The sequence below is a fragment of the Loxodonta africana genome, chromosome 7, assembly GCF_030014295.1.
Source record: "Loxodonta africana isolate mLoxAfr1 chromosome 7, mLoxAfr1.hap2, whole genome shotgun sequence".
Taxonomy (NCBI): domain Eukaryota; kingdom Metazoa; phylum Chordata; class Mammalia; order Proboscidea; family Elephantidae; genus Loxodonta; species Loxodonta africana.
Genome location: NC_087348.1, coordinates 15,975,692 through 16,047,780, shown reverse-complemented (window position 1 = coordinate 16,047,780; position 72,089 = coordinate 15,975,692). Strand labels below are relative to the sequence as shown.

At 40.3% G+C, this 72,089-nt stretch overlaps 2 protein-coding genes and 1 pseudogene across 2 annotated transcripts; all 3 read left to right on the top strand.

The window, feature by feature from the left end:
- The first annotated feature begins 30,262 nt into the window (after positions 1 to 30,262).
- Positions 30,263 to 31,210, top strand: LOC100663930 (olfactory receptor 5A1). The gene has a single exon (XM_003419381.4). It carries the CDS (start codon positions 30,263 to 30,265, stop codon positions 31,208 to 31,210), a length of 948 nt encoding a protein of 315 aa, XP_003419429.2.
- A 12,348-nt stretch (positions 31,211 to 43,558) lies between these two features.
- Positions 43,559 to 44,563, top strand: LOC100666013 (olfactory receptor 4D9-like). Its single transcript, XM_003419523.3, has one exon. The coding sequence runs from the start codon at positions 43,559 to 43,561 to the stop codon at positions 44,528 to 44,530; it is 972 nt and encodes a 323-aa protein (XP_003419571.2). The 3' UTR covers positions 44,531 to 44,563.
- A 17,041-nt stretch (positions 44,564 to 61,604) lies between these two features.
- On the top strand, positions 61,605 to 63,379 carry LOC135231784 (olfactory receptor 5A1-like; annotated as a pseudogene).
- The last annotated feature ends 8,710 nt before the right edge of the window (positions 63,380 to 72,089 follow it).

The following is a 72,089-nucleotide window of genomic DNA, read 5'->3' as shown; positions in this document are numbered from 1 at the left end:
TGCTGGACTGACACAAGCTGCTACAGAAGTTTCCCTACAGTGGAGACTGATCCCCCAACCAACACAGAGCCACTGGGGCTCTGAAAGAAACAAGGCAGGTTTCTCAGAGGTCCTTTTGGGGAATGCCAACCCATCCTGAAATGGTAGAATGTCTGCCTGCGCTTGCCCTGAATGCCAGCTCAGATATAAGCTGCCCCACAGAGCAGGGAAGGAAACCTCGGGCAAAATTGGAGGGCAACACCCAGTCCTAAAGGAGGCTCACTGCATATGGATTTTCTAACTAAAAACATGATTGGAGATAGGAAGACTCAACATTGTATAAATGTCTATTCTGCCCAAAGTGATCTGTAGATACAGTGCAATCCCAATCCAAATACCAGTGACATTTTTTAATGAGTTGGAGAAACAAATCACTTACTTCACATGGAAGGGAAAGAGGCCTGAGATAAGTAAAGTATTACTAAAAAAGAAAAACAAAGTAGGAGGCCTCACACTACCAGACTTTAGAACATATTGTACTGGCATGGTAGTCAAAACAGCCTGGTACTGGTAAAACAACAGATACATAGACCATTGGAACAGAATTGAGAATCCAGACATAAATCCATCCACATACGAGCAACTGATACTCAACAAAGGCCCAAAGGCTCTTAAATGGGGAAAAGACAGTCTCTTTAACAAATGGTGCTGAAATAACTAGATATCCATCTGCAAAAAAAATGAAACAAGACCCATACCTCACACCATGCACAAAAACCAACTCAAAATGGATCAAAGACCTAAATATAAAACCTAAAATGATAAAGTTCATGGAAGAAAAAATAGGAACAAAGCTAGGAGCCCTAATACATGCCATAAACAATACACAAAACATTACTAGAACTGCAAAAACAGCAAAAGGGAAATTAGGTAACTGGGAGCTCCTAAAAGTCGAACACCTATGCTCATCCAAAGGCTTCACCAAAAGAGTAAAACGGTTACCTACAGATTGGGAAAAAGTTTTTAGTTATGACATCTCTGATCAGAGGCTGATCTCTAAAATCTACATGTTACAGCAAAAACTCAACTACAAAAAGACAAATAACCCAATTAAAAAATGGGCAAAGGGTATGAACAAGCACTTCACTAAAGAAGACATTCAGGCTGCTAACAGATACATGAGGAAATGCTCATGGTCATTAGCCATTAGAGAAATGCAAATCAAAACTACAATGAGACTCCATCTCACTCCAACAAGGCTGGCATTAATCCAAAAAACACAGAATAATAAACGTTGGAGAGGTTGTGGAGAGACTGGAACACATACACTGCTGGTGGGAATGTAAAATGGTACAACCACTTTGGAAATCGATTTGGCAATTCCTTAAAAAGCTGGAAATAGAACTACCATACGATTCTGCAATCCCTCTCCTTGAAATATATCCTAGAGAAGTAAGAGCCTTTACACGAACAGATATATGCACACCGATGTTCATTGCAGCACTGTTTACAATAGCAAAAAGATGGAAGCAACCAAGGCGCCCATGAACAGATGAATGGATAAATAACTTATGGTATATTCACACAGTGGAATACTATACATCGATAAAGAACAACAATGGATCTGTGAAACATTTCATAACATGGAGGAACCCGGAAGACATTATGCTGAGTGAAATTAGTCAGTTGCAGAAGGACAAATATTCTATGAAATCACTATTATAAGAACTCAAGAAATAGTTTAAACACAGAAGAAAATATTCTTTGATGGTTATGAGGGGGGGAGGGAGAGAGGGAGAGGGGAATTCACTAATTAGATAGTAGACAAGAATTTAGGTGAAGGGATGGACAACACACAATACAGGAGAGGTCAGCACAACTGGACTATACCAAAAGCAAAGAAGTTTCCTGAATAAACTGAATGCTTCGAAGGCCAGAGTAGCAGGGACAGGGGTTTGGGGATGATGGTTTCAGGGGACATCTAGGCCAATTGGCATAATAAAAACTATTAAGAAAACATTCTGCATCCCACTTTGAAGAGTGGTGTCTGGGGTCTTAAACGCAAGCAAGCGGCCATCTAAGATGCAACAATTGGTGTCAACCCACCTGGAGCAAGGGAGAATGAAGAACACCAGAGACACAAGGTAAGTATAAGCCCAAGAGTTGGAATGGGCCACATAAATTAAAGACGACATCAGCCTGAGACCAGAAGAACTAGATGGTGCCCAGCTACAACCAATGACTGCCATGACAGGGAGGACAACAGAGAATCTCTGAAGGAGCAGGAGAGCAGCGGGATGCAGACCCCAAATTCTAGTAAAAAGACCAGACTTAATGGTCTGGCTGAGACCAGAGAGACCCCGGAGGTCATTATCCTCAGGCCATCTGTTAGCCCAAGACAGGAACCATCCTCGAAGCCAACTCTTCAGACAGGGATTGGACTGGACTACAAGACAGAAAATGATACTGGTGAGGAGTGGGGTTCTTGGGTAAAGTAGACACATAAGACTATCTCGGCAGTTCCTGTCTGGAGGGGAGATGTGAAGGCTGAGTTGGGCAGAAGCTGGCTGAATGGACACATAAACACAGGGTGGAGAGAAGGAATGTGCTGTCTCATTGGGGGAGAGCAACTAGGAGTATATAGCAATGTGTCTATAAGGTTTTGTATGACAGACTGACTTGATTTATGAACTTTCACTTAAAGCAAAATAAAAATTAAAACAAAACATGATTGCAGAAACAGAAAAAGGAAGGCAGTGATAACCAGAGAGAGGGGACTGCACCCTCCTGGTGAACAGATTGATTAATACGTGGTATCCCCCCTGATTGGTGGTGCCTGCTAGTGGACAGACTGACCACAGCATGTTCTCTGGTGTCTTTGGGAGAAATTGAAAAACGAAATCCCAATTAAACCAGGGACGGAGAAGCAGCTATCACAGGGAGGGAGAGGAATCACTAAGCAAAGGCCGAAAGCTTTGCTTACCTAAGGGTTTCTTACCAAAAGTAGTGCAGGCAAAAACACTAAGTACTGGGGAGAACTGAGAAAGTTAACACCCTTGAAAATGCCAATACCCCAACAAAAAATCACAAGACACACAAAGAACAGAGAAACAATGATCCACGCAAATGAACAAGACAAAGGGAGTGAAAGCACATCTGTTGCTGTTGTTGTTGTTGTTAGGTGCCATCGAGTTGCTTCCAACTCCTAGCAATCCTGTGTACAACGGAATAAAACCTTGCCCTGTCCTGCACCATCCCCACAATCAACACTCTACCTGCCTACCTGTTGTTATGTTTGAGCCCATTGTTGCTGCCACTGTCTCAATGCACCTCATTGAAAGTCCTCCTCTCTTTCACTGACCCTTTACTTTACCAGATAAGATGTGTTTCTCCAGGGACTGGTCCCACCTGATAACATGTCCAAAGTACATGAGACAAAATCTCACTATCCCCTCTTCTAGGGGGCATTCTGGTGGTACTTATTTCAAGACAAATTTGTTCATTCTTCTGGCAGTCCATGGTATATTCAATATTCTTTGCCAACCCCGTAATTCAAATGCATCAATTCTTCTTTGGTCTTCCTTATTCATTTTCCAGCTTTTACATGTATGAAGCTATTGAAAACACGATGGCTTGGGTCAGGTGCACCTTAGTCCGCAAGTGACATCTTTGCTTTAACACTTGAAAGAGGTCTATTCCTGCAGATTTTCCCAGTGCAATACATTGTTTGATTTCTTGACTGCTGCTTCCATTAGCACTGGTTGTGGATCCAACTAAAAAAATGAAATCCTTGACTTGAAATGCACTTGAAAGTGCATCTAGGGATGACCAAATAATAAAAAGGAGAATATAATACTGCAACATTAAACATAATTAAAGAACTAAGTGAAAACATAGAAAAAGAGCTAAAAGAAATAAAAGGAAAACAGTGTAAGAACAAAATGAGGACCTAAAAAAAGAGATATTGCAACTGAAATGGACAATAAGAGAAATGAGAAACACAATAGGACTTACAGATAGATTTACTCAGGCAGAATAAAGAATCATCAAGTTAGAGGATAAGATAGTTAAAATTACAGATGCTGAAGAGCAACAAGAATGGAGGCTCAAGAAGGCTGAGCACAGTTTAATGGAATTAGGGACAACAAGAGACCTAATATACATATCATGTGAATTCTAGGAGATGAGAGAAAGGGACAGAAAGAATATTTGAAGAAATAATGACAGAAAATTTCCCTAATCTAGCAAAGGACTGGAGTCTGCAAATCCAAGAGGATCAAAAAAACCAAAGCAGGACAAACCCAAAGAGATCTATACCAAGACACGTCATGCTTAGGTTCTCAAAAATTAAAGATAAAGAGAGAATCCCGAAAGTATTGAGAGAGAAGTAAACAGTCACATACAAAGGATACCCAATAAGATTAAGTGTTGATTTTTCCTCAGAAACATTGTATAACTATCTTACCCTCTAAATCAAATGGAATGATATAGTTAATGTGCTGGAAGGAAAAAGCTGTCAACCAAGAACACTATGCCCAAAGACTCAGTTCCAACTCATAGTGACCCTATGTACAACAGAATGAAACACTGACCGGCCCTGTGCCATCCTCACAATCATTATGCTTGAGCTTATTGTTGCAGCCACTGTGGCAATCCATCCTATTGAAGGTTTTCCTCTTTTTTGCCGACACTCTGCTTTACCAAGCATGATGTCCTTCGCCAGGAACTGATCCTCCTAGTGAGATGTCCAAAGTATGTGAGACACAGTTGAACCTCTTCCAAGACAAATTTGTTTGTTCTTTTGGCAATCCATGGTATATCCAATACTCTTGCCAACACCACAGTTCAAAGGTGTCAATTCTTCAGTCCTTGTCCAGCTTTCCCATGCATATGAGGTAATTGAAAACACCATGGCTTGTGTCAGGCATGCCTTCGTCCTCAAGGTGACTTCTTTGCTTTTTAACACTTTAAACAGGTCTTTCGCAGCAGATTTGCCCAATGCAATTTGTCTTTTGATTTCTTGACTGCTGCTTCCATGGGTGTTGATTGTGGATCCAAGTAAAATGAAATCCTTGACAACTTCAATCTTTTCTCCATTTCTCATGATGTTGCTTATGGATGCAGCTGCAAGGATTTTGTTTTCTTTATGTTGAGGTGTAATCCATACTGAAGGCTGTGGTCTTTGATCTTCATCAGTAAGCGTTTCAAGTCTTCTTCACTTTCAGAAAGTGAAGTTTGTCATCTGCATAACTCAGGTTGTTAATGAGTCTTCCTCCAAACTTGATGCCCCATTCTTCTTCATGGAGTCCAGCTTCTCCAATTATTTACTCAGCATACAGACTGAATTGGTATGGTGAAAGGATAAAACCTTGACACACACTCTTCCTGATTTTAAACCACTCAGTATACCCTTGTTCTGTTCTAATGACTGCCTCTTGGTCTATGTACAGGCATCTCATGAGCACCATTAAATTTTCCGGAATTACCATTCTTCGCAACGTTATCCATAATTTGTTATGATCCACACTGTCCAATGTCTTTGCACAGTCAATAAAACAAAGGTAAACATTTTTCTGGTATTCTGTGCTTTCAACCAGGATCCAGCCAACATTAGTAATGATATCCATAGTTCCGCATCCTCTTCTGAATCGTGCTTGAATTTCTAGCAGTTCCTTGTACAATGCATTCCTGCAATCATTTTTTAATTACGTTCAGCAAAATTTACCTGTGTGTGATGTTAATGATATTGTTCAATAATTTCCACACTCATTTGTATCACCTTTCTTGGGAATAGGTATAAATATGGGTCTCTTCCGGTCAGTTGGTCAGGTAGCTATCTTCAAAATTTCTTGGCATAGATAAGTGAGCACTTCTAGCACTGCATCCATTTGTTGAAACATCACAACTGGTATTCTGTCAGTTCCTAGAGCCTTGTTTTTCACCAATGCCTTCTGTGCAGCTTGAACCTCTTCCTTCAGTACCATTGTTCTTGATCATATGTTACCTCCTGAAATGGTTGAATGTCGACAAGATCTTTTTGGTATAGTGACTCTGTGCATTCCCTCCATCTTCTTTTGATGCTTCCTGTGTCGTTCAATATTTTCCCCATAGAATCCTTCTGTGTTGTAACTCAAGGCTTGAATTTTTCCTTCAGTTCTTTCAGCTTGAGAAATGCCTAGCCTGTTCTTCCCTTTTGGTTTTCTACCTCCAGGTCTTTGCACATGTCATTATAATACTCTACTTTGTCTTCTCAAGAGGCACTTTGAAATCTTCTGTTCAGCTCTTTTACTTCCTCATTTCTTCCTTTTGCCTTAGCTACTTGATGTTCAAGATCAAGTTTCAGAGCCTCTTCTGACATCCATTTTGGTCTTTTCTTTCTTTCCTGTCCTTTTAATGACCTCTTGCTTTCTTCATGTATGATGTCCTTGACATCATTCCACAACTTCTCTGGTCTTCAGTCATTACTGTTCAACGTGTCAAATATATTCTTCAGATGGTCTCTAAATTCAGGTGGGATGTACTCAAGATCATACTTTGGCTCTTGGGGACTTGTTCTAATTTTCTTCAGTTTCAGCTTGAACTTGCATATGAACAATTGATGCTCTGTTCTGCAGTTGGCCCCTTACCTTGTTCTGACTGATGATATTGAGCTTTTCCATCATCTCTTTCCATGGATGTAGTCGATTTGATCCCTGTGTATTCCATCTGGTGAGGTCCATGTGTATAGTCACCATTTATGTCGTTGAAAAAAGGTATTTGCAATGAATAAGTCATTGGTCTTGCAAAATTCTATCATGCAATCTCTGGCATGGTTTTGATCACCAATGCCAAATTTTCCAACTACTGATCCTTCTTCTTTGTTTCCAACTTTTGCAGTCCAAACACCAGTACTTATCAATGCATCCTGAGTGCATGTTCTATCAACTTCAGGCTGCAGAAGTTGGTAAAAATCTTCAATTTCTTCATCTTTGGCCTTATTGGTTGGTGCATAAATTTGAATAATAGTTGTATTAACTTGTCTTACTTGTAGGCACATGGATATTATCCTATTGCTGACAGTGTTGTACTTCAGGATAGATCTTGAAATGTTCTTTTTGACAATGAATGCAACACTGTTCCTCTTCAATTTGTCATTCCCAGCATAGTAGACCATATGATTGTCTGATTCAGAAAGGCCAATATCAATCCGTTTCAGCTACTAACACCTAGGATATTGATGTTTATACATTCCATTTCATTTTTGACGATTTCCAATTTTCCTAGATTCATACTTCATACGTTCCAGGTTCCAATTATTAATGCTGGTTTGTAGCTGTTACTTTATGTATGTTACCGAAGTTAAGTTTGTAGCAATTTATGCTAGGATGTTATAAATATAAGCTCATAATGTGATATTCATGGTAGCCACTAAAATATATATTAAAAAATACATAAAAGAAAAGGAGGCGTGAACCAAAACGGCTCACTACAATAAACCAGTAAAACACAAAGGCAAGCAGTACAAAGGCAAAGACAAAGAAGGCTTAAGACGCCCAAAAAGAAATAGCAAAATGACAGAAGTCAGTCCATACTTATTAATTATTAAAGTGAATGTAAATAGATTAAATACTCCAATCAAAGGCAGAGAGTGGTAGAATGGATTAAAAAAAAATGATCTATCTATATGCTGTTTACAAGTGACACATCTTAAACCCAAGGACACAAATAGGTTGAAACTGAAAGGATGGAAAAATTTCCCGTGCAAATAATAATCAAAAGAGAGCTGGAGTGTCAATCTTAATATCAGGCAAACTAGACCTTAAGACAAAATCTGTCAGAAGAGATAAAGATGCATATTATATAGTAATCAAAGGGTCAATTAATCAAGAAGATTTAACAATGATAAATATATATGCACCCAACATTGGCACACCTAAATATGTAAAGCAAACACTGATAGAACTGAAGGGAGAAATAGATAATACTACAATAATAGTTGGAGACTTCAATACACCATTGTCAATATCGGACAGAACATCTAGAAAGAAGAACAACAAGGAAACAGAGGACCTGAAGGACACTATAAACCAACTAGACTTAACAAACATATATAGAACACTTCACCCAAAAGCAGCACAATACGTATTCGACTCCAGTGCAATGAATCATTCTCCAGGATAGACCACATTTTAGGTCACAAAGCAAGTCTCAGTAAATTTAAAGAGACTGAAATCATACAAAGTATTTTCTGTGATCACAGTGGAGTGCAGCTCGAAATTAATAACACACACACGAAACCTGGAAAATACACAAACATATGGAAATTAAACAACACACTATTAAACTACCAATGGGTCAAGGAAGAAATCAAAATAGAAATCACAAACGTCTTAGAGACAAATGAAAATGAAAGCACAACATACCAAAACCTATGTGGCGCAGCAACGGCAGTACTCAGAAGGAAATTTATAGCAATAAGTGCCTACATGAAAAAAGAAGAAAGATCTCAAATTAACAGCCTAACTCAACCACTGCAGGAATTAGAACGCGAAGAGCAAACTAAGCCTAAACCTACCAGGAGAAAGGAAATAACAAAGATCAGAGCAGAAATAAATAAAATCAAAACCAGAAAAACAACACAAAAAGAACCAATAAAACCAGAAGTTGGTTCTCTGAAAGGGCAATAAAATTGATAAACCTTTAGCTAGACTGACAAAGAAAAGATGCAACTAACCAAAATAAAAATGAAAGAGAAGACATTACAACTGACCCAACAGAAATAAAGAGAATTATGACAGAATATTATGAACAACTGTATGGCAACAAACTGGATAATCTAGATGAAATGTACTAATTCTCAGAAGAACACAACCTACCCAAACTGATTCAAGAGGAAATAGAAAGTCTCAACAGACCCATAACAAGTGAAGAGATCAAGTCAGTGATCAAAAACCTCTCAACAGCAACAGCAAAATATCCTGAACCCTATGCCTTCAATGGGGACGTCTAGCAAACATTTACAAAAGAATTGCTACCAATACAGTTTAAACTCTTCCAAAAGATAGAGAAGGAAGGAATACTCCCTAATTCATTCTATAAAATAAACATAACCCTGATACCAAAATCAGATAAAGACACCACAAGAAAAGAAAACTACAGGCCAATATCTCTTGTGAATATGGATGCAAAAATCCCCAACAAAATACTAACACACAAATCCAAAAGCATATTAAAAGAGCCATACACCTTGACAAGTGGGATTTATCCCAAGAATGCCAGGATGGTTCAACATTAGAAAATCAATCAACACAACATGCTACATCAATAGCACAAAGGAAAAGCACCACATCTATGGATGCAAAAAGCATTTGATAAAATCCAACACCCTTTCTTGATGAAAACTCTAAAGAGTATTGGAATAGAAGGAAAATTCTTTAATATGATTCAAGGTGTACATGAAAAGCCAACACCACATTATACTTAATGGGGAAAGAGTGAGAGCTTTTCCCTTGAAATTGGGAAAAAGACAAACGTGCCTGCTCTCACCACTTCTATTCAATATGGATTAGAAGTCATAGTCAGAGTAATAAGACAAGAAGAAGAGATAAAAGGTATCCAGATTGGAAAAGAAGTAAAATTACCACTATTTGTGGATGATATGATCCTATATATAGAAAATCCCTATCGGAAGACCCTCAGCAAGAAGAATTGACATAGTGGCTGCAACAATGGGCACAATGATTGTGAGGATGGTGCGGGACAGGCAGTGTTTTGTTCTGTTATACATAGGGTCACTCTGACTCAGAACCAACTCAACCACCCCTAACAACAACAATATAGAAAATCCCACAGAGTCCACAAGAAAACTTCTAGAGCTAATAGAGGAATTTAGCAAAGTTTCAGGATATAAGATCAAGAAAAAAAAAAAATCAGTTAGACTTCTATACACGAGCAGTGATAAACCTAAAAGGGAAATTAGGGAAACAACTCCAGGTACAACAGCATCTAAGAGAATAAAATACTTGGGAATAAATCTGACCAGGAATGTGAAGGACTTATACAACGAAAACTATAAAACACTGCTGAAAGAGATTAAAGAAGATGTTGCATGTTCATGGGTTGGAAGACTTAATATTGTTTTAGATGTCAATACGACCCAGAGTGATCTATCAATTCAACACAGTCCTGATCAAAATTCCGACAACCTTCTTTACAGAAATAGAAAAATAAATCCTCCACATTATATGGAATGGCAAGAGGCCCAGAATACCTAAAACAATGTTGAAAAAGAAGAACAAAGTAGGAGAACTCACACTTCCTGATTTTAAAACATATTATGCAGCTATAGTAATCAAAACAGCCTGATACTCGTATAACAATAGACATACAGACCAATGGAATAGAATTGAGAGTCCAGAAATAAACCCAGACATCTATGGTCAACTGATTTGACAAGCGTGCTAAGTACCTTCAATGCGGAAAGGAGAGTCTGTTCAATAAATGCTGCTGCAGGATGTGGGGAGATTGGAACACTTATCCATTGCTCTTGGGACTGTAAAATGGTATAACCACTATAGACAGCAGTATGACGCTTCCTCAAAAAACTAGAAATAAAGCTACCTAAAAAAAAAAACTTTTTTACTTATGATCCTGCAATCCCGCTCCTAGGAATATAGTCTAGAGATCTAGAAGTGTTGACAGGAACAGATATTTGCACTCCTATGTTTTTTTTATGTTTACTCATAAGACCAAAACAATGGAAACAACAGAAGTGCCCATCAACGGATGAATGGATAGGCAAATTGTGGTACACACATAAAATGGAATATTCTTTAACCACAAAGAATAATGATGGGTCCACAAAACATATCATAATGTGGATAAACCTGGAAGGCATGATGCTAAGTGAAGTATGTCAAACATGTAAGGACAAATATTGTATGATCCCCTTTTATAAGAAGACAGCAACAGATACATGTAGAAAAACCAAAGTTCATTGGTGGTTACCAGGGTGAAGTGGGGGAGGGGGAGCTATGCTTTAGAACAGAGGGACTTGTTCCTTTTGGTGAGGGGAAGAGTAGCATCAAGTGGAAGTAGTAAGCACGGCAAAACAATAGTAAAGTCAAGTGTTTGAGCACAAAGAGGGGTAAAGACACAAAGAGAATGCTGACAGATTGTGATAAACGTATGTCAATGATAATCTCAATGAATTGTGTGGAAGATGTCAAAAAATGCATCAGGTAATGTTTTGGTTACATGGTGCTGCTATAATGGAAATACCACAACTGAATGGCTTGAACAAACAGAAGTTTATTATCTCACAGTCTAGTAGGCTAGAAGTTCAAATTCAGGGTGTCAGCTCCAGGGGGAGGCTTTCTCTGTAGGTTCTGGAGCAAGGTCCTTTGTCATCAATCTTCCCCTGAACTAGGAACTTCTCTGCACAGGAACCCCAGGTCCAAAGGACATGCTGTGCTGCCAGTGCTGTTTTCTTGGTGGTATGAGGTCCCCCATGTCTCTCTGCTCAATTCTCTGTTTTATATCTCAAAAGAGACTGGCTTCAGATACAATCTAATCTTGTAGATTTCATCAACATAACAGCTGCTAATCCATCTCATTAACATCATAGTGATGGGATTTACAACACATAGGAAAATCACATCAGATGACAAAAGGTGGACAATCACACAATACTGGGAATCATGGCATAGCGAAGTTGACAGATATTTTGGGGGGGACACAATTCAATCTATGACAGGGGATATACAATTTTGCAACAACAATAAAACAACCAAAAAATACGTGTATGATTACTTAGCTAGATACGCATGCATATATGTGTACCAAACCCAGTGCTGTCAAGTCGATTCCAACTCATAAAGGCAGTATAGGACAAGGCAGAAAATACCCACAGGATTCCCTACACTGTAACCTTTACGAGAGCACACTGCCATATCTTTCTACCACAGAGCTGCTGGTGCATTCCAACTGCCTACATTTTGGGTAGCAGTTGAACATTTAACCACTGCCCCACCAGATCTCCTTATACATGTCATTGTTGTTTTTTTGTTTTTTTAAGTTGAGGTATAATTCACACTGAAGGCTGTAGTCTTTGGTCTTCATCAGTAAGTACTTCAAGTCCTCTTCGCTTTCAGCAAGCAAGGTTGTGGCATCTGCATATTGAAGGTTGTCAGTGAGGATTCCTCTAATCCTGATGTCACATTCTTCTTCATATAGTTCAGCTTCTCAGAGTATTTGCCCAGCATACAGATTGAAGAAGTATGATTAAAGAATACAACCTTGATGCACTCTTTTCCTTATTTTAACCACACAGTATCGCCTTGCTCTGTTCTAACAACTGCCTCTTGGTCTAGGTACAGGTTTCACATGAGCATAATTAAGTGTTCTGGAATTCCCATTCTTCACAATGTTATCCATAATTTATTATGATCCACACAGTCAAATGCCTTTGCATAGTCAATAAAACACAAGTAAACATCTTTCTGGTATCCTCTGCTTTCAGTCAAGATCCAACTGACATCAAGCAGTAATATCCCTCATTCCACGTTCTCTTCTGAATCTGGCTTGAATTTCTGGAAGTTCTCTGTCAATGTACTGCTGCAACCGTTTTTGAATTACATTCAGCAAAATTTTACTTGTGTGTGATATTAATGATATTGTTCAATAATGTCCACATTTGGTTGGCTCACCTTTCTTTGAAATGGACACATATGTGGATCTCTTCCAGTCAGCTGGCCAGGTAATTGTCTTTCAAATTTCTTGGCATAGATGGATGAGTACCTCCAGTGCTGCATCTATTAGTTGAAAACATCTCAATTGGTATTCCATCAGTTCCTAGAGCTTTGTTTTTCACCAGTGCCTTCATTATAGCTTGTACTTCTTCCCAATAACATCATATGCTACTTCTTGAAATGGTTGAACATTGACCAACTATTTCTGCTATGGTGACTCTGTGAATTCCTTTCACCTTCTTTTAACGCTTCCTGCGTCGTTCAATATTTTGCCCATAGAATCCTTCAAAATTGCAACTTGGGGCTTGAATTTTTTCTTCAGTTCTTTCAGCTTGAGAAATGCTGAGCCTGTTCTTCCTTTTTGGTTTTCTAACTCCAGGTCTTTGCACATGTCATTATAATACTTTATTTACTTTGTCTTCTCAAGCTGCCCTTGGAAATCTTCTGTTCAGCCTTCTTAGTTCATCATTTCTTCTGTTCAATTTAGCTACCCTACATTCAAGGGCAAGTTTCGGTCTCTTCTGACATTGATTATGGCCTTTTCTTTCCTCCCTGTCTTTTTAGTGACCTCTTGGTTTCTCCATATATGATGTTCTTGATGTCATTCCACAACTCGTCTGGTCTTCAATCATTAGTGTTCAACGTGTCAAATCTATTCTTGACATGGTCTCTAAATTCAAGGGCATATACTCAAGGTCATACTTAGGCTCTTGTGGGCTTGTTCTAATTTTCTCCAGTTTCAACTTGAACTTGTATATGAGCAATTAATGGTCTGTTTCACAGCCAGCCGCTGGCCTTGTTCTGACTGATGATATTGAGTTTTCCATTGTCTTTTTCCACAGATACAGTCATTTTGGTTCCTGTGTATTCCATCTGGTGAGGTCCATGTGTACAGTCGCCATTTATGTTGGTGAAAAAGGTATTTGCAATGAAGACGTCACTGGTCTTGCTAAATTCTGTCATGTGATCTCCAGTGTCATTTTCATCACCAAGGCCACATTTTCCAACTACTGATCCTTCTTTGTTTCCAGCTTTTGCTTCCAATCACCAGTAATTACCAATGCATCTTGATTGCATGTTTGACCAGCTTCAGACTGCAGAAGTTAGTAAAAATCTTCAATTCCTTCATCATTAGCCTTAGTGGTTGGTGTGTAAATTTGAGTAATAATCGTATTAACTGGCCTTCCTTGATGGATATTCTCCTATTACTGACAGTGTTGTACTTCAGGGTAGCTCTTGAAATGTTCTTCTTGACCATGAATGCAACACCACCCCTCTTCAATTTGTCATTGCCAGGATAGTTGACCATGTAATAGTCTGATTCAAAATGGCCAATATCAGTCTATTTCAGCTCACTAATGCCTAGGATATGGATGCTTATGCATTCCATTTCATTTCTGACAACTTCCAATTTTCCTAGATTCATGTTTCATACATTCTTCATTCTAATTATTGACGGATGTTTGCAGCTGTTTCTTCTAATTTTGAGACATGCCATATCAGCAAATGAAGGTCCTGAAAGCTTTACTCCATCCGCATCAGCTCTTCTCCAGTCTTATTTTGAGTGTCTTCAACCTGAGGGGTTCATCTTCTGGCACTATATCAGACAATGTTCCGCTGCTATTCACAAGGTTTTCACTGGCCAATTTTTTCAAAAGTAGACTTCCAGGTCCTTCTTTCTAGTCTGTTTTAGTCTTGAAGCTCAGCTGAAACCTGCCCACTATGAGTGACCCTACGTGTGTTTGAAATACCGGTGGCATAGCTCCCACCGTCACAGCAAAATGCAAGCTACCACAGTACGACAAACTGACAGACATGTGGAGAGCTTCACTTGAGCTTACTCAAATGCTTCCATTCCAAATCTAAGGGTCTCAGTCTTCTTCAAACATGCCACAGCTTTTATTTAAGAGGTTCTCAGACCTGTATGATTATATTTGGGGTTGATTTTAAGTCTTATCAACCCTGAACTTACAAGAAATAGAAGCTCTGCTTTAGAGCCGGTATAGACTCTCTCTGGTTGTCCCATTATGAGGTAAGCTGAGAGTTTAAAACTTCAAGATTGTTGTCTTCTTTCTGTAAGCTCTCCAGCAGAGTAGAAAAGAGCCAGCCCATCTAATTGTCACAATAGTCATCATTACTACTATAACAGTCAGTTGTAGTAGGTGCTTGGATTTCCAAAGTCTGCCTTAATAGGAACTTTATTAAAAACAACCCCGCTATGATGTCAGCACCATGTGAACAGTCTCTGTCTTGTTTTTTAGTATGTGTCTCTGGTGAGTAACACAGTGCAAAGCACAAAATAAGCATTCATGAAGAATTTTGGAATGAATGAATCCATCGTTTTCCCTTGAATCCTATTTCTTTAGCTTATCCTGGATATCTCTCCCTCTTTTTCTTTCTCTATTTGGATAACATTTTCTACCAAAACTGGCCATGGAGGTGAGATCAATCTTCCGTTATTTATTGTAGCTATTTAAAAGAGATGGAAACCCCAAAGTTCAACATTCTCAGTTTAAGAATCAAACTTTTTATGTTGTTCCCTCTATCCCCAAACAAATGAATTGATAGCTTGCTTTTTTTGAGCATGTGGTCCAATATTTTTTTATTGGAATGTGACTCTCTGCAGAACATAAGTTCTACATCTTTATTTAAGTCACGCTACATCAGAACATGTCTTTTAGAAAACTTTGGGAGAAGGTCTTATATCTAACATATCTCTCCTGGAGGAATACAGTAAGTTTCTGTGGAATGGATTTATGAATTGAGGGTACAATTGATCGTTTTAATACATGTGCACTTGGGTTTCAAAATACATGCATATGCCATACATTCATATGTGGGGCTTGGTGTCTCACATAGTCAGAGGTTCAAATATTAGATCATCCCCTTACTAGTTGTAGAATTTTTAGCAAGTTAATTAACTTCTCTGACTATCCATTTCTTCCTCTTCAAAGAGAGTTTAGGAAGATTTGGTCAGTTAAAACACATAAAATGCCTACTACAATGCTTGGCAAATAGTAGGAGCTCAATAAGCTTGAGTTCCCATTCATATAACATGCTTCAGATTAAACAGGTCCTATATCATGATGTATAAGAAGGGTTGTAAAGATATTTACGGGTATTCTTGCTTTCTTCTGTGGTGTAGGTGTTTATCCTGTCCTATGCGTTCCACTACTGCCTTGAAATTGTTCTTCATGTACCACCAGGGTAGGTCTTGATCAGCCCTGGGGGATCTGAAGACCTGACCATTGGGATGGAGTTTAATAAGCTCAGTCTTTTGAGCATTTATATGAGTATATATTCTCCACATTCCCCAGAGAGCAATTAAGTACAAAGCTGTGAAGTCTGGAGTATCCATTCCTTTCTCTTTCAAAAAGACCTGCTAGGGCAAATATAATGAAATATCCCAAAGGAGAGAGAAAAACATCCCTCCCAAATTCATCCCCAACACCAGCCTTGAATCGCTCTTCTAAAATGACCCCAAATGCAGATCTTAGCAGAAGAACTTCTTAAAGATTACAACTTCTCTCCTTTCTCTGTATTACTCCTTCCACTTCTCTGTTCCAGTCATGCATTCCGTGCTCAAAGTTGATATTTCGATCCTTGATGAGCAATCCACCCTCAAGCTTGTTCTCCAAACCCAATAGCACTTTCAGGATTGGAAGCAGTTCCTGAAACCTGGACAGACTTTTTCCAAAGCAGGACAACTCAAGACAAGTATCAGCTAAAGGGCAGACAGAACAGGAGGAGAGGGTGAGTGTTGTCATTCCTCTTTTACTCTTTGCCTTCAGACCCATATTAATCTCACTTTATAGAGCATCCTGAATCTACAAGCCCAGGCAGATGACCAAAGAGGTTTTTTTTTTTACTTTTAATTTTTCTCTATGCATCTCTTAATTCTATCTGCCTTTCCCCATATTCAGTCCCAATCTTGATTCTACCTCTCTGCTCCTTTGATAAGCTTATTGAAATATTCTGAGCCCTCACACCTAGGAAGAGAATTAAGATATAATGAAATTGCTGAGTATTCCTATGCTCTGGAATGCAGGCCCAATTGCTATTAAACAATCTGAAAACTAAACTGGAAGGACTGTGCTCAAAACCAACTGTACACAAAACCGACTGCACATAGCAGATTTTCCAACACTGGACAGAATTCTAACATCCAAAACCTCCCTTTATTTATTGACTGATGCATGGATTTTTTTTTTTTTTCCATTTGAAGCTTAATTCTTTCATTAAAGTCTTGGCGCCTTTCAATTGCCACCTTATATCATCAAACATTTGTATTCTTGGGCACCTGTGGAGGTGAGTGGGGGAAGCACTATGGAGTTAAGGACAGAGCCTAGATTAGGGATGACGGGAAATCACAGAAAAATTTCACCAACTCTGCAATTTGGCTAAGGTCACCCTCCTCATTATTCCTTTAATCTTCCACTGACATCTACGTATCTTAAGCTCAAAGTAGGAGATTTTAAGTATAAAGTTTAATGCTTTCTTATAAACATTGATGGAAGACAGATGGAGCTATAGGTCAATTCTACTAATTGCCATAAATTACTGTCTTCTACATACTAGATTTTGTATGTTTAATATATTTTTTTAAGAAACATAGCTGGAATGCTCCTTAGAAACAAGAACGGCAAGACTTTGTCTCACTTACTTTGGACATGTTATCAGAAGGGACCAGACCCTAGAAAAGGTCTTCAGGCTTGATAAAGTAGAAGTTCAATGAAAAAGAGAAAGACACTCAACAAGATGGATTTACACAGTGGCTGCAACAATGGCTTCAAACATAAAATGATTGTGAGAATAGTGCAGGACCAGGCAGCATTTCATTCTGTTGTACTTGGGGTGACTATGAGTTGGGCCTGACTCGACTGCACGTAACAACAACAACATGGCCTTCAAGGCTAATATTATTCACAGAGATGCAGCTTCAGCATCTGCAATCTATTGATGTCACTGAGCCTCTCAGACTCTCTTCAACTTCGTAAAGTAGACCTAGTATACCTATACCATGGAGTTGTAGTGAGTTCAGACTCTTGGACCAAATTGAGCTTCCTCAAGTTTTCTGCAAAAGGGAAGACTTCCTTTCTCTCTCATAAGAAACTCCCTTCATAAGCAGAGTTAAGTGAAATAAACTGCTCCATACAGCCCTTAACTCTTGTTTAGTGTTCTAGAATAAGATTCAGGACTTTCATATGTGGGAATAAATCTCTTGATATGCTTTTTCTCGGGTTTCAATTAGCCTAGATTCTTTTTTTTTTCCCCTGGGGCCAGGAAAGCTCATTCTTAAATATGGCAATTTTGTCTCATGATGGCAACATTCAAAACAGACTTTTAATTAATCCATCAATCTCCAATCATTAAATTCCTCAACCTCACTTCGTAGGACTTCTTATAAACGTGCATGGTCCATCAGTGAACTCTTTATACTTCAACCTAAGGTTACTTGAGGAAGATGTGTTCCCAAAATAAAGCTCCATTCTATAAACAATTATGTAAGGAATATTATTGTTGTTGCTCTTTGTCATCAAGTTGGCTCCAACTCATGGTGGCCTTATGTATGGCAGAATGAAATGTTGCCTGGTCCTATGTCATCTTCATGATCATTAGTATGTTTGAGTCTGTTGTTGCTACTATTGTGTCAATTAATCTCATTGAAGGTTTCCTTCACTTTGCTAGACCTCCATTTACCAAACATGATGTCCTTCTCTATAGACGAGTGCCTACTGATGACACATCCAAAATAAGCAAATTGAAGTCTCAGACAGTATTCTGTGATCCATAGAGTTTTTTTTGGCTAATTTTCAGAAGTAGATTCCTAGGTCTTTCTTTCCATACCATCTTACTCTGGAAGCTCTGCAGAAACCTGTCCACAATGGGTGATCCTGCTGGTATTTGAAATACTGGTGACATAGGTTCCAGAATCATACCAACACACAAGCCACTACCGTATGACTAACTGACAATGGATGGTGGTAAGGAATATTAGCTGCTGACCAAAATCACAGCTCCAATTTACTAAGCAAGCATCCTGTTTTAAGGCTCATGAGCATTTCACACATTATCTTAAGCAATCCTCAGGCACCCCCCCCAAAAAAAAACCTCAACATAAAGAAAACAAAAATCCTCACAACTGGACCAATGAGCAACATCATGATAAACGGAGAGAAGATTGAAATTGTCAAGGATTTCATCTTACTTGGATCCACAATCAACAGCCATGAAAGCAGCACTCAAGAAATCAAAAGATGCATTGCATTGGGTAAATCTGCTGCAAAGGACCTCTTCAAAGTGTTGAAGAGCAAAGATGTCACCTTGAAGGCTAAAGTACACCTGACCCAAGCCATGGTATTTTCAATTGCATCATATGCATGTGAAAGCTAGACAATGAATAAGGAAGATCAAAGAAGAATTGATGCCTTTGAATTGTGGTGTTCGTAAGAATATTGAATATACCATGGACTGCCAAAAGAATGAACAAATCTGTCTTAGAAGAAGTACAACCAGGATGCTCCTTAGAAGCAAGAATGGCAAGACTGCGTCTTACATACTTTGGACATGTTGTCAGGAGGGATCAGTCCCTGGAGAAGGACATCATGCTTGGCAGAGTACAGGGTCAGTGGAAAAGAGGAAGACCCTCAACAAGGTGGATTGACACAGTGACTGCAACAACGAGCTCAAGCATAACAATGATTGTAAGGATGGTGCAGGACTGGGAAGTGTTCCGTTCTGTTGTGCATAGGGTCACTCTGAGTCGAACCGACTCCACGGCACCTAACAACAACAACGACAATCCTCAGGCAACTCTGTTAAGTAGTCACTGTTATCCTCGTTTTACAAATGAAAAACTGAAACTCTAAAAGGCTAAATGAGTTACCCAACGTTTTTCAGTTGGCAAGTAGCAGAGGCAGCATTAAAATCAGGCTTGTCCTATAGTCTACCTGGAATCCTAACCACTACCTATCTCGCTCCTCTCTCTGCTACTTTTAATAGGTGTCCCAAATGATCCTGAATCCCATCACGGATCCAGGCCTCTATTTGCTAAATGGATAACCCTCCAAAGGATTGGTGAGGGCTCCAGGAGGACTGTTTTTGTACCAGGTTGTTAGCTCCCAATTTATCCATGAGGCTCTAAATTTAGAATAGATTCTGTCAAACTTTACTGCAGGTTCCTTTATTTTCTTCAAGGGGAAAGAACCCTCTACCGAGCCTGGGAAGTCCATACACCTTTCACAAACAGTTGCATAACCTCAGAACACAGGATATAGCCCTAAAGTCATACTGACAAGATTGGGGCTGGTGTGTACTCTCTACAAATAAGGGGATCATGACGGCTAAGAAAGAGCTTCCCATTAACCAAGTGTGATGTGTTTAGAACTGAAATATATGTATTGTTGTTGTTCATTTTGGTTCTGACTTATGAAGACATGTATAACAGAATAAAATGTTACCCAATCCTGTACCATCTTCATGATCATTGGCATGTTTGAGTCCATTGTTGTGGCTACTGCATCAATCCATCTCATTAAGGGTTTCCCTTGTTTTCACTGACCCTCTACTTTACCAAACATGATGTTCTTTTCTAGCAGTTGGTCTTTCCTGATATTTCCAAAGTAAGCTGGCTGAGATCTCACCATCTTCATTTCCAAAGAACATTCTGGTTGTATTTCTTCTAAGGCTGACTTTTTTTTCTTTCTTCTGGCAGTGCACAGTATGTTCAATATTCTTTGCTAACACTACAGTTCAAATACAAAATTCTTCTTCTGTCTTCCTTTTTCATTTTCCAGGTTTCACATGCATATGAGGTGATTAAAAAGATCATGGCGTGGGTCAGGCATACATTAGTGATCAAAGTGGCGTCTTTGTTTCTTAGAACTTTAAACCTTTCATGCCTGGCAGCACCTATAGCAACCATGAAATTTTTCAGCCTCTGGGGTTTATTGGGAAGCTGCTGTACCACTGATGGTATGTGCTGCCACAAGGCAGGGGCCTTTATGAGTGTTTCAAGCAGAAGAAATGGGCCTGTGTTGCAAATTATTGTTTTCACAGGGTATTGTATGAGGTGTCTGAATTTTGGGTAGGAAAAACAGAAATTTTAAAATTTTTAATTTATTGCACATATATACCAATAGACCCCAGTGCAGACTCAGGTATAATTAGTGGTATTTCATACGTCCCACTAAATACTTAGGGTAGGCTCGTGGGAAGGGGCAAGAAAAAAAAATTCATACTGGCTAATAAAAATTCAGACACTATCAAAGATTCGCCATGCTTCTATGAATGAAGACACATGGTATCAACAAAAAATTTAAAGCAGAAAATAATTGGGTCATCAAAGGGTTAACCCAATTTTTGCTGCAGATTTGCCCAGTAAACGAACAAAGAAACCCAGTACCATCAAGTCAATTCCGACTCTTAGCGACCCTATACACAGTATATCATTCGATTCCGTGACTGACTGCTGCTTCCATGGACATTGACTGTTAATCCAACAATCAACAACTTCAATGTTTTCTATAACGGAAGCTATCTATTGAAGGGAGAGGATGGGCTTCAATTTTAATGGCATCTCTCTGTGCAAGTCCTAAGAAGAAAGCCGAGATGGTCTATAAAACCTTGTCTGATAGAGGGTAGAGATTGATTTATTAAAAACGGGATATTAAAATGAGGTGATTCTCCTAAATTGAGCAAGAAAAGTTTAGGGCAAGTAGAAAAACCTCCCAAATTGTGGGCTTACTGACTTGGAATGATTTCTATAATATATAAAACTTACAGAGGGTTTGTGTATTATGATGCAAATAGTCACATATATGCATACACTTGCACATAAAAGGTATAAAACAAAATATTAAGAGTTATTATTTTGGGAGGTGAAATGTCATGATTTTCATTTCAATTTTCTTTTTTCATTGGTCAGGAACTATGCTTGACTTTTAGGTTCAAAATTACACATTTGTGCATTCACCAAATTATTTTATAGTTCTCACATATTGCTTTTAAATTCATTAAAAAATTTTCTTTGCATTTTGAAAACTTAAATTTCTCAGACTCACTATACTGTTAGAGGTGGGTAGAACAGGCTGAAAATACAGATTAAAAGCAAGTGAAATTCACTGGCTTCCAAATCATTTGGGTTACGATCTGAAGAACGATCTGGATATGTTTCAAATTTTTAAGAATCATTCACAGTCTGCCACCAGGCCTTCTAATCACACTTTCTCTGGTGCCTTCTGAGGAGATAGGGCCCCAGGTTTAGAGATATGTTGACTCGTTCGTCTCTAATTACATAGATTAAGACTTAAGGTGGAAATGGGAGGGGGCGATGACTGGATGAGATCAAGTGTTTTATCCAGAAAGATGCTTCATGCACTGCAAATTCAGAAAATTTCATTCAGGGTGTTTTGTAACTTAGGTTTTAAATAATAATAACAACAAACACCTATAGAGCAGTTACTATGGGCCAAGCACGTTCTAAAGGAGATAGATAGGTAGACAGACAGAGGTTGTGACGGTTAAGGTTGTTTGTCAACTTGTCTGGGCCATGATACTCTGTGGTTTGGCAGTTACGTGATGATGCATTTTGGCAGCAATGTAACGATGTAGTAATCCTCCATGATGTGATCAGATATGATCAGCAAATCAGTTGCAAGGGAAGTTTCTCAGAGGATGTAACCCACATCCTGAATATATATACAGACATTCTGGCAAATCTTCCTTACTTGCTCTGAATCCTGTATCTGGCTTGCATAATCTGACCTCCAGTTTTTGGAACTTGAGCGAGCAGCCTGCTGTATTGCCTGCCTATCTTAGGATTCATTGGCCACTGCAGCCAGTGAGCCAGCAGCCTGATATCTGACCTGCCAATCTTGGGTTTGTCAGCCCATGTAGCTACATGAGTCAGGAGAAGCCTGCTGCCTTGCACCTGACCCATGGACTTGGGACATGCCAGCCTCTACAACCATATGAGCAATTTCCTTGTGATATATATATGTATGTATGTATGTATGTATCCCTGATTTTGTTTCTCTAGAGAACCCAGCCTAAGACATTTGGTACTGAGCGTGGTTCTAGAGAAACAAAATCTTAAGGATGAGTTTTCCAAATTGGTTGCCGATCTGACTAGTCTTAAAGGAGCTAATGACTCTGTCTCCAGTAGCAAAGAAGGTGCTGCTAATTCATGGCATGAGATGGCAATTTTAATATGGTAAATATTACCACCAATAGATCAAGTATTAGTCAGAAGCAAGGTTCTGGGTGATCATATGTTTGATACTTTTCTACAATTTTGTCAGAATGAGAATAAGGAAGCTGGTTGGTTGGTCCCATTTTCGCTAGACCAAGTGGTGAAAGAAAGAGATGAACTCAGGGTTTCAGAGTCACAGCTCAAGCACCACATAAAAGACCTCCAAGTTGCCACTTTTGCCATGAAAAAAGCCTTATTTTGTGTAGTAGCAGCTGATATTGCCGAAACCAAATCCAGAGTCTTACTGTAAGAACAGTTGAACTACAATGTCAGCTGAATTTCCAACTTCAAATGGTGTCTGAAGTTACAGTTAAGGCACCAAATGAGAAGAAATGGGATCCTGAAAGTTGGAATGGGCAGACAATCAGGAAGCTGGGCATACGGAGCCCCTAAATTCCATTGAATCACTCCTGCCAACAGAACCAGCCCTCTTACTTCCACTTGAAGAGTTTATGCCATCTTTGTCCGCTAAACCACCCTCTCCAGTAAAAACATTATCCCCTCCACTCCCATCTGATGAGATGAACCCAGCAGTGTCTGAAAAGCCTTTGTCTGATATATCGCCTGGGGAGGCATTTGAGTCACCACCTGGGGTGGAGTCTGAGTCATTGCTTGGCGCATCACCTGGAGTAGATGCCTTACAAGACATTGTTGAATGTTCCTAGGATCCACACCCCTACTACCCACTTTTGCTTACAGACCTAGAACTAGACTTGAGTCCCGGAGAACCCCAAGAGGTGAAGCACAAAGTGTGACCCAGGAGGAGGTAAGCTACTCTCCAAAAGAACTGCTTGATATTTCTAATATGTACAAACAGAAACCTGGGGAATATGTGTGGGAATGGCTATTAATGGTGTGTGGGATAATGGTAAAAGAAACAGTTGGGTCAGTCTGAGTTTACTGAAATGGGTCCACTAAGCACAGATTCTTCATTCACTGTTTTAGCTTGTTGTTGTTATTAGGTGCCGTTGAGTCAGTTCCGACACATAGTGACCTTATGCACAACAGAACAAAACACTGCCCAGTCCTCTACCATCCTCACAATCATTGTTATGCTTGAGCTCATTGTTGTAGCCACTGGGTCAATGCACCTTGTTGACCTTGTTTCAGCTTGAGAGGTTAGGAAAGGAAATAATAATTTATTTGGTGGGGTCACTGAAGCATGGATTATGCAGTGGTCTACACCAGATCAAGTACCAGGCCTGCCTTGGTATACTTAGAAGACGGTACTCAAAGGCTTAGGGAAATTGGTATTTTAGAATGGATTTATCAGGCTAGACTTATAGACCCACCTATGGAGTGCCCAGAGTAAACACCCTTTACCACAACAGTGAGGAACAAATTCGTGAAGGGAGCACCAGCACCCTTGAAGACTGCTGTGATTGCTATTTTATGTAAGTCAGATTTGACAGTAAGAACTGCCCTAACTGAATTAAGACACCTAACTACAATAGGGCTGACTGGACCCAACTGTGTTAGGGGTCAAGTCGTGGAACTCAGTTGACAAAGACAAGGTGGGAATGGTTACCACAATGGATGGCAGACTCAAAGCAGTAATAAGAATAGCCTGATTAGTATGGACTTATGGAGTTGGCTACTAGTGATGGTGTCCCTAGAAGTGAAATAGATGGAAAATCTGCTAAATATTTTCTTGATCTGTACAAGAGGCAGAATTCTAGGTCAAGTGAGAGGCAGTCTAACTCAAATCGCAAAAAGAGAGTTACGGTCCCTCAGTCAATTCCCAGACTTGAGCCAGTATGCAGAACCACAACCTCTTGAATGAAGGGGAGGCTGGATTTCCTTGAGGAAGGGCCCTACTACACTGCCAAAAATTTATATACTGTTCATCTTTCTCCAAGGCTTCCCCAAAGGGATCTATGGCCTTTTATGAGAGTGACTGTTCACTGGTGAAAGGGATAATCAGACTTTTCAGGGATTGCTGGATTCTGGCTCTGAACTGACACTAATTCCAAAAGATCCAAAATGTCACTGTGGCCCACCGGTCAGAGTAGGGGCATATGGAGGTCAGGTTATTAATGGAGTCTTAGCTCTGGTTTGTCTCACAGTGGACCCAGTACTTCCCCAAACCCATCCTGTAGTGATTTCTCCAGTTCCAGAATGCATAATTGGAATGAATATACTCAGCAATTGGCAGAACCCCCACATTGGATCCCTGATAAGTGGAGTAAGGGCTATTATGGTAGGAAGAGCCAAGTGAAAGCCATTAAAAATGCCCATACCTAGGGAAATAGTAAAGAAAAAGTAATACCACATTCCTGGAGGGATTTCAGAGGTTACTGCCACCATCAAAGACTTGAAGGATACAAGGGTGGTGAGTCCCAACACTTCCCCATTCAACTTGCCTATCTGACCTGTGCAAAAAACAGATGTATCTTGGAGAAATACAGTAGGTTATCGTAAACTTAAGCAGGTGGTAACTCCAATTGCAGCTGCTGTTTTAGATACAGTTTCACTGCTTGAGTAAATTAATACATCTCCCAGTACTGGTATGCAGCTATTGATCTGGCCAATGCATTTTTCTTGATTCTGGTTTCAAAGAAAGACCAGAAGAAGTATGCCTTCAGCTGACAAGGCCAACAATATGCCTTCACTGTCCTACCTCAGAGGTATATCAGCTCTCAAGCCCTATGTCATAACTTAGTCTGCATGGACCTTGATTACCTTTCCCTTCCACAAGATGTCATATGTTGATGACATTATGTTGATTGTACCTAGTAAGGAAAAAGTGTCAATGACATGCTGAACTTACTGGCAAAACATTTACATGTTAAGAGGGTGGGAAATTAATCCCACAGAAAATTCAGGGACCTTCCACCTCAGTGAAATTTCTAGGAGTCCAGTGGTGTGGGGCATGTCAAGATATTTCTTCTAAAGCAAGGGATAAGTTGTTACATCTGGCCCCTCCTACAACTAAAAAGGGGCAGAATGCCTAGTGGACCTCTTTTAATTTTGCAGTCAACATATCACACATTTGCTACTCCAGTCTATTATCAAGTGACTGGAAGAGCTGTTAGTTTTGAGTGAGGCCCAGAACAGGAGAAGGCTCTACAACAGGTTCAGGCAGCTGTGCAAGTTGCTCTGTCACTTGGCCACATGATCCAGCTGATCCAATGATGCTTGAAGTTTCAGTCACAGGTAGAGATGCTGTTTGGAGTCTTTGACAGGCCCCTATTGGTGAATCACAACACAGGATTTCAGAGCAAAGCACTGCCATCCTCTGCATATAACTACTCTCCTTTGGAGAAACAGCTTTTAGTTTGTAACAGGGTCTTAGTAAGAAGTAACCTGGCCTTAGTAAATGGGCCTTAGAGAATGAATGCTTAAACATGGGCCACCAGGTCACCATGTGGCCTGAGCTGCCCATCATGAACTGGGTGTCATCTGACCCACAGAGCCATAAAGTCAAACATGCACAGCAGCACACCATCATTAAATGGAAGTGGAATATAAGAGATCGGGCCTGAGCAGGGCCTGAAGGTACAAGTGAATTGTTTGAGGAAGTGGCCCAAATGCCCATGGTCTCCATTCCTGTCATATTACCTGCCCTTTCCCAGTCTGCACTTATGGCCTCATTGGGAGTTCCTTGTGATCAGTTGACTGAGGAAGAGAAAACTTGTGCCTGGTTTGCAGATGCTTCTGTATGATATGCAGGCACCACTCAAAAGTAGACAGTGGCAGCACTGGGAATTCCCTGAAGGACAGTGGTGAAGGGAAATCCTCCCAATGGGTGGAACATCAAGCAGTGCACCTGGTTGTTCACTTTTCTTGGAAGGAGAAATGGCCAGATGTGCAATTGTATACTGATTCATGGGGTTGTGACCAATGGTTTGGCTGGATGGACAGGGATTTGGAAGGAACACGATTGAAAAATTGGTAACAAGGACGTATGGGGAAGAGATATGTGGATAGACCCCTACCAATGAGTCAAAGAAGTGAAGATATTTGTGTCTCATGTGAATGCTCACTAAAGTGTGACCTCAGCAGAGGATGATTTTAACAATGAAGTGGATAGGATGATGCCTTCTATGGAAACCAGACATCATTTTTACCCAGCCCCTCCTGTTACTGCCCATGACAAAGTGGCCAGGGTGGCAGGGATGGAGGTTATGTATGGGTTCAACAACATGGACTTCCACTCACCAAGGTCGACTTGGCTATAGCCACTGCTGAGTGTCTAATCTGCCAGCATCAGAGACCAACACTGAGTCCCTGACATGGCACCATTCCTCAGGGTGATCAGCAAGCAACCTGGTGGCAAGTTGATTACACTGGACTTCTTCCATCATAGAAGGGCAGCATTTCATTCTTACTAGAACAGACACTTATTCTGCATACAGATTTGTCTTCCCTACATGCAATTCTTCTGCCAAAACTATCATCTGTGGACTCACAGAATGCCTTACCCACCGTAATGGTATCCCACACAGCATCACCTTGAACGAAGGGCCTCACTTCAAAATAAATGAAGTACAACAATGGGCCTGTGCTCACGGAACTCGCTGGTTTTGCCATGTTCCCTATCATCCTGCAGCAGCTGGCTTGATAAAAAAATGGACTGGCCTCCTAAAGACACAATTACAGTGCCAGCTACAAGGCAATACTTTGCATGGATGAGACAATGTTCTCCAGGAGGCTGTATATGCTCTAAACCAGCATCCAATATGTGGTGCTCTTTCTCCCATAGCCAGAATTCATGGGTCCAGGAACCAAAGGGTAGGAATGGGAAATTTCCCCTAGTGACCCACTTGCAAAATCTTTGCATCCTGTCCCCGAGAACCGATGCTCTGCTGGTCTAGAAGTCTTAGTTCCAAAGGGAAGAATGCTCCCACTTAGAAACACAATATGGATTCCATTGAACAGGAAGTTAAGAATGGCACCCGGCCACTTTGGGCTCCTCATGCCTCTGGATCAACAGGCAAAGCAGGGAGTTACAATATTGGCTTGGTGATTGATTCTCACTATCAAGGGGAAATTGGATTTGTATTGCATGACAGAGGGAAAGAAGAGTTATGTCTGGAATACGGGAGATCCCTTAAGGTGTCTTTTAGTACTAACATGCCCTGTGATTAAAAAAAAAAAAAAGACCAAACGTATTGCTGTTGAGTCGATTCCAACTCATAACAACCCTATAGGACAGAGTAGAATTGCCACACAGAGTTTCCAAGGAGTACATGGTGGATTCAAACTGCCAACCTTTTGGTTAGCAGCCTTAGCTCTTAACTACTACCCTACCAGGGTTTCTCTGTGATTAAAGTCAATGGAAAATTTCAGCAACCCAATTCCAACATGACTACTAGTGGCCTGGGCCTTTCAGGAATGAAGGCTTAGGTCACTGCACTAGGCAAAGAACCACAACCAGCTGAGGTACTTGCTGAGGGCAAAGGGAATATGGAACGGGTGATTTAAGAAGGTAGTTCTAAATACCAATTTTGACATGGCCAGTTGTAGAAATGAGGACTGTAATTGTTATGAGTATTTCTTCCCTGTATTTGTGCATCAAAATTTTCTTTTTATCTTCACTTATATAAGATGTAAACGGGGCTAGTGTGTTTTTGGTTGTATATATGCTAGTGGTATCATGTTATGAGCAAGTATGACTTTGTAACTGTTTTTATCTAGAGATTGTGTATGGTTTAAGGAGCTTTGCACAGGAGCCAGGTTCATTAGGGGTGGGCTGTGATGGTTAAGGTTGTGTGACAACTTGGCTGGGCCATGATTCTCCATGGTTTGAAAGTTATATAATGATGTAGTTTGGCACTTATGTAATGATGTAATTTGGCACTTATGTAATGACAGTCATCCTGCATGATGTGATCAGCCAATCAGTTGTAAGGGTAGTTTCCTCAGGGGTGTGGCATGAATCCAATATATATATGGATGTGCTGGCAAAGCTCACTCATTTTCTCTGGATCCTGTGCCCAGCTTGTTGTCATCTGACAACCAGTTCTCGGGACTTCAGCCAGCAGCCTGCTGTATTGCCTGCCAGTCTTGAGATTTGCCAGCCTTCACAGCCTGTGAGCAAGTGGCCTGATGTCTGACCTGCTAATCTTGGGTTTATCAGCCCCTGCATCTACGTGAGTCAGGAGAAGACTCCAGCCTGATGCTTGACCAACGGACTGTGACTTGCCAACCTCTACAACCATGTGAACCATTACTCAAGATATATGCATGCATGTATATATACATGCTTCACTTGTTTTGTTTCTCTAGAGAACCCAGCCTAAGGCAGACATAGATACTAATAATGAAGTAAATACTATCATCACCTCTAATTTTACGAAGAGTTCAAGTGATCTACCAAAAATCATACAACTTCTAAGTGGTGAAACTGGAATTTTAACCCAGTCTAAATCTAGAGCTTACCTATTTAATAATTAAATAGCTTAGAAAGTTCAGACTAAAGACATATTTGAAATTGGAACCAAGTAAATATACTCAGATCAAATAACTGATAAGAGCATTTCTGTACACATCTGGCCTAATCCTTTAGACTAAAAAATATCATTCTGTCTTTCTGATTGATCATTTCACAACTACAAAGCTGAAACTGGTCTCCTCATTGGTTCCCCATTTCAATATTGAAACTTAAGTAAAATGCATGAATGGTTATTTCATGGCATGACCGGCCTCATTTGGGACACAAAAAACTGTCTGGTAATACCTTTCAATGAGCACTCAGTATGTATGTGTCAGGCACTTTAAATGCTTTGCTTTATTTAGTCCTTAAAACAAATCTGTGAAGTAGGTACTCTCACCCTGTTTTAAAGATAAGGAAATTAAAGCCTAGAATTGTTAGGTATCTCGCCCAGTATGACATAGCTAGTAAGGGGTAAAGGTACAAGTTGATGCTAAGGAAGCTGAATCCAAGTACAAGCTCATGTCAGTTATACTATACCCAAAAACCAAATCAAACCTTTTGCCATTGAGTCAATTCTGACTCATAGCAACCCTATCAGACAGAGTAGACTTGCCCCATAGGGTTTCCAAGGAGCACCTAGTGGATTCAAACTGCCGACCTTTTGGTTAGCAGCCATAGCTCTTAACCGCTGTGCCACAAGGCTTTCTAATTATACTATAAAAAAAAAACTGCTTAAATATTTAAGACAATGACTGAAATTGCTTTCTTAGAGAGACAGAGGAGAGAAAGAAAGAATCATTGTAGCCCTCTATGATCTTCTGCCATCTCCCCACACATTCTGTAATTATTTGTTGACACCAACTGCAACATAGATCATTATTATTATCTTAGGTCTGCGTCTTATCCTTGTGGTCCTTCAGAAACATGTCCATAGCCAAGGCCTGGAACAGCTCCTCAGTGACTGTGTTCATCCTCCTGGGATTCACAGACTATCCAGAACTGCAGGCCCTCCTCTTTGTGACTTTCCTGGGCATCTATCTTGTAACCCTCGCCTGGAATCTGGCCTTCATCTTTCTGATCAAAAGTGACACCCATTTGCACACACCTATGTACTTCTTCCTTAGCAACCTGTCCTTTATTGATATCTGCTACTCTTCCACAGTGGCTCCCAAGATGCTCATTGACTTCTTCCTGGAGCAGAAGACCATATCATTTGTGGGCTGTGCTGCTCAGTTTTTTTTCTTTGTTGGCATGGGTCTAACTGAGTGCTTCCTCCTGACTGCTATGGCATATGACCGATACGCAGCCATCTCCAGTCCCCTGCTCTATACCGCCATCATGTCCCAGTACTTCTGTACCCGAATGGTCGTTGGGGCATATGTTGGCGGCTTCCTGAGCTCCCTGATTCAGGCCACCTCCATATTCCAGCTCCACTTCTGTGGACCCAATATCATCAACCATTTCTTCTGTGACCTCCCGCCAATCTTGGCACTTTCTTGCTCTGACACTTTCCTCAGTCAAGTGGTGAATTTCCTTGTAGTGGTCGCTGTTGGGGGGACATCTTTCTTCATCCTTCTTATCTCCTACAGTTACATAGTGTCCTCTGTCCTGAAGATCCGTTCAGTGGAAGGCCAATGGAAAGCTTTCAACACCTGTGCCTCCCACCTGATGGTGGTGACTCTGTTGTTCGGGACGGCCCTTTTCATATACCTGCGACCCAGCTCCAGCTACTCACTTGGCAAGGACAAGGTGGTGTCTGTGTTCTATTCACTGGTGATCCCCATGCTGAACCCTCTCATTTACAGTTTGAGGAACAAAGAGATCAAAGATGCCCTGTTGAAGATGCTAGAGAAGAAGAAAGTATTTTCCTAGGCCTTAAGCGAAAATATATCTCTCCCAATTGCTGGAGGAGACTAAATGATTCATGGCATCCACCTCTACCTCTGCCTTAGGCAAGGAGAACATTCCATGTTCATATTTGAAAATGGAAGCTTCTGCAGCCAGGTTCCTTTCAACTTTCTTCATGGTTACCTATCTACCAACCCCACCAAGAATAGCTAAAAAGGGGAAAGGATTTCTTCAGCAAAAAATACTACCCTGGACCGCCTATACTAGTAATGTTGTTGTTATTTGCCATTGAGCTGGCTATAGCTCACGAACAACAGAACCAAATGCTGCCTAGTCCTGCACCATCTTTATAATCATTGATATGTACAAGTTCATTGTTGTGGCTGCAGTGAATTTTGAGTGTCTTCCAACCTATGGTGTTCAAATTTCACCACTATTTTGGACAATATTTTATTGTGGTCCATAAGGTTTTCATTGGCTAATTTTTAGAAGTAGATAGACAGGCCTTTCTTCCTACTGTCTTAGTCTGAAAGTACTGAAACCTGTTCACCATGGATGACCCTGCTGGTATTTGAAATACAAGTGACATAGCTTTCAGCATCATAGCAACACACAAGCCACCACAGTACAACAAACTGAGACAGAAGTTGATAATAACAATAAACAGCCAAATATTAGGAACTTCATATGTACTAGGCACAAGAGTTATTTAATTAAATACTTGATACGCATAACACTGTTCATATGTTACTACTGAGGAAATGAGGTGTCAGCAAGGAAAACTGACTTGTCCAGGGTCACACACAGGAAGTAAGGGGTAGAACTAAGATACAGGCCCAGATCTACCTGACCCAGAGCTCATGCTGTTCTCAAATGCTGCACTCAACGTTCAAAAACAAACATTCCTGAAGTTGTACAAGCACATAATCTTTTCACTAGCATGTGGTAGATACACTATGTAAAAATTAAACCAGTTGCCAATGAGTTCACTCTGACTCATGGTGACTCCATGGAGAGATCTCTGCCTTGTATCTTCAGAGTAGAAATGTGTCCCATATGGTTTTCGATGGCTGTAATCTTTTGGAAGCAGGTCACCAAGACTTTTTCCAAGGTGCCTCTGGGTGGGTTTAAACCACTAACCTTGTTGTTAGTAGCTGAGGGCTAAATCATTTGCATCATCCAGGGACCCCACACTATATATACCAAAATAAGAAATAAAAAACCTATCGCCATCAAATTGATTTATATTCATACAGACCATCTAGGAAAGAGCAGAAATACCTCCACAGGATTTCCAAGGCTGTAAATCTTTACAGAAGCAGATTGCCACATCTTTCTCCCAAGGAGCAGATGATGGTTCTGAACCACCAACCTTTCAGTTAGCAGCCAAGCCCTTAACCACAGCACTGCTAGGGCTCCTTATGCTATGTATTATTGTTGTTAGATGCCTTCGAGTCAGTTCCGATTCACAGTGATCTTATCTACAACAGAACAAAACAATACCGGGCTCTGTGCCATCCTCACGATCATTGTTATACTTGAGCCCATTGTTGCAGCCATTATGTCAACACATCTTGTTGAGGGTCTTCCTCTTTTTTGCTGACCCTCTAATTTACCAAGCATGATGTTCTTTTCCAGAGACTGGTCCCTTCTGATAACATGTTTAAAGTACATGAGATGAAGTCTTGTCATCCTCTCTTCCAAGGAACATTCTAGCTGTACTCCTTCCAAGACAGATTTGTTCTTTCTTCTGGCAGTCCATGGCATATTCAATATTCTTTGCCAATACCGTAATATAAAGGTATCAATTCTTCTGTCACGGATTGAATTGTGTCCCCCAAATATATGAGTCAACTTGGTTAGGCCATGATTACATTATTGTGGTTGTCCACCATTTTGTGATTGATGTAATTTTTCTGTGTGCTGTAAATCCTAATCTTTGCCTGTGGTTAATAACACAAGATTAGATTAAGTTAAAGAGGCCTAGGGTGGCATGTTACGCCCTTATTCAGGTCAAATCCCTGATTCAATATAGAGTTTCCCTGGGGTCTGGCCTGCATCATCTTTTATCTTACAAGAGATAAAAGAAAAGGGAAGCAAGCAGAGATTGGGGACCTCATACCACCAAGAAAGAAGCACTGGGAGCATAGCATGTCCTTTGGATCCAGGGTCCCTGCACTGAGAAGCCCCTTGGGGGCTTCCTCGGGAAAGATTGATGACAAGGACCTTCTTCCAGAGCCAAATGAGAGAAAAAGCCTTTCCTTGGAGATGATGCCATGAATTTAGACTTGTATCCTACTAGACTGTGAGAGAATAAATTTCTCTTTATTAAAGCCATACATTTGTGGTATTTCTGTTATAGTAGCACTGGATAACTAAGACATCTTCCTTATGAACATTTGGGGTAAATTACAAGAACAAGATGACATGTTACTCTAAATGGCCCAGGCCTATGGCATTAAGCAGTCTCTCCAGGACCTATCTGTTAGATTCCCCTGACAGTTACTGAACAATCTGCTAAGCAAATGCTGAAGAGCATTACCCTTTCTTGCCATTTCTCTCTGCCTCAGCTATGCAGGAACCTAACAAAGTTGAGCCCAACACTATCACATCAATACTGTTGTGTACCCAGTCTCATCACCTAAACTGCCTACTCAGGCACTATCTCCCTGATTTTAACCATACCATTCCCTCACCTGCCAAAAAAATGAACAAATCTGTCTTGGAAAAAGTAAAACCAGAATGCTCCATAGAAGCAAGGATGACAAGGCTGTGTCTTACATACTTTGGACATGTTGTCAGGAGAGATCAGTCCCTGGAGAAGTACATCATGCTTATTAAAGTAGAGGGTCAGTGGAAAAGAGGAAGACCCTGAATGAGATGGATTGACACAGTGGCTGCAACAATGGGCTCAAGAATAATGATTGTGAGGATGGCCTAGGACCAGTCAGTGTTTCATTCTGTGGTACATGGGGTCGCTATGAGTCAGAACTAACTCAAGGGCACCTAACAACAACAACATTCCCTCACCAGTTCAGTCCTTGACCCCAATCAACAGCTCAGTCTCTCATTTAACAACTTGCATTATGCAGATGACACAACCTTGCTTCCTGAAAGTGAAGAGGGAATGAAGCACTTACTAATGAAGATCAAAGACCACAGCCTTCAGTGTGGATTACACCTCAACATAAAGAAACCAAAAATCCTCACAACTGGACCAATAAGCAACATCATGATAAACGAAGAAAAGATTGAAGTTGTCAAAGATTTCATTTTACTTGGATCCAAAATCAACACCCATGGAAGCAGCAATCAAGAAATAAAAAGACTCATTGCATTGGGCAAATCTGCTGCAAAAGATCTCTTTAAAGTGTTGAAAACCAAAGATGTTACCTTGAAGACTAAGGCGCTCCTGACCCAAGCCATGGTGTTTTCAATCACCTTATATGCATGTGAAAACTGGACAATGAATAAGGAAGGCTGAAGAAGAATTGACACCTTTGAATTGTGCAGTTGGAGAAGAATATTGAATATACCATGAACTGGCAAAAGAATGAACAAATCTGTCTTGAAAGAAGTACTGCCAGAATGCTCCTTAGAACCAAGGATGGCAAGACATCGTCTCACATACTTTGGACATGTTATCAGGAAGAAGCAGTCCCTGGAGAAGGACATCATGTTTGGTGAAGTAGAGGGTTAGCAAAAAAAGAGGAAGCCCCACAATGAGATGGACTGACACAGTGGCTGCAACAATGGGCTCAAGCATAACAACATTTGTGAGCATGGTGCAGGACCGGGCGGTAGAGGTTGACTTCGTGTATCATCAAAGATGCAAATATCAATAGGATGTGGTTCCTGCACTCTGAGGATTTGGTCTATAAGAGATGACAAACAAAAAAGCGTAACATAATGCAAAATGAGATCTTTGGCATTTGAGGGAACTAATGTATTACATCCTTTTACTCCACTAAAGTTTAGAATCTACTAAGAGAAAGCAGGACACAGGCAGATGGAAATAAAAATATCACCTTAATTATTGATAATGTTCTCTAGGAGAAGATGGTTTGTATCTAGGCCAATAGCTACCCCGTACTGCAGCTTGGGATGAGACAGTCTCATCCAGTGGAATGAGATACATCCCCTGTACTTAACGGCGTGGCTGAGAGAAAACCAGCTCACCTGCTCCCTGCAGGAAGATGGACCCCAAAGAAAGAGAAGAAGAAGGCAGAGCCAAGCTCCACCGAATTATTTTTCTGAACTCATCAGCCCTATAAAAAACTTGTCAGCATCAGTCGATTTCAACTCACAGCGACCCTATAGGACAGGATAGAACTGCCTCACAGGGTTTCCAAGGAGTGGTTGGTGGATTCGAACTGCCAACCTTTTGATTAGCACCCAGGCTATTAACCACTGTCCCACAATGGCTCCATAGCCCTCCATAACCTCTCCACCTGCACCTCCCACATACTGGTAATGACTATCCACTTCATGCCATGTGTTTACATCTCCTGTCAGCCGTTTATTAAGCTGCCCATGGTCGAAATTGTATCCATCAATAATGTGGTCATCACATCTATGCTAAGCCCCATTATCTACACACTGAAGAACCAAGAGATGAAGTCAGCCATGGAGAGACTATAAAGAGGACTTCAGCCTTCTGAGAGCAATAATCTAGGGTGAGGGAGTCAGATTGAGACTGGGAATCTAATATTAACAAAATTCTAGGCTAAGTGTAATAGACAGATGCTTCTTTTCTCATCAGTCATCTCACTGTATATCCTCAGGGACACTTATCCCTATTATTGTTGTTAGCTACAGTAGAGTTGACTCCTGCTCAAGGGGACCACATGCACAAAGGAAATGCCACCTGATCCTGTGTTATTCCCCTGAGGGGTTGCAGATCAGGCCATTGAGATATTTGGTAGTAAACTGCCAGGCCTTTCTTCTTAGTCTGTTTTAGTCTGGAAGCTCAATAGAAACCTGTTCAGCATCATAGCAACATGCAATCCTCTACTGACAGGCTGGTGCTAACTACACATAAAGTGCATTGACCAGGAATCAAACCCAGGTCTTTTACCCCTGCATTTTTTGTATCTCTTTCTAGATGCATTGACAGGATAATACTTTCCATTCTTTTGGAGCCATACTTTACCTGGCACCCCGCTTACTCCTGGCTTGTACATCACCAGAAATGAAAGTCTTCCTTTTCTCTTCCTTCAGGTTCCCAGAAAGTTGCCTATTGAGACCAAAACTGAAGGACAGTTTGTCATATTTTCCCTTGGCAATAATGTTTCACATAGTAAAACTAGTTGTTGGTTCTACAAGACTAGGATAATAACAATAGCATATCTCCAAACAAACATGAGAATACATCGGGGGGGAATTTGCCTAAATCAAGTCTCCTTCTCAAATAAATAAAATCAAAAAAATTTGTATCTCATGAATATTACCACTATATGTATTCTTCACTATAGCAAAAGCAGTACAAACAGCTAAGAAACAAGAACAGTAGCCCTGTTTTTTTTTTTTTTTTTCACAGCTGTTCAATCCAGTTGCTGCATGTGGAAACAATGATTGTGGACTAAGAATGAATTCAGGGTAAGAATAACTTATGGGAATTTGATCTCAATTCAGGGTGCCAGCACCAGGGGAAGGCTTTCTCCCTCTGTCAGCTCTGAGGGAAAGGTCCTTGTCATGGATCTTCCTATGGGTCTAGAAGCTTCTCAGCACAGGGACCCAGGGTCCAAAGAATGTGCTCTGCTCCTGGCTCTTCTTGCTTGTTGGTAATGAGGTCTCTCTCCTCTCTGCTCACTTTTCCCTTTTATATCTCAAAAGAAATGGATTTAAGATACAATCTAACCTTGTAGATTGTGTCCTGCCTCATTAACATAACTGCCTCTAATCCTGCCTCATTAACAACATAGAAGTTAGGATTTACAACACATAGGTAATTGCATCAAATCACGAACTGGAGGACAACCACACAATACTGGAAATCACGACCTAGCCAAATTGACACACATTTTGGGGGGACACAACTCAATCTATAACACTCACTAAAACAGGGATACTGCCTTACCAAAGAACTCCAGAGGCATAAAAAGTGGGTGGTAAACAGTATATATCACAGATCATGAAAGGGTTAAAGAAAATACAAGAATTAAAGGAATGGATTAGATAGAACATGAGCTATCGGGCTGCTGGACTGGGAAGAAGTATGAAGTATAAGATTGAAATCAATAAGCAAAATGTTGATTTGGTATAATTTGTGACTCTCATGTCAGTATGTCTCACTTCGCTTTCACCACCTGCAATATAGAAATAGCATTGCCTAGTCACAAGATTTACACGAGAATGTTGTAAGTACAATAGCTGTGGAAAGACAATAGTTGACACTAAGCAAGCACTGAATGTTCCCTATTCTTTATCCATCTACTCCTAAATATATACATACAGAATACGTTGTTGTTAGGTGCTGTCAAGTCGGTTCCTACTCATAGCAACCCTATGTACAACACACAAAACACTGCATGGTCCTGAGCCATCCTCACAATTTTTGTTATGATTGAGCTCATTGTTGCAGCCACTATGTCAATCCATCTCATTGAGGGTCTTCTTCTTTTTCACTGACACTCTACCAAGCATAATGTCCTTCTCAAGGGGCTGGTTCCTCCTGATAACTTGTCCAAAGTATGTGAGATGAATTCTCACCATCCTTGCTCCTAAGGAGCCTTCTGGCTGTACTTCTTCCCAGACAGACTTGTTTGTTCTTCTGGCGGTCCAAGGTATATTCAATATTCTTTGCCAACACCATAATTAAAAGGCATCAATCCTTCTTCAGTCTTCCGTATTCGTTCTCCAGCTTTGGCATGGATATGAGGTGATAGAAAATATCATGGCTTGAGCTAGCCCAACCTTAATCCTCAAAGTGACAGATAGATGTATTTATATATATATATGCTCTCTCAAATGACTCTGTTATTTCCAGTTTTTTATTAAAATCACTTATTAGTTTTATATTTTGAATCCAGAATCTTGAATATATTTCGCCAAGTAGTGAAAGGACAGGGATATTTTAAGTTGTGTTAAACCAGATATATAAATGGACAAATCTATTCATGGATCAGAATTTCCAATTTTCACATCCATTCTTTTGATTTTCCTGCTAAAAGTAGTCTCAAAGCTATTTGAACAGTTTAGGAACCCGTCTGCAAAAAAATTCACCATGACCATTTATTTTATGTTAACCTAAACTTCCTTCTTCCTTTTTCTCCCCTCTTTTCATCTCACTCCCAGAGCTTTTATGTTGTTGTTATTGTGTGTTGCAGCTGGGGCAAAAATATGTACTGTGAATAGACAACTCAGGATGAGTCACTGTAGCTAACAACAACAACAAAAAAAAGCTACCAAAGAAATACCTTTTCAAACACTCAGACCTATTTTATGTATCAGAAGAGAAAACAAAAATGCATGATTCAGGATCATTTAGTAATCACCACGGGAATCTACCCCTCTCCCGAGGAAAGCATTCCAAGAGAGTGGATATATGGAGAGACAATCAAGCTCCCTTCTCTTTCTATGTTCACCTCAAATTCCACCAATTAGCCCCCAATGCCATTCAAAAATTAGCCAAAACCTCCACCAGCCTGAGTCCAGAAGAATTAGATGGTGCCAGGCTACCACCACCAACTGCTGTAACAGGGATCACAATACAGAATCCCAGATAGAACAGGAGAAAAATGTAGAACAAAACTCAAATTCACAAAAAAAGACCAGACTTATTGGTCTAACAGAGACTGGAGGAACCCCCAAGATTATGGCTCCCGGACACCCTGTTAACTCAAAACTGAAGCCATTCCTGAAGCCCACTTTTCAGACAAAGATTATACAGGCCTATAAAACAAACATTCGCACACATGAGGAAGGTGTTTCTTAGTTCAATCAAAAATACAAGACCAAATAGAGAACTCCTGCCCAAAATAAGGGAGAAAAGGCAGGAAGGGATAGAAAAACTGGATAAATGGACACGGGAAACACTGGGCAGAAAGGGGAAGAGTGCTGTCACATTACAGGGATTGCAACCAATTTTGCAAAACAGTTTGTGTATAAATTTTTGAATAAGAAAATAATTTACATGTAAACTTTCACCTAAAGCACAATAAAATTAAAATAATAATGAAAATAAATTCAAAAAATTAAAGATTAGCCAAGAAAAGTAAGGAAGCCCAGGAAATGTCAACACACTTAACACTGTTTTTACAAGATGCCAAATTGTTGTGTTGAATTCATATTTGGCTAAGAAGGTCTTAGGAGGTATCACACTTCTATGATCCTCTCCTTGGGTCAAAGCTCTTCATCATAGTACAGTTTTCCTCAAACTTCATAAACTACTGTACCCCAATTCAAGGAGATTTTTTTCCTAATTTTAATACCACAGGTATACTGTATATCTATTGCTGTACTGAGGCCCTTTGAAGAGCTACAAACCATTTGAATATCTAAGTTTTTCTTTTTTCACCTCACCCCAAGAACCAATTTTTGTCCCTTGGGGGAAATATTGCCCTCATTGAGAATGCATGATCAAATGACATTAGATCTTTTGATAGAGCAATTTCCCCAAAACTCAAAGAATCACAAAATAAATGGATTTTTGCCCTCTGTGGTATAAAAATTTTGAAAGAAAAATGAGTATCTTCCTCTGTGCATGAGAGAGAGAGAACCTGCATAGAGTAATGACTTAGCAACAGTTTAATAACTCCCACTGGAACTCCACACTACCAGCAAAATGTCCATTCAGTCACACCCAATAAATTCCCTTTGCATAGTCTTAAAATAGGCTTGGAACCTGAGGTACTAGTACACATAACAGGGACAGTTTGGTGTACCTGATGGTGTGACCCTTTGAGTGTGGTCCTTTTCAATGTGAAGAGTGAAAAGAAGACATTGAAGTCTGGAATAACTAAACTTCAGAAGGAGTTCACCTCAAACTCAATGTTTCCCCAGCAGCACACACACTGAGGCTCTGGATCCAGTCCCAAAAATGGTGTAAATTCACGGTTGGACATTAAACAGTTTAAGTAAGTACATTGGACTGTCAGTACGTGAGACGTTGTGAATTATGCATGAAGGAAATACAATAAGCATGAAAAACGTACCAAGCGGTAAGATACTGCAAAAACAGTTGAAAACCTTACTGACAGAAAATAAAGAAGTGGATGTTAAATATTAGGAATTGGGAAGGACTTAATAAAAAAGAGGCAGCCACAGAAACAGAGTCAGCATGGTAAAGAGAAGGTAGTTTGTGCCTGACAGAACACTTGACTTGCATACAAGGGGCAGATTCTGTTCCACCTTATGGTTTTTTCATGGAATCCATGGAGACTTTTTCCACAAGATTGAAGGATAGGAAAAAAGCATGTTTTTGAACCCCAAATTTCCTCAGAAAACATGGAGGTCTCAAAGTCAGCACCATACTTTCCCACTGGCCATGACTCACCAGATCTCCTTTCCCTTTGATACAGATCTAGCCTTATTCTTCAACCCATTGACTCAGTCTTGAAGACTCTGGTCCACTTGGTCAGTTCACACAAGTTCACTAAAGCAAAAATAAGCAATCTTGTTCAGAGAGAAGCTCTTCTTTTTTTGAATAGCATCTTATATTTTACAAATGTCTTCATAAATAACCCTTTGTGATAGGAAGGGAACATGGAAAAAGAACTGTTTTCAGTGCAATGAGAAAGAATCCAAGTTTATCGAAAGTCTACTATGGGCTAGGCACTTTATGCTTATTATATTTACTTTTTACAATACCCAATCAAGTAAATGTTATGCTTCCTTGTTTGAAGAAGAGGAAACTCAAGGAAATTAAAGGTAACAAAGGCAGAAGAGGCAGAATTCCAAATCAGGTGTGCGCCACTCCAAAGCTCTTGGCATTGTCCCCACTGCATCACACTAGGCTGCCCCTCCACACTTCACACTGAAGATCTGAAGTAGAGAGAAGGAAAATGACTTGCTCAAGGTCACAGTGCCATTTTTTAGGCTGGATAAGAAAACAAATCTCTATCTGGTATCACTGAGGCCAAGTCAAAGATATCAGCAAAAAAGTTTTTTAGCCTGTGTAAAAATTTTTTTTTTTAAATCATGGTCCCTATCACTTACCCACATGCACTGCCAACACAGATAAGCCAGCTAGGTTGATTCATTAATTACAAAAGCACTTAAGAAGCACCAACTAAGTGCCAGAAAGGAGCCCTGATGGCTAAGTGGTTAAGAGTTCAGCTGCTAACCAAAAGGTCAGCAGTTCAAATCTACCAGCTGCTCCTTGGAAACCCTATGGGCCAGTACTACTCTGTCCTGTAGGGTCACTATGAACCAGAATCGACTTGACAGCAACAGGCTTGGTTTTTTGTTTTAAGTGCCACAAAAGGCATTGACAACATTAGGATGAACAACAAAGCGCTGAGCAGACAGGTTGAACTAGAAGTTTAATGGGGAAATTCTGAACTAAGAAGACATAGACATATAAGAAAATAGGTGTGATAAACTGTCACAGGTGCCAGAAGAGAAGTTCATGCAAATAATGAGGGAGTCACAAAGGAGGGATCTAGCTGAGGGCTTCAGGGAAGTTTCCACACAGGAGGAAACCTGGACCTAAGTGTTGAAGGATCATTGTTTGCCTATACAGACAGGTGGAAGGTTCTGAGAATGAGGGGGCCATGGCAGGAAGAGAGAGAAGCAGGAAGGCAGATACAGACGTGAGAACCAGAAGAAGCTGCATAAAGCTTGAGCCTCTGAAACGGGTCAAAGGAAACAGGGCACCATACAATGTTCAAGACAGAAAATTCTTGGATGCTATAAAAGAACTTTACCCTTTGTTCTATAGGCAATAAGAAGCCATAGAAAAGTTTCAGACAAATAAATAACATAGTGCCTTTTATGACTGATAAAGATACTTCTGTAAACAGGCAAAGAGGATAAATTACAGAAAAACTAGCCCTAAAAAAGAGAGACCAATTAGGAAGCCAGTTCAAAAACCTAAGGAGAAATTACAAGTGCGTAGTTTAGGGTTGAGAGGTGGGGACAAATTGAGAGAAGAGAAGAAAGTAGAATTCTCACGAGAGTGTTTTATACAGTGGTCTGTTTCCTTTCTCAACAGACACTGCTTAACTTTTACAGTAAGGGGGCAGGAGGAAATGATGTACTGACTACATTACTGTGGAACCTTGCATTTCAAGCCATAGATACCAAGATGGGTGGACGAGAGGAAGGAAGGATGGGTGGGTGGGTGGGTAGATGTATGGATGGATAGATAGAGAGAGATATGGGTATGGGTAAGGGGATGCGGATGGAGACGGGGCCAGACTCAGAGTCAGAGACAGAGACATATGTGGATTTTTGCTATCTTCTCCATGAACAGAGTGGTTACTAACACCATTCTCAGCATCTTCTTTGCAGTAAGTACATCATTTACTGCTAACACCTGAGTACTCACGAAATAAAATAAAGATAAGACTTATGATTTCTGAAAGGTAATAGAAGGGCAGTAGTCTAAAATTCCATTGTCAAGGAGTAAGGAATTGGAACAGGTGTTAAAACCAGCTACTGAAAGTGCCATCCAAATTCTGTAAAGGGTTCCTGAAGCATACTGTTCTTTAATTTATGTATACTGAAACTGGAAGTCAGTGTACTATAGTGGAAGATTCTGGAGCTAAGAGGGAGGAGAATTTTCTCTTAAACATGCTCTGCCTCTAATTTGCCTTATAGCCTAGGAAAATTGACTTACCCTTATTGAGTTCAGTTTCGGAATTGGGAAACGAGAATAATGACACCCTCTCTTCTAATTTCAGAGATCTGTCAGGAAATTTTATTACATTTAAGTGTTTGGCAGCTTTGACAACTGTAATATACTATTCAAATAGATTCATTTTATGTTGTTACTGAAAGGTATCTGAGGATTGGTTTACTCTAATGGTTTTCAAGCCTTTTAAGCCATAGAACAAACTAGACGTGAATAAAATCTGAGTTGCTCTGATTCACCAAAATGTATGGAATCCACAAATCTTTCCAATAAGCCTCCCTACATTCTCTTCCTCAGCAACCTCTAGGAGTGAGCTCTACAGAATCCACACTCCCCCACTGACCACAGTCAAGAAACCAGTGATCTAGTCCAAACATCTCCATGTTATCAGTTAGGGAACTGGGGCAAGCAGAACTAAGTAATAAAACAAGTTCATGAAGAACAGCATATGTGACTGAAAAATATCTTTTTGCATGTTCAGTTTCTATAAAACAAATAAAACTTTACTTGATTTCATTTTCTTGGTAATATTATTATCTCCTTCAAAGGTGCACATGGAGAAAAAAAACCATCCAATGGCCCTGGGAAATTATACCAGGGTGACTGAATTTATTTTCTGTGGACTTACCCAGACTCAAGAGCTGAGCTTCCTCTTATTTTTCTTTTTATCAATGGTCTATATAACAACTGTGTTAGCAAACGTTGCCATCATAGTCACTGTTACCAGTGACTCTCACCTTCACACACCCATGTACTTCCTGCTCTGCAATCTCTCTGCCTTGGACATCTGCTTCTCCTCCATCACAGCCCCAAAGATCCTAGTAGACCTTCTCTCAAGGACAAAGACCATCTCCTTCAACGGTTGCATCACACAGATGTTTTTCTTTCATCTCCTTGGTGGGGCAGATGTTGTTTCTCTCTCTCTGATGGCATTTGATCGTTACATGGCCATTTCCAAGCCCCTGCACTACATAACCATCATGAGTGGGGGGCGATGCACTGCACTCATTGTGGCCTCCTGGGTGGGGGGCTTTGTCCACTCCCTCGTGCAGATGTCCCTGTTGCTCCCACTCCCCTTCTGTGGACCCAATGTTGTTGACGGCTTCCACTGTGATGTCCCCCAGGTCCTCAAACTTGCCTGCACAGACACCTTTGCTCTTGAGCTCCTGATGATTTCTAACAATGGTCTACTCACTACCCTTTGGTTTGTCCTTCTCCTGGTGTCCTATACTGTCATCTTGACGATGCTGAGGTCTCACACTGGGGAGGGCAGAAAGAAAGCCATCTCTACCTGCACAGCCCAAATCACTGTTGTGACCTTGCATTTTGTGCCCTGCATCTATGTCTATGCCAGGCCCTTCACAGCTCTCCCCATGGACAGAGTTGTCTCCATCACCTTCACTGTCTTCAGCCCTGTCCTGAACCCCATGGTCTACACCCTAAGGAACCAAGAGATGAAGTCAGCCATGAAGAGACTGAAGAGAAGGCTTGGACCTTCCAAAAAAGAAATAGATGCTATGAAGTCCAGATTGGGAAGTCAGAATTGAAAAGAGTTTTTTCACAACACCATAGAAGGCCCCCATCTCTACACCACCTTGATAACAAAGCTTTATCTTTCTCCATAACAGAGTTCTATAATTAGGTTGGCTTGAGACAATCATCCATACAGCCTTGTCTCCCAGTGAGGTTGTTGGCAACTTAGAGTCTCAGGTCCATAAATTGTCAGCTATTGTAGAGACTCTAATGTTCAGGTCAGGAGCCTTGGTGGCGCAGAGGTTAAGCACTTGGCTGCTAACCAAAAGGTCAGCAGTTTGAACCCACCAGCTGCTCTATGGGAAAAAGATGTGGGAATCTGCTTCCCTAAAGATTTAGAGCTTTGGACACCCTATGGGGAAGTTCTAATCTGTCCTATAGCATCGATATGAGTTGGAATCAACTCAAAGGCAGCAGGTTTGGTTTTTGTTTCAAATGTTTATATCATGCAAACACCTACTTTTACAGGCATGGAAATGGAGACCAGGAGAAATGACCCCTGTATTCTTGATTTGTAGGAGTCACTGGGTGGTACAAGCAGTTAATCACTTTACTATTAAACAAAAGTTTGGTGGATTAAGCCCACCCAGAGATGCCTCAGAAAAGGGCTGGTGATCCGCTTCTGAAAGATAATAGCCTTAGAAACCGTACGGATTGCACTTCTAGTCTGCAACACATGGGGGTGCCATGAGTTGGAATCAACTAGACAGCAACTGGTTTGGTGTTTTGTTCTTAAGTTGTAGCAATAACATGTGTGAACCAAGCAAGAATTAGTAAAATATTCTCCAGGGAATAGCAGTCAAGGCTAAAAACCAGCCAGCTCTTCCTATGTGGACATTTGTTTTCCATGGCGAATCTGGAAGAATTCGGGTTCCGTATCTTTTTTTTTTTTTTAAGGAAGCCTCCGGATTTCTCTTGCAGAAACTGAGAGAGGTTTCCTGTTTTATCAAAGGTTTCCTAGTTAATTAATGGCAGAGACAAAGCTAGAGCTGAGAGATCTGACCCTGTTAAGTGCATATTTTACTACTGCTGCCACATACAGGATTTGATGGAGTGTGAAACAAGCTCATCCATAAAAACTTCTGTATTGTAGTGTTGAGAAAGATCCTCGGTTGTCCTTATCACCTGACCAAGGAGTACATACTGCAAGGCTTTGAGGTTTTCTAAGACTTTTGACATCATTTTACAGCCATTCATTCCTGACATCACTCCAGGGAGAAAGGAATCTTCTGTTGGCATCACTAGAACACACCTGATTCACATATCCACAAGAAGCAAAGGGGCTTAAAGAAAAAGCTGACTCTTTTAATGATTAATGGACAGATTTTCTAAAAGATTACAAATCAAACCATCCCACATACCTCTTTGTTCTTCATTCTAATATGTTCTTTAACACCTTCTCTTTTATCTATTAAAGAAAGTAAAAAGATTACATTTCATTTGGTCCACTGACAACTTATTCACCTACCAAGCCAATAGTTAAAATTGGTAGTCAACTAAAATTTGACTGGCTTCTCTCTCAGCATTCTCTGATATATGTGTGGGTGGACCAAATTAAGGGAAGTAAAGAATTATTCACATAGAGCGATTTAGGAGGAAAACACAGACAAGGAAAACCCACTCTAAAATAAGGCCCCTACCAGCCAGCTGTATCACTGTTCCTCACTTGGTAATGGTCTTAAATTTCTGCTTTTAAAGTATTCCAAAATGTTTTCACACAGAAAGAAACAATCTGAGGGTTACGAGAGAAGGGAGGGATGGGGAGGGAAAAACACTAATTAGATAGTCGATAAATGTTGACTTTGGTGAAGGGTAAAGACAGTGCCCAGTACTGGGGGAAGTCAGCACAACTTGACTAGCGTAAAGTCATAGAAGCTTCACAGACACACCCAAATGCCCTAAGGGACCAACCTACTACTCTGAGGGCTAGGGATCATGGTCTTGGGGGACATCTAGCTCAGTTGGCATAATATATTATATAAAAGAAATGTTCTACATCTGACTGTAGCGAGTGGTGTCTGGGGTCTTAAAAGCTTGCAAGTGGCCAAGATACAACTAGTGGTCCCATCCAGGCTAAAGCAAAGGAGAATGAAGAAAATCAAAGGCACAAGGAAAAGATTAGTCCAGCGAACTAATGGAGCACAACTACCACAACCTCCACCAGACTGAGCCCAAAACAACTAGATGTTGCCCAGTTACGACCACCAACTGCTCTGCAGGGAACACAGTAAACGGTCCCACACAGAGCAGGAGAAAAAAGTAGAACAATATTCAAATTCACACACACACACAAAAAAAAGACCAGGCTTGTTAGTCTGAGAGAGGCTGGAGAAACACCAAGAGTATAGCCCCAGACACCCTTTTAAGTGAGCACTGAAATCACTCCTGAGGTTCACCCTTCAGCCAAAGATTAGAAATGTCGAAAGGGCCAACAATAACACACCTGAGGAATGAGCTTCGTAGTTCAATCATGTATATGACACTAATGGGCACACCAGCCCAAAAGCAAAGACGAGAAGGCAGGAAGGGACAGAAAAACTGGACGAATGGAAACAGGGAACCCAGGGTGGAAAATGGAAGAGTGTTAACACTTCGCAGGGTTGGCAACCAAAGTCGCAAAACAATTTATGTATCAACTGTTTAATGAGAAACTAATTTGTTCTATAAACTTTCACCTAAACACAATTTTAAAAATTCCATTTTTAGACACAGTTTATGAAGGCAAGCTAGACACAATGCCACAACTTCATAAATTTGATATAGCTCCAGAAGGCTACAGCGATGTGTGCATCCATACTGGTTTGAAATAAGAAAGTGGTCCTCTCTCAGTACTGTCTCTCTAGGGATTAATGTCAGATGGTCTAGATTACATTTGGATCAACACAGTGGTTGCAACAATGGGCTCAAACATAGCAACGGTTGTGAAGATGGCACAGGACCAGGCTGTGTTTCCTCCTGTTGCAGGGTGCCGAGTGGCAGGGCTGATTGAGGCTTGCTGAGGCGGGGTAGGCATGGGACACAGCCTTAACCCCTAGCCCCCTGGGGTAATCTCGGTAGAGACTCAGCCAGTGCAAGGAGGCTGCACACTGACGTGACTAACAAAACAACAAGCAACCACGGGGAAGCAGTGAATGTTTTCGGAGCCTGGAGCCAGCAACCCAGTCAGAAAACCTTGGCACCGGGCTTTAAACTGGGCGCAGGGGAGCTGAGCAAAGCTTCCTGCGACAGCCCAAACACGGGACACAGCCCTAGCCCCCTGAAGTGACCTCAGGAGGAAGCCAGCCAGCGCAGGCAGGCAGCACAACGACACAGCTGACAGGAGGAAAAGTCACCAGGAGGCAGAGACTGGTTTTGGAGCCTGGAGTGCAGCGTTCCAGCTGGGGAACCTTGGCGCTGGGCTTTGGACTGGGAGCAGAGGAGCTGACCATGGCTTCTGAGACAGCACAAGCATGGGACTCGGGTCCGACCCTCGGGGGCAATCTCGACCCAGCCAGCGTACACAGGCTACACGTCCCTCGAGAATCTCAGACAAAACAGTCATCGCCAAGCAAGATAAGTAACGTTGTCTATATTGTTGGGTGCTACTCTCCCCTATCTATCTGATCCCTCCCCTCCCTGCCGCAGGCGGCTTCATTAACATTGGAATTTCCAGGGCCAGGTGGTGAAGCGCTCTGCGGTCTTTTGGATTTTTTGTTTATCTTTTCCTAACCCATTCTCCTGGCCTGAGAGAAGCAGCTACTAAAAACCCAGGGACCAAAAATCCTTCCCTGACTTCCCTAAATTGGAATAAAAATACAGAACCAGCTACAGCCAAGCATATGAGATCCACAGTCTTGGGCTTTCATCCCTACAGGGAACAAGGTGGCTATTATAATGCAAAGGCAATTCTGATAGTGATCTGACTGTAATTGTTTTAGCAAATCACTGGAAAGACAAGATTTCCAGGTCTGATATCTCTACCTATTAAACAGAGCCCCCACTGATCTGCAATGGGGAACTGAGGGCTGAAGCTCTACCCAAACCACCTAACCTCCTGCCAAAGGGGTCTGAGGACAGTGACACCTACCAGTCGGTAGAGGTACATGCATTGGGTGACTAAAGTACAGCTGCAGAGCCCACCCACCAAAGTGCTTTAGGAATAGAGACACACCTACCTCACTGGCACTTAGGGGAACACTGTCAGCATTCTGCCCCCCCAGAGTGTGACCCCTTGCTGCTACTAGAATCTTCTGCACACAACTATCATCACTACTCCTCTAAGTGAATAGGTGACATTCTACACCACACACTTGGTGACCCAAAATCAGATTCTATTCAAGAATAGTGAATGGGCTCTTAGGCTTATATATCTGATAACAGCCCAAACCAGCTGGTAATAGGACATAAGTGATTCAAAGGCTACAATAATCAAGACAGCTCAATCTAGTACCCCATCTACGTATATTGAAAGAAAACAAAACAAGACTCAGTAAGCAAATATAAAATAAATCACTACAATATCTTAGAGATGGCTCAGAGACAGCAGTCGATATCAAACCAAATAAAGAAGCAGACCATCATTGCTTCTACAACTCCCCAAATTAAAGAATCAAAATCTTTCCCAAATGAAGATACAATCCTGGAATTGCCAGATGCAGAATATAAAAAAATAATATACAGAATGCTTCAAGACACCAGGGATGACCTCAGAAATGAAATTAGGCAATCTACAGAAAAAGCCAAGGAACACACTGATAAAGCAGTTGAAGACATCAAAAAGATTATTCAAGAACATAGTGGAAAAATTAATAAGCTGCAAAAATCCATAGAGAGACAGCATTCAGAAATCCAAAAGATTAACAGTAAAATTACAGAATTAGACAACTCAATAGGAAGTCAGAGGAGCAGAATTGAGCAACTGGAATGCAGGGGTGGGGGTCGGACGATAAGGCAATTGACACCAATATACACTGCAGAGTGGGGGAGTTGGACGATAAGGCAATTGACACCAATATACTTGAAGAAAAATCAGATAAAATAATTTAAAAAAATGAAGAAACCCTAAGAATCACGTGGGACTCTATAAAGAAGAATAACTTGCGTGTGATTGGAGTTCCAGAACAGGGAGGGATAACAAAAAATACAGAGAGAATAGTTGAAGATCTGTTGGCAGAAAACTTCCCTGAAATCATGACAGATGAAAGGATATCTATCCAAGATGCTCATCGAACCCCATACAAGATTGATCCAAAAAGAAACTTGCCAAGGCATATTATCATCAAACTTGCCAAAACCAAAGATAAAGAGAAAATTTTAAAAGCAGCCAGGGATAAAAGTCTCCTACAAAGGAGAATCAATAAGAATAAGTTCAGACTACTCAGCAGAAACCATGCAGTCAAGAAGGCAATGCGATGACATATATACAGCACTGACGGAAAAAACTGCCAGCGAAGGATCATATATCCAGCAAAACTCTCTCTTAAATATGAAGGTGAAATTAAAACATTTACAGATAAACACAAGCTTAGAGAATTTACAAAAACCAAACCAAAGCTACAAGAATTACTTAAGGAAACTGGTCAGAAAATCAATAATATCAGATACCAACACAACACAAGGTCACAGAATAGAACATCATGATATCAACTCAAATAGGGAAATCACAAAAACAAATTAAGATTAATTGAAAAAAGAAAAAATGCTCAAAACAAGGAATCATTGAAGTCATTATGTAAAAGATCACAATAATCAAAAAGAAGGACTAAATATAGGAGGCATAGAACCTCCATATGGAGAGGAAAACAAGGCAATATAGGATGACACAACTTAGGTTTTTACTTAGAAAAATACGGGTAAATATTAAGGTAACCACAAAGAGGACTAACAATTCCATAGCTCAAAATAAAACCCAAGAAAAACATAACGACTCAGCAAATGTAAATTCAACTACTATGAAAATGAGGAACACAATTTACAAAGAAAAAGTCTCAGCACAAAAAAGTAAGTGGAAAAATGAAATTGCCAACAACACACACAAAAAGGCATCGAAATGACAGCACTAAACACATAAAAAAAAACACATACTTATCTATAATTACGCTGAATGTAAATGGAATACACGCACCAATAAAGAGACAGAGTCTCAGACTGGATAAAGAAACACGATCCATCTGTATGCTGCCCACAAGAGACACACCTTAGACTTAGAGACACAAACAAACTAAAACTCAAAGGATGGAAAAAATATATCAAGCAAACGACAATCAAAAAAGAGCAGGAATAGCAATATTAATTTCTGACGAAATAGACTTTAAACTTAAATCCACCACAAAGGAAAAAGAAGGACACTACATAATGATTAAAGGAACAATTGACCAGGAACATATAACCATATTAAATAATTATGCACTCAATGACAGGGCTGCAAGATACATAAAACAAACTTTAACAGAACTGAAAAGTAAGATAGACACCTCCACAATTATAGTAGGGGACTTCAACACACCACTTTTTGAGAAGGATAGGACTTCCGGTAAGAAGCTCAATAGAGACATGAAAGACCTAATTGCTACAATCAAACAAATTGACCTCATAGACTTATACAGAACACTCCACCCAACAGCTGCAAAGTATATGTTTTTTTCTAGTGCACATGGAACATTCTCTAGAATACATCACATATTAGGTCATGAAACAAACCTTTGCAGAATCCAAAACTTCGAAATATTACAAAGCACTTTCTCAGACCACAAGGCCATAAAAGTAGAAATCAATAACAGAAAAATCTGGGAAAAGAAATCAAATACTTAGAAACTGAACAATACCCTGCTGAAAAAAGACTGCGTTATAGAAGACATTAAGGACGGAATAAGGAAGTTCATAGAATGCAACGAGAATGAAAATACTTCCTATCAAAACCTCTGGGACACAGCAAAAGCAGCGCTCAGAGGCCAATTTATATCGATAAATGCACACACATAAAGAAGAAAGAGCTAAAATCAGAGAACTGTCCCTACAACTTGAACAAATAGAAAGTGAGCAACAAAAGAATCCATCAGGCACCAGAAGAAAACAAATAATAAAAATTAGAGCTGAACTGAATTAGAGAACAGAAAAACAATTGAAAGAATTAACAAAGCCAAAAGCTGGTTCTTTGAAAAAATTAACAAAATTGATGAACCATTGCCCAGACTGACTAAAGACATACAGGAATGGAAACAAATAACCCGAATAAGAAACGAGATGGGCCACATCACAACAGACCCAACTGAAATTAAAAGAATCATATCAGATTATTACAAAAAATTGTACTCTAACAAATTTGCAAACCTAGAAGAAATGGATGAATTCCTGGAAAAACACTACCTACGTAAACTAACACAATCAGAAGTAGAACAACCAAATTGACCCATAACAAAAAAAGAGATTGAAAAGGTAATCAAAAAACTCCCCCCCAAAAAAGCCCTGGCCCGGACAGCTTCACTGCAGAGTTCTACCAAACTTTCAGAGAAGAGTTAACACCACTACTACTAAAGGTATTTCAAAGCATAGGAAATGATGGAATACTACCTAACTCATTCTATGAAGCCATCATATCCCTAATACCAAAACCAGGCAAAGACACCACAAAAAAAGAAAACTACAGACCTATATCCCTCATGAACATAGAAGCAAAAATCCTCAACAAAATTCTAGCCAATAGAATTCAACAACATATCAAAAAAATAATCCACCACGACTAAGTGGCTTTTACACCAGGTATGCGAATTTTTTTTTTTTTATGCAAGGTTGGTTCAATATTAGAAAAACCATTAATGTAATCCACCATATAAATAAAACAAAAGATAAAAACCACATGATTTTATCAATTGATGCAGAAAAGGCATTTGACAAAGTCCAACACACATTCGTGATAAAAACTCTCAGCAGAAGAGGAATTGAAGGAAAATTCCTCAGCATAATAAAGGGCATCTATCTTTTTTTTTTTATACAAAGCCAACAGCCAACATCATTCTAAATGGAGAGAGCCTGAAAGCATTTCCCTTCAGAACGGGAAACAGACAAGGATGCCCTTTATCACCGCTCTTATTCAACATTGTGCTAGAGGTCCTAGCCAGAGCAATTAGGCTAGACAAAGAAATAAAGGCCATCTGGATTGGCAAGGAAGAAGTAAAATTATCTCTATTTGCAGATGACATGATCTTATACACAGAAAACCCTAAGGAATCCTTCCGAAAACTACTGAAACTAATAGAACAGTTCGGCAGAGTTTCAGGTTACAAGATAAACATTAAAAAATCACTTGGATTCCTCTACATCAACAAAAAGAACATCGAAGAGGAAATCACCAAATCAATACCATTCACAGTAGCCCCCAAGAAGATAAAATACTTAGGAATAAATCTTACCAAAGATGTAAAATACCTATACAAAGAAAACTACAAAGTACTAGTGCAAGAAACAAAACGGACCTACATAAGTGGAAAAACATACCTTGCTCATGGATAGGAAGACTTAACATAGTTAAAATGTCTATTCTACCAAAAGCCATCTATACATACAATGCACTTCCGATCCAAATTCCAATGACATTTTTTAATGTGATGGAGAAACAAATCACCAACTTCATATGGAAGGGAAAGAAGCCCCAGATAAGTAAAGCATTACTGAAACAGAAGAAGAAAGTGGGAGGCCTCACTCTACCTGATTTTAGAACCTATTATACAGCTGCAGTAGCCAAAACAGCCTGATACTGGTACAACAACAGGCACATAGACCAATGGAACAGAATTGAGAACCCAGATATAAATCCATCCACATATGAGCAGCTGATATTTGACAAAGGCCCAGTGTCAGTTAATTGGGGAAAAGATAGTCTTTTTAACAAATGGTGCTGGCATAACTGGATATTCATTAGCAAAAAAAATGAAACAGGACCCATACCTCACACCATGCACAAAAACTAACTCCAAGTAGATCAAAGACCTAAACATAAAGACTAAAACGATAAAGATCATGGAAGAAAAAATGGGGACAACGTTAGGAACCCTAATACAAGGCATAAACAGGATACAAAACATTACCAAAAATGACGAAGAGAAACCAGATAACAGGGAGCTCCTAATAATCAAACACCTATGCTCATCTAAAGACTTCACCAAAAGAGTAAAAAGACCACCTACAGATTGGGAAAAAATTTTCAGCTATGACATCTCCAACCAGCGCCTGATCTCTAAGATGTATATGATTCTGTTAAAACTCAACCGCAAAAAGACAAACAACCCAATTAAAAATTGGGCAAAGGATTAACTAAACACGCACTTAACTAAAGAAGATATTCAGGCAGCTAACAGATACATGAGAAACTGCTCTCGATCATTAGCCATTAGAGAAATGCAAATTAAAACTACAATGAGATTCCATCTCACTCCAACAAGGCTGGCATTAATCCAAAAAACACAAAATAATAAGTGTTGGACAGGCTGTAGAGAGATTGGAACTCTTATACACTGTTGATGGGAATGTAAAATGGTACAACCACTTTGTAAATCTATCTGGCGTTTTCTTAAAAAGTTAGAAATAGAACTACCATACAACCCAGAAATCCCACTCCTCAGAATATATCCTAGAGAAATAAGAGCCTTTACACAAACAGATATATGCACACCCATGTTTATTGCAGCAGTGGTTTGGGTTTATTGAAGCACTGTTTACAATCACAAAAAGCTGGAAGCAACCAAGGTGTCCATCAATGGAAGAATGGATAAATAAATTATGGTATATTCACACAATGGAATACTACGCATCGATAAAGAACCGTGAGGAATCTGTGAAACATTTCATAACATGGAGGGATCTGGAAGGCACTATGCTGAGTGAAATTAGTCAGATGCAAAAGGACAAATATTGTATAAGACCACTATTAAAGATCTTGAGAAACAGTATAAACTGAGAAGAACACATTCTTTTGTGGTTACGAGAGGGGGGAGGGAGGAAGGGTGGGAGAGGGTTATTTACTGATTAGATAGTAGATAAGAACTACTTTAGGTGAAGGGAAGGACAATACTCAATACATGGAAGGTCAGCTCAACTGGACTGGACCAAAAGCAAAGAAGTTTCCAGGATAAACTGAATGCTTCGAAGGTCAGCAGAGCATGGGCAGGGGTTTGGGGACTATGGCTTAAGGGGACTTCTAAGTCAATTGGCAAAATAAATTCTATTAAGAAAACATTCTGCATCCCACTTTGAAGTGTGGCATCTGGGGTCTTAAATGCTAAAAAACGGCCATCTAAGATGCATCAATTGGTCTCAAACCACCTGGATCAAAGGAGAATGAAGAACATCAAGGTCACAAGATAATTATGAGCCCAAGAGACAGAAAGGGCCACACGAACTAGAGACTTACATCATCCTGAGACTAGAAGAACTAGATGGTGCCCAGCCACAACCGATGACTGCCCTGTCAGGGAGCACAACAGAGAGCCCCTGAGGGAGCAGGAGAACAGTGGGATGCAGGCCCCAAATTCTCATAAAAACACCAGACTTAATTGTGTGACTGAGACTAGAAGGACCACAGTGGTCATGGCCCCCAGCCCTTCTGTTGGGCCAGGATAGGAACCATTCCCGAAGACAACTCATCAGACATGGAAGGGACTGGACAATGCATTGGAAAAAGATGCTGATGAGGAGTGAGCTACTTGTATCAGGTGGACACGAGACTGTGTTGGCATCTCCTGTCCGGAGGGGAGATGGGAAGTTAGAGACGGTTAGAAACTGGTAAAATGGTCACGAAAGGAGAGACTGGAAGGAGGGAGCGGGCTGACTCATTAGGGGGAGAGTAAATGGGGGTATGAAGTAAGGTGTATATAAGATTATATGTGAGAGACTGACTTGATTTGTAAACTTTCACTTAAAGCACAATAAAAATTATTTTAAAAAAAACCTCAAGCAGGATTCACACTGGCCTTTGAATTGGCCAAAGAGTACAGAATCATATTCTGCCATATTCAGTATATTCCTCTATCAACACAAGAAGAGTTTTTTTCTTCCTTCTAAATAGATGTTTTTAAAAATTCAAATAATAGCCATTCTTTCCACAAAAATTAAATTTCCCTGCCTTGTACCACTTTCTGAGTTTAACATTTTCTTTTTACTTTCTAGGGGTAAAATGCTGCATTGAACATTGACAAGAGACTATTCAGTTCCAAGAAAAAAATTTAAAGAAAATAATTGTATAATCCAGTGTTTTTTATGAATATATAATGTGTGTTCACATATATTTAATACAAAAAATATCACATGTATAATTTTAAAACACAAACATATGTAAAGCAAAAACATATGTAATTTTTAATTTAAGAATCTCCCAGGATACATAAACACACACACACACACTTACTTTGATGGGAAAATTAATTGATTATGAGATTACTAGAAGAAGGTGAAAGGAATACATAGAGTCATTTTACCAAAAAGAATTGGTAGATGATCAACCATTTCAGGAGGCAGCACATATCAGGAACCAAAGGTACTGAAGGGATAAGTCCAAGCTGCACTGAAAGCATTGGCAAAAAACAAGGCTCCGGGAATTGACAGAATACCAGGTGAGATGTTTCAACAAACATATACAAGGCTGGAAGTGCTTGCTCACCTATGCCAAGAAACCTGGAGGACAAATAATTGTCCAACTGACTGGAAGAGATCCATATTTATGCCTATCCCCAAGAAAGGTGATTCAACCAAATGCAAAAATTATCGAACAATATCGTTAGTATAATATGCAAGTGAAATTTTGCTGAATATCATTCAAAAGCAGATGCAGCTATATATCGACAGGGAACTGCCAGAAATTCAAGCCAGATTCAGAAGAGAACATGGACCCAAAGATATCATTGCTTATGTCAGATGGACCCTGGCTGAAAGTAGAGAATGCCAGAAAGATGTTTGCCAGTGTTTTATTGACTGTGCTAAGGCAGTCAACTCTGTGAATCATAAAAAATTGCTGATAACATTGCAAGGAATGGGAATTCCAGAACACTTAATTGTGCTCAGGAGGAACCTACACACATATCAAAAACAGTTTTTCGAACAGAACAAGGGGATACTCCGTGGTTCAAATTCAGGAAATCTGTGCATTAGGGCTGTCTCCTTTCACCATACCTAGTCAATCTGTATGCTGAGCAAAAATCCCAGAAACTGGCACTCTGAAGAACAGGGTATCAAGATTGGAGGAAGACTCTTAACAACCTGCTTTACACAGATGATATAACCTTGCTTCCTACAAGTAAAGAGGACTTGAAGCACTCACTGCTGATGATGATCAAAGACCACAGCCTTCAGTATGGGTTACACCTCAACATATAGAAAAAAAAAAAAAAAAAAAACTTCTCACAACTGGACCAATTAGCAACATCATGAAAAATGGAGAAAAGATTGGAGTTGTCAAGGATTTCATTTTACCTGGATTCACAATCGACACCCATGGAAGAGGCAGTCGAGAAATCAAACAACACCCGTGTTCATTGCAAAACTGTTTACAATAGGAAAAAGATGGAAGCAACCAAGGTGCCCATCAACGGATGAATGGATAAATTATGGCATATTCACACAGTAGAATACTATGCCTTGATAAAGAACAGTGATGAAACTGTGAAACATTTTATAACATGGAGGAACCTGGAAGGCATTATGCTGAGTGAAATTAGTCAGTTGCAAAAGGACAAATATTGTATAAGACCACTATTATAGGACTCAAGAAATAGTCCAGAGAAGAAAATATTCTTTGACAGTTACAAAGGGGGGAGGGAGGAAGGGTGGGAGAGGGCTATTCACTAATTAGACAGTAGATGAGAACTACTTTAGGTGATGGGAACGACAACACACAGTACAGGGGAGGTCAGCACAATTGGACTAAACAAAAAGCAAAGAGGTTTCCTGAATAAACTGAATGCTTCAAAGGCCAGCGTACCAGGGGCAGAGGTTTGGGGATCATGGTTCCAGGGGACATCTAAGTCAATTGGCATAATAAAATCTATTAAGAAAACATTCTGCATCCCACTTTGAAAAGTGACGTCTGGGGTCTTAAACGCTAGCAAGAGGCCATCTAAGATGCATCAATTTGTCTCGACCCACCTGGAGCAAAGGAGAATGAAGAACACCAAGGACACAAGGTAATTACGAGCCCAAGAGACAGAAAGGGCCACATAAACCAGAAACTACATCAGCCTGAGACCAGAAGAACTAGATGGTGCCCAGCTACAACTGATGGCTGCCCTGACAGGGAACACAACAGAGAACCCCTGAGGGAGCAGGAGAGCAGTAGGATGCAGACCCCAAATTCTCATAAAGAGACCAGACTTAATGTTCTGACTGAGACTAGAAGGACCCTGGCGGTCATGGCCCCCAGACCTTCTGTTGGCCCAGGACAGGAACCGTTCCCAAAGCCAACTCTTCAGACAGGGATTGGACTGGACAATAGGATGGAGAGGGATGCTGGTGAGGAGTGAGCTTCTTGAATCAGGTGGACACTTGAGGCTATGTTGGCATCTCCTGTCTGGAGGGGAGATGAGAGGGTAGAGAGGGTTAGAAGCTGGTGAAATGAACATGAAAAGAGAGAGTGGAGGGAGGGAGTGGGCTGTCTCATTAGGGGGAAAGCAACTGGGAGTATGTAGCAAGGTATACATAAGTTTTTGTGTGAGAGACTGACTTGATTTGTAAACTTTCACTTAAAGCACAATAAAAATTTTTTAAAAATCAGTGTATTGCATTGGGCAAATAAGCTGCAAAAGACCTCTTCAAAGTGTTGAAAAGCAAAGATGTTACCTTGAAGAGTAAGGTGCTCCTGACCCAAGCCATGTTGTTTTCAATAGACTTGTATGCATGCAAAAGCTGGAGAATGAATTAGAAAGACCTAAGAAGAATTGATGCCTTCAAATTGTGATGTTGGCAAAGATCATTGAATATACCATAGACTGCCAAAGGAACAAATAAATCTGTCTTGGAAGAAGTACAACAGGAATGCTCCTGAGAAGCAGACAGCGAGACTACGTCTCACATACTTTGGACATGTCATCAGGAGGGATCGGTCCCTGGACAAGGACATTATGTTTGGTAAAGTAGAGGATCAGCAAAAAAGAGGAAGCTCCTCAACCAGATGGACTGGCACAGTGGCTGCAACAATGGGCTCAAGCATAACAATTGTGAGGATGGCACAGGACTGGGCAATGTTTCATTCTGTTGTACACAGGGTCACTATGAGTCAGAAACAACTTGACGGCAGCTAATAACAACAACTGTACTCTTGAATACAAGTATTTTTAAAAATCCATTTTCCATAAAAATGTCTCCCTTCACCTCCAATAATGAGAAGGTCTGGTTTAACAACAGTTTTTCAATATACAGATTCTAATAAAGGCCCACTTACATTGTTGCTAGATTGCTCAGCATTTGTCACATTTGAGAAGCTGTATCTCCAGAGAATATTTCCCTCCTGAATTAAGAACAATGTGTACTGAGTAAAATGTGTTTAATGTTTCTTCACCACCTGTTACTGTTGTTAGGTCATCAAGTTGATTCCAACCTTTACCAACTGCATGTATAAGAGCATGAAACACTGCCCAGTCCTATGCCATCCTCACAATCACTGCTATGTTTGAGCCCATTGTTGTAGACACTGTGTCAATCCATCTCATTGAGGGTCTACCTCGTTTTCACTGACCCTCCACCAAGCGTGATGTCCTTCTCCAGGGACTAGTCCCTCCTGATGACATCTCCAAAATAAGTGACATAAAGTTAGGCCATCCTCACTTCTAAGGAGCATTCTGGCTTTACGTCTTCCAAGACAAATTTGTTCGTTTTTTTGATCAGTCCATGATTTATTTAATATTCCTCAACACCATAATTCAAATATGTCAATCCTTCTTCAGTCTTCCTTATTCGTTGTCCACCTTTCAAAAGCACATGAGGCAATTAAAAATACCATAGCTTAAATCAGGTGCACCTGAGTCCTCAAGGGTACAGAAAACAGATTAATGGATGACAGGGGCTGAATGCAGGGAAATGTTTTGGTGTAATGAAACTGTTCTATACTTTATTGAAGTGGTGATAACATGACTATCCTTTGTCTAAATTTGCAGAACTACACAAAAAAAGGTAAATTTTACTGCATCTGAATCATGCCTTTAACATTTTTTAAGAGATAACATTATCATTGCCACTCTATCCCTGCTGCCAATATGTTAATTTTGTCCACCCTGTCTCTGGAGGTTCAGCACGAATGAAACCAGACAGCCTTCTCAAAGGCAGCATGTCCCACTGTCATCCTACCATACTGCTTTTTAAAGATGCTTGTTCTCCCTTCCCTGAGTTCTTTCTCAATGCCTTTCCTGTTAGCCTCTATGTAGATGTGCTTGGGAAAAAGGCTATTATGCAGATCACACACAACAAACCCACCTTAACATTCCTAGCTCCCTAAGATTTTGAATTCCTTTCTCTGAATTGTAGCAAGCAAGATCTGCCATCTCATCCTCATTGAATGCAGGTTACCAGATTAATCCAATAAACAAACTGTTACAGCTGCTCCCACATGATCAAGTTAAGAAAATAAATACCAAAGCTAGAGCATGTAAGTAAATTTGACCCTACCCAATGTTACAGTCTGTCCTTGCTATCACCCTCAGAGTCCCCAGGATTTTCTCGAAATAATCTAGCAATATCTTTGAGAAGTTTGCTGTGTTGTTAGGTGCCCTCAAGTCAGGTTGAAACAATGCCTGGTCTTGTGCCATCTTCATAATCATTGCTATGTTTGAGCCCCTGATTGTAGACACTGTGTCAGTCGGTTTCCTTGAGGGTCTTTTTCCTTTTCAATGACATTTTCTTTTGATGTCCTTCTCCGGGGACTTGTCTCTCCCAATAACATGTTCAAAGTACTTGAGATGAAGTCTTACCATCCTCCCTCATAAGGACCATTCTGGCTGTATTTCTTCCAAAACAGATTTGTTGATTCTTCTGACAGTCCATGGTATATTCAATATTCTTCACCAACACCATAATTCAAAAGTATCAATTTTTCTTTGGTCTACCTTATTTGTTTTCCAGGTTTCACACACATATGGGGTGATTGAAAATGCCACGGCTTGGATCAGGTGCACCATAGTCCTCAAAGTGACATCTTTGCTCTTTAATACTTTAAAGAGCCTTTTTGAAGCAGAATATTGAATATATCATAGATTCCATTGGTCTCCCATTTCAATATTGAAACTTGAGTGGAGTGTATGAATGTTTATTTCATGGCATGAGCTGATTTATCTGGGACACACAAAACTGTCCTAATATTACCTTTCACTGGGCACATAGTATGTATCAGGCACTGTACACACTTTGCCTTATTTAGTCCTTCAAACAAATCTGTAAAATAGGTAGTGTCACCCTGATCTGAAGATAAGGAAAGCAAAGTCTAGAATCGTTAGGTATCTCAGCCAACATGGGGCAGAGCTAGTAGCTGGTGAAGGCACAAGTTGATCCTAAGGAGTCTGAATCCAAAGTTCCAGTGCATGTCCACTATACTATAATGCCTAAATATTTAAGACGATGATTGAAATTGCCTTCTTAGAGAGAGAAAGAGACAATAAAGAGGAGAGAGAATCACTGCATAAAATTGCAACCCTCTGTAATCTTCCCCCATCTCCCATACACCCTGTAATTATTTGTTGACATGGATCATTATTATTATCCCAAGTCTGTGTCTTGTTCTTGTGGTTTTTTAGAAACATGTCATAGCCAAGGCCTGAAACAGCTCATCAGTGACCATGTTCATCCTCTTGGGAGTCAGAGACCATCCAGAACTGCAGGTCCTCCTCTTTGTGAATTTTCTGGGGATCTATCTCTTAACCCTGGCCCAGAATCTGGCCCTCATTTTCTGAACAAAGTGACAACCATCATAGGAATGGACAGCGGGGGACAGGAAAGCTGGTAATGGGGAACCCAAGGTTGAGAAGGAGAAAGTGCTGACATGTCGCGGGGTTGGCAAACAATCTCACAAAACAATATACATATTAATTGTTTAATGAGAAACTACTTTCCTCTGTAAACCTACCTCTAAAGTACAATTAAATAATAAATATAAAGCCACTTTTAAAACTTAAAAAAAAAAGTGACATCCATCTGCACACAACCATGTACTCATTCCTCAGCAACTTGTCCTTCATTGATACCTGCTACTCTTTCATAGTGGCTCCCAAGAAGCTCGTGAATTCTTCCAGGAGCAGAAGACCATATCATTTGTGAGATGTGCTCCTCAGTTTTTTTTTTTTCTTTGTCGGCATGGGTCTAACTGACTGCTTCCTCCTAACTGCTACAGCATATGACCAACATGCAGCCATCTCCAGTTCCCTGTTCTACACCACCATCTTGTTCCAGGGCCTCTTTACCCAAATGTTGGTTGGGGCATATATTGGTGGTTTCCTGAGCTCCCTGATCCAGGCTGCCTCCATATAACGGCTCTGCTTCTGTGGTCCCAACATCATCAACCATTTCTTCTGCAACCTCCCTCCAGTATTGGCACTTTCTCTCTCTGACACTTTCCTCAGTCAAGTGGTGAATTTCCTCACAGTGGTTGCTCTTGTGGGGACATCATTCCTCATTGTTTCAGATTTCATACAGTTATGATTGACTGTGTGGATGATAACAAATTATGGATAACATTGCAAAGGATGGGAATCCAGAACACTTAATTGTGTTCATTAGAACCGGTACATAGATCAGGAGGCAGTTGTTTAGACAGAACAAGGGATTATGGTATGGTGTGCATAAGCATTGTATCTTTTCACCATACCTATTCAATCTATATGCTGATCCAATAATTCGAGAAGTCGGACTATATGAAGAAGAACAGGGCATTAGGATTGAACGAAGACTCATTAACAACCTGCATTATGCAGATGACACAAACTTGGTTGCTAAAACTGAAGAGGACTTGAAGCATTTACTGATGTTGAAGGTCAAAGACCACAGCCTTCAGTATGGATTACACCTCAACATAAAGAAAACAAAACTCCTCACAACTGGACCAATAAGCAACATCATGAAAAATGGAGAAAAGATTGAAGTTGTCACAATGTCAAGGATTTCAATTTACTTGGATCCACATTCAACAACCATGGAAGCAGCAGTCAATAAATCAAAATACGCATTGCATCGGGCAAATCTGCTGCAAAAGACCTCTTTAAAGTGTTGAAAAGCAAAGATGTGACCTTGAAGGCTAAGGTGTGACTGACCCAAGCCATGATATTTTCAATCACATCATATGCATGCAAAAGCTGGACAATGAATAAGGAAGACCCAAGAAGAACTGATGCCTTTGAATTGTGGTGTTGGTAAGAATATTGAATATACTATGGACTGCCAAAAGAACGAACAAATCTGTCTTGGAAAAAGTACAACCAGAATGCTCCTTAGAGGCAAGGATGGCGAGACTACCTCTTACATACTTTGGATATTTTGTTAGAAGGGATCAGTCCCTGGAGAAGGACATCATGCTTGGTAAAGTACAGGGTCAGCGGAAAAGAGGAAGACCCTCAAAGAGATGGATTGACACAGTGGCTGCAACGATGGGCTCAAGCATAACAACGATTATGAGCATGGCACAGGACGGGGCAATGTTTCGTTCTGTGGTACACAGGGTCACTACAAGTTGGAACCGACTCAATGGCACCTAACAACAACAGTTACATAGTGTCCGCTGTCTTCTGCTAAGTGGAAGGCCAATGGAAAGCTTTCAACACCTGTGCCTCCCACCTGATGGTGGTGACTCTGTTCTTTGGGATGGCCTTTTTCATGTACCTGGAACCCAGTTCCAGCAACTCACTTGGCAGGGACAAGCTGGTACCTCTTTCTTCTTCCCTGGTGATCCCCATGCTGAACCCTCTCATTTACAGTTTGAGTGACAAAGAGACCAAAGATGCCCTGTGGAAGGTGTTAGAGAACAAAGTGTTTTCCCAGGTCTTAAGTGAAAACATATTTCTCCCAACTGCTGGAGACTAAATGATTCATGGTATCCACCTCCACCCCTGCCTTGGGCAAGGGAGGACATTCCATGTTTATATACGAAAATGGAGGCTCCTCCAGCCAGATTCTTTTCACCTTTCCTTATGATCACCTGTCTACCAACCCCACCAAGGATATCTAAAATAGGGAAAGGATTTCTTCAGCAAAAAATCCTCTCCTGGACAGCCTATAATAACAATGGTGTTGATGTTTGCAGTTCAGTTGGCTACAACTCATGGAGACACGATGTACAACAGAACTAGTTGCTGCCCATTTCTGTGCCATCTTTATGATGATTAATATGCTCAAGTCCAATGTCATGGCCACTGTGTATTTTGAGTGTCTCCCAACAAATGGGGCTCATCATTTAGCGCTATATTAGACAATATTCTGTTGTGGTCCATTAGGTTTTCACCGGCTAATTTTTAGAAGTAGATTCCCAGGCCTTTTTCCTAATCTGTCTTAGTCTGGAATCTCCGCCGAAAAGTGTTCATCATAGGTGACCCTGCTGGTATTTGAAATATGGGTGACATAGCTTTCAGCATCATAGTAACACACAAGCCACCACAGTCCAACAAACTGACAGACAAGTGGTGGGTAATAACAATAACTAGCCAAATGTTAGACACTTCATATGTACTAGACATGAAAGTTATTCAGTTAAATACTACAATATGCATAGTGGTATCCCTTTGTTACTAATGAGGAAATGAGGGATCAACAAGGAAAACTAACTTGTCCAGGATCACACAGGAAGTAAGGGATAGAACTCAGGCATGGACCCAGGTCTACCTGATCCAGAGCCCAAGTTCTGCTCAAATGTTGTACTCCATGTTCAACAACAAAAATCAACGAACATCTGGGATACCCATTCTTCTCAATGTTATCCATAATTTATTATGATCCACACAGAGTGTTCATTAATTGTAACAAATGTACCACACCAAGGCAAGATGTTAGTAACAGCAGAAACTGGGTAGAGGGCTGCTTAAATCTGTAAATCTAAAACTATTCTAAAAAATAAAGGCCGAATTAAAAAAAGAAAGTTAAAGAGTAACATCGTTTTATGAAAAAAATACACAAACTTTATTTTACAAAGCCTCACTTTTTAATATAAATTTCAAGTGAAACTAATCAAAGTTTTTAAGCAGAGGGGTTTTTTTGTTTTTGTTTTTGTTTTCCTGATATTTTTTTTTCTCCATGTATACGAAGACATTTAATTAACTTATAAAGTTAGAAACAGAAAGTGAATATGGGGGCAAAAAGGGATGAGGCTGAAATAAATCAGCTTAAGTAAGTTTTTTGTTTTTGTTTATGTTCTTATGCTATTGCAGAGAAGCAGTGGTCACAGGAAGAGGGGTGTATTGAAATTGACAAGAAATCACCACCAGTACAGGTAAGAATTCATCTCCTGGTTTCCAACAGACAACTCAACCTGTGTTCATTGAGGCTGACTTGGTGTACCATTAAAGATCCAAATATCAATGAGACGTATTCCCTGCCCTCTGGGGATTTGGTCTTTTACTCTACCCAAGTTCAGAATCTACTGAGAAGGCAAGAGACAGGCAGACGGAAATCAAAATACCACCTTAATTATGGACAATGTTCCTTAGGAGGACATGGCTGCCCCAAAAGGCAACCCAGGTTCAGATACACTCACCTAGTAGGGGCAGGCATAACCCCTGTGTTAACAGCATAGCTGAGAGATAACCAGCTCACATACTCTCTGCAGGGAGATAGATCGCAAAGAAAGAGAAGAAAGAGGGAGCCAAGCTACTCCCCTTATTTTTTTTTAACTCATCAACCGTATAAGTTGCTCAGATCTTTCTAGGGGCCACTGAGTGCCCAATTCAGTTGCCATCAAGTTGATTCCAAATCATGGCAACCTCATGTGTGTCAGAGTAGAACTGTGCTCCACAGGGTTTTCAATAGCTGGTTCTTTTTCAAAATAGATCATCAGGACTTTCTGCCAAGGTGCCTCTGGGTAGGCTCTAACTGCAACCTCTTTATTAGCAGTCAAGAGCATTACCGTTTGCACCACCTACTGTTTTCCCCAAATCACCAGTCATATAAGTCACTCAGATTTTTCTAGGGACGACTGAGTGAAGGATGGGGGCTAAAAAATCAGGTCTGTACTTAAGCATAGGTCCCTCTACATGGAAACATGAGAGGGGAAGGGAGCGCCCACGCACATATGGAGTTATCTGGGGTTCCTCCATCCTCACCTTCTAAGAAGACCTCAACGGGAGTCCTGTCCGTAACAATAGGGGCCTCTAGACCAGAAGAAGAAGCAATCTAGTGGAGCTTAATTTGAGAATATTCCCAGAGTCTTGGTTTGGGCCTCTGTATAATAAAAATGGTCATACCTAGTGCCTGAAATTTACAGGGTTATTATGATCGAAAAGAATAAAATGGGTTTTTTTAATCACTAAGAAAATATGAAGAACGTATACAAACGTAAGGGATTTTTGTCATTATCAAGTTCCACTTTGCTAAGGAAATATTCTCAGGCATCCTGGACCAGGCCAGACGTCTACGCCATTCTCTACCCCAACCCCCATTTTTGCCCTTTGGAATGCATCATCATAGTTTTAATTATGTGCACCATATTTAATGTCCCCACCAGACATGAAGGCAGGAATCACAGCGGTCTGTTAATTACTACATCCTCACTGTCTAGCTTAATGCTTCATACACAGTAAACATTAAATTTTGTTGTTAGGTGCCATCGAGTCGGTTCCGACTCATAGTGACCCTATGCACAACAGAAAGAAACACTGCCCAGTCCTGCGCCATCCTTACAATCGTTGTTATGCTTGAGCTCATTGCTGCAGCCACTGTGTCAATCCACCTCGTTGAGGGTCTTCCTCTTTTCATCTGACCCTGTACTCTGCCAAGCATGATGTCCTTCTCCAGGGACTCATCCCTCCTGGCAACATGTCCAAAGGATGTAAGACAAAGTCTCACCATCCTTGCCTCTAAGAGCGTTCTGACCGCACTTCTTCCAACACAGATTTGTTCATTCTTTTGGCAGTCCATGATATATTCAATACTCTTCGCCGACACCACAATTCAAAGGCGTCAACTCTTCTTCCGCCTTCCTTATTCATTGTCCAGCTTTCATATGTATATGATGCGATTGAAAATACCATGGCTTGGGTCAGGCGCACCTTAGTCTTCAAGGTGACATCTTTGCTCTTCAACACTTTGAAGAGGTCCTTTGCAGCAGATTTGCCCAATGCAATGCGTCTTTTGATTTCTTGTCTGCTGCTTCCATGGCTGTTGATTGTGGATCCAAGTAAAATGAAATCCTTGACAACCTCAATCTTTTCTCCGTTTATCATGATGTTGCTCACTGGTCCAGTTGTGAGGGTTTTTGTTTTCTTTATGTTGAGGTGTAATCCATACTGAAGGTTGTGGTCTTTGATCTTCTTTAGTAAGTGCTTCAAGTCCTCTTCACTTTCAGCAAGCAAGGCTGTGTCAATTGCATAACACAGGTTTTTAATGAGTCTTCCTCCAATCCTGATGCCCCATTCTTCTTCATATAGTCCAGCTTCTCGTACTATTTGTTCAGCATACAGATTAAATAGGTATGGTGAAAGAATACAACCCTGACACACACCTTTCTTGACATTAAACCAATCAGTATCCCTTTGTTCTGTCTAAACGACTGCCTCTTGATCTATGTAAAGGTTCCTCATGAGTACAATTAAGTGTTCTGGAATTCCCATTCCTCACAGTGTTATCCATAGTTTGTTATGATCCACACAGTCGAATGCCTTTGCATAGTCAATAAAACACAGGTAAACATCCTTCTGGTATTCTCTGCTTTCAGCCAGGACCCACCTGACATCAGCAATGATATCCCTGGTTCCATGTCCTCTTCTGAAACCAGCCTGAATTTCTGGAAGTTCCCTATTGATATACTGCTGCAGCCATTAAATACACATTTTTATGGCTTCTATAATAAATCCTCTAAGAAAATCAATTATCCAGCCAAAATTATGACCAGTGTTACATTTGTCATATGAAATTGACCCTTGAACAATAATACTCTTGATACAATGGGTACTCTTGCTTTAATGGGTACAATATGAGGACACTGCATTAAATTCAATGTTGATACAGCTCAGGCTCTCTTGTACACAGGTTCATCACCTCCTCATTAGATGTCTTATCATAATGAATAGCAGCGGAACATTGTCTGATATAGAGCTGGAAGATGAGCCCCCCAGGTTGGAAGGCACTCAAAAGACAACTGGGGAAGAGCTGCCTTCTTAAAGTAGAGTTGACCTTAATGATGTGGATGGAGTAAAGCTTTCGGGACCTTCACTTGCTGATGTGGCACGACTCAAAATGAGAAGAAACACCTGCAGACATCCATTAATAATAGGAACTGGGAATGTATGAAGTACGAATCTAGGAAAATTGGAAATCATCAAAAATAAAAGGGAACACATGAACATCAATATCCTAGGCATTAGTGAGCTGAAATGGACTGGTATTGGCCATTTTGAATCAGACAATCATATAGTTTACTATGCTAGGAATAACAACTTTAAGAGGCATGTGTTGCATTCATCGACAAAAAGCACATTTCAAGATCTATCCTGAAGTACAACACTGTCAGTGATAGGATTATATCCATACACCTACAAGGAAGACCACTTAATACGACTATTATTCAAATTTATGCACCAACCACTAAGGCCAAAGATGAAGAAATACAAGATTTTAATCAGCCACTGCAGTCCGAAATTAATCGAACATGCAATCAGGATGCATTTGTAATTACTGGTGATTGGAATGCGAAAGTTGGAAACAAAGACAAAGGATCGGTACTTGGAAAATATGGTATTGGTGATAGAAAAAATGCTTGAGATCGAATGATAGAATTTTGCAAGACCAACAACTTCTTCACTGCAAATGCCTTCTTTCACCAACATAAACAGCAACTATACACATGGACCTCAACAGATGGAACACGCAGGAATCAAACTGACAACGTCTGTGGAAAGAGATGATGGAAAAGCTCAGTATCATCAGTCAGAACAAGGCCAGGGGCCGACTGTGGAATAGACCATCAGTTGCTCATATGCAAGTTCAAGCTGAAACTGAAGAAAATCAGAGCAAGTCCACAAGAGCCAAAATATGACCTTGAGTATATCACACCTGAATTTAGAGACCATCTCAAGAACAGATTTGATGCATTGAACGCTAGTGATCAAAGACCAGACGAGTTGTGGAATGATGTCAAGGACATCATACATGAAGAAAGCAAGAGGTCACTTGAAAGACAGGAAAGAAAGAAAAGACCAAGATGGATGTCAGAGGAGACTCTGAAACTTGTTCATGAACATCGAGCAGGTAAAGCAAAAGGAATAAATGATGAAGTAAAAGAAATGAACAAAAGTTTTCAAAAGGCGGCTCAGGAAGACAAAGAATAATAATGACATGTGCAAAGAGATGGAGATAGAAAAACAAAAGGGAAGAACACGCTCCGCATTTCTCAAGCTGAAAGAACTGAGGAAAAAATTCAAGCCTCAAGTTACAATAGTGAAGGAAGGATTCGGTGGGGAAAATATTAAACGATGCAGAAAACATCAAAAGAAGATGGAAGGAATACAAACAGTCATAGCAAAAAGAATTAGTCGATGTTCAACCATTTCAAGAGGTAGAATATGGTCAGGAACCAATGGTACTGAAGGAAGAAGTCCAAGCTGCTCTGAAGGCACTGGGGAAAAACAAGGCTCCAGAAATTGATGGAATATCAACCGAGATATTTCAACAAACAGATGCAGGGCTGGAGGTGCTCACTCGTCTATGCCAAGAAATATGGAAGACAGCTTCCAGGCCAACTGACTGGAAGAGATCCATATTTATGCCCATTCCCAAGAAAGGCTGTTGATTGTGTATCTGGAAGCTCAGCTGAAACCTGTCTGCCATGGCGAGATACCCGGCTAGTATCCGAATACTGGTGGCATAGCTTCCAGCATCACAGCAACGCGCAAGCCCCCACAGTACAACAAACTGACAGACACATGGGGGAACACAATCATATCTATCAATAATATGGTCATCCCATCCATGCTGAACCCCATTATCTACACACTGAGGAAACACGAGATGAAGTCAGCCATGGGCAGACTCTAAAGATGGCTTCAGTCTTCTGAGAGCAATAAACTAGGGTGAAGGAGTCAAATTAAGACTGGAAATCTAATATGCTCAAATTTCTAGGCTAAAGGTAAGACATAAATGCTTCCTTTCTCATCAGTCATCTCCCTGTATATCCTCAGGTACACTTAACACCACTATTGTTGTTGTTAGCTACAGCAGAGCCAACCCCTGATCAAGGGAACTTCATGCACGAAGGAAAAGCTGCTTTGTCTGGTGTTATTCCCAGGAAGAGTTGCAGATCAGGCCATTGAGATATTTAGTAATAAACAGCCAGTCCTTTCTTCTTAGTCTGTTTTAGTCTGGAAACTCCACTGAAACCTGTTCAGCGTCATACCACACACAATCCTCTACTCACAGTCTGGTGCTAACTGCACATAAGGTGCATTGACCAGGAATTGAACCCAGGTCTTATTTTTATTGGTGCATTTTTTGTATCCCTTTCCAGGGATGCATTGAAGGGATAACGCTTTCCATCCTTTTGAAACCATACCTCATCTCCCACCCTACTTACTCCTGACTTGAACATCACCAGAAATAGGAGTCTTCCTCTTCTCTTCTTTCAGGCACCCAGAAAGTTGCCTATTGAGAGTAAACCTGAAGGACAGTTGGTCATGTTTTCCCTTGGGGATAATATTTCACATTGTAAAACTAGTTGTTGGTGCTACAAGACTAGGATAATAACAATAGCATACATCCAAACAAACATGAGAATACACAGGGGGGAAATTGCCTAAATCAAGCCTCCTTCTCAAATAAATAAAAACAAAACAAAATTGTATCTCATGAATATTACCACTATACGTATTCTTCACTATAGCAAAAGCAGTACTAACAGCTAAGAAACAAGAACAGTAGCCCTGGAGTATTGCAGGACTGCTTACAACTGTTCATTCCAGCTGCAACATGTGGAAGCACTGACTAAGAATGAATGCAGGGTAAGAATAACTTACAGGAGTTTGAGCCTCTGGAAAAGAACCACTGCAATGCATTATTCCTTATTGCAAAGATATTACTTACTGTTCAGAAACAAGGAACCCATTCCTGGAAGACTGCAGAGCAGCAACTCAAAGCAGGGCAGGGATCCAGTAACACCTGGAGGCAATGAACCGTGTCCAGGAAAAAATGGTGACTATGAATGAATGAAAACTAAGAATAGCTTATTCTCAAGATATGTACATTCTCATGAGAACAGAGTAAAAGGGAAATATAATGAGGAGGTTTCTGTCATATAAATAAAATGAAACATAAACAGTTTAGAAAATCCACACATCTAGGATGTGTCACCTAATACAATGTTCATTATTCTACAGAATAATGAGGCTCCGTGAATTTCAAAAGGCACCCACCTTGAGGTTAAACTCACTCTCTTGGTTATCTAGTGCTGCTATAGTAGAAACATAACGGGCGGATGGCTTTAAAAAACAGAAGTTTATTCTCTCACAGTTAGGAGGCTAGGAGTCCGAATTAAGGGTGCCAGCTCCAGGAAAAGGCATTCTCTCTCTGTCAGCTCTGGAGGAAATGTCCTTGTCTTGGATCTTCCTATGGGTCTAGAACTTTCTCAGCACAGGGACCCTGGGTCCAAAGGACGTGCTCTGCTCCTGGCTCTTCTTGCTTGGTGGTAATGAGGTCCCTCTCCTCTCTGCTCACTTCTCTCTTTTATATCTCAAAAGAAGTGGACTTAAGATATGACCTAACCTTGTAGAATTCTCACAATCCTTCCTTCTAAGGAGCGTCTGGCTGTACTTCTTCCAAGACAGATTTGTTTGTTCTTCTGGCAATCCAAGGTATATTCAATATTCTTTGCCAACACCATAATTAAAAGGCATCAATTCTTCTTTGGTCTTCCTCATTCACTGTCCAGCTTTCGCACACATTAGAGGCAATAGAAAATGTCATGGCTTGGGTCAGATACACCTTAATCCTCAAAGTGACATATAGATGTATTTTTATACATATATGTTTCTCAGATGACTTTGTTACTTCCAGCTTATTATTAAAATCTCTTCTTTTATATCTTGAATCCAGAATCTTGAATATATTTCACCGAGAAAAAACAAGAGATATTTGAAGTTGTGTTAATCCAGATATGTAAATGGTTTAATCTTTTCATGGATCAGAATTTCCAATTTTTACATCCATTCTACTGATTTTTGTACTAAAATTAGTCTCAAAGCTACTTGAACAGCCTAGGGACCCATCTGGAAAAAATTCACCATGACCATTTATTTTATGTTAACCTGAACTTCCTTCTTTTGTTTTCTCCCTTCTTTTCATCTAACTCCCAATGCTTTTATGTTATTATCGTGTGTTACAGCTGAGGCAAAATTTGATAGTGTGAATAGACAGCTCAGGACAAGTCACTGTAGAGAACAAAAA

Coding starts and splice junctions, on each gene's coding strand:
- LOC100663930 (XM_003419381.4), top strand. CDS start 30,263: ATGTCCATAGCCAAGGCCTGGAACAGCTCCTCAGTGACTGTGTTCATC.
- LOC100666013 (XM_003419523.3), top strand. CDS start 43,559: ATGGCCCTGGGAAATTATACCAGGGTGACTGAATTTATTTTCTGTGGA.